General features: G+C 45.8%; 3 protein-coding genes across 5 annotated transcripts; 2 read left to right on the plus strand and 1 right to left on the minus strand.

Moving 5' to 3' along the window:
* The first annotated feature begins 12,054 nt into the window (after positions 1–12,054).
* On the plus strand, positions 12,055–18,419 carry LOC138755877 (actin, non-muscle 6.2-like). The gene is made up of 3 exons (XM_069922622.1): positions 12,055–12,161; positions 12,433–12,581; positions 16,841–18,419. Exons 2-3 carry the CDS (start codon positions 12,456–12,458, stop codon positions 17,843–17,845), a joined length of 1,131 nt encoding a protein of 376 aa, XP_069778723.1. The 5' UTR covers positions 12,055–12,161; positions 12,433–12,455; the 3' UTR covers positions 17,846–18,419.
* A 4,015-nt stretch (positions 18,420–22,434) lies between these two features.
* Positions 22,435–28,029, plus strand: LOC138755878 (actin, non-muscle 6.2). 2 transcript variants are annotated; one of them, XM_069922623.1, is made up of 3 exons: positions 22,435–22,533; positions 22,615–22,763; positions 26,517–28,029. In XM_069922623.1, exons 2-3 carry the CDS (start codon positions 22,638–22,640, stop codon positions 27,519–27,521), a joined length of 1,131 nt encoding a protein of 376 aa, XP_069778724.1. In that variant the 5' UTR covers positions 22,435–22,533; positions 22,615–22,637; the 3' UTR covers positions 27,522–28,029. The 2 variants fall into 2 exon arrangements, with proteins under 2 accessions (XP_069778724.1, XP_069778726.1); XM_069922625.1 differs by lacking the exons at positions 22,435–22,533; positions 22,615–22,763 and adding an exon at positions 24,369–24,436.
* An 18,960-nt stretch (positions 28,030–46,989) lies between these two features.
* LOC138755879 (uncharacterized) lies at positions 46,990–60,606 on the minus strand. Of its 2 annotated transcripts, XM_069922626.1 has the most exons (5): positions 60,299–60,606; positions 59,297–59,452; positions 53,855–53,985; positions 52,162–52,293; positions 46,990–50,678 (listed from the first exon to the last, which is right to left on the minus strand). In XM_069922626.1, exons 2-5 carry the CDS (start codon positions 59,339–59,341, stop codon positions 50,381–50,383), a joined length of 606 nt encoding a protein of 201 aa, XP_069778727.1. In that variant the 5' UTR covers positions 59,342–59,452; positions 60,299–60,606; the 3' UTR covers positions 46,990–50,380. The 2 variants fall into 2 exon arrangements, with proteins under 2 accessions (XP_069778727.1, XP_069778728.1); XM_069922627.1 differs by lacking the exons at positions 59,297–59,452; positions 60,299–60,606 and adding an exon at positions 57,668–57,714.
* Between the last annotated feature and the right edge of the window lie 342 nt (positions 60,607–60,948).

Consider the following 60,948-nt stretch of genomic DNA (forward strand, 5'->3'; position numbering starts at 1 on the left):
TGTGGAAATGTTTCCTGGTATTCACTCCAAGTTAACCTGTGGGAGGCGAACGGGCCCCACTTGTAATCCACACGGCGGGGCAGCCGGCCAAAATGGCGCCGTCAGGGGTTTCCCCTCCTCAGCACGGGGCTCAGAAGCCCACGCTGGGGGACCATGTGACACCCGGGTGACGTCAGCGCCCCCCAGCGCTGTTCTCAGCCAGGTGCGGGCTGGAAGTATAAGTGCAGCCCAGCAGCCTGCAATAAATCAGTTCTGCTCACTGAGCTCAACCCACCTGGTTGTGTGTTCTTTCAGTAGCAGTGTAGCTGCCGCTACAATTGATGACCCCAACTGGTTCAAACATCTTTGAACCCATCATGAGTGAACCTGGGATCAGTGCTATAGCCGTCAAGCTGTCTGAATTCTGGGTTCAGGAGCCGGAGACCTGGTTCGGCCACGCGGAGGCTCAGTTTCACCTCCACCAGATTTCATCCGACATGACCAAATTCTACCATGTGGTCGCTGCCCTGGACCAGGCCACCACCAAATGCGTGCTGCACCTCATTCAGCACCCACGCACCGAAGACAAATACGAGACCATCAAACGAGTGCTCACCGGATCCGTAGGACTATCCAGACGCCAGCGTGTTGCTCGGATGCTGCACCTCGACGCCCTGGGGGACAGGTCCCTGATGGAGCTGATGGACGAGATGCTTGCGCTCATGGGTGATCACACCAACTGCCCACTTTTCAAGCGCATTTTCCTCGACCGTCTGCCTGAGGAAATCCGGCCGTTACTGGCCCAAGAGAGCTTTACCAACCCAAGGAAGGTCGCTCAGAAGGTCCAAGAGCAATGGCTCGAGTGATTCCCGGAGGGTTTGGCAGTCCAGCAGGTCACAAGGCACGGGCATGACCACGCCAAGCCCACCCCTAGCGCTGCGGTAGAGCATCCGGCCCCTGCAGGGGCCACCAAGTGCATAACCAGGGGCACAGCATCCGCTCCAGGCCTCTGCTTCTACTACCAGCGCTGGGGAGCCAAGGCTCGGAAGTGTCGTCAGCCCTGCTTGTTCCAGGGAAACAAACAGGCTGGCCACTGTTAATGGCTGCGGCAGTTGGCCAAGGTCACAGCCTCCTCTACCTGCGGGACTCAGTCAACAGCTGGCGGTTCCTCGTTGACACTGGGGCCCAGATCAGCGTCATCCTGGCAATGGCCATCAAGTCCAGGAACCGACCTTGAGGACTTCCCCTCCATGCGACCAACGCAACAGAGATCCGGACATATGGAGACAAGACAGTCCACATCCAGATCGGCCGACGAAAGTTCTCATGGAGATTCACCATCTCGTTCCCTCCGACCGCCATCCAGGATGCCGACTTCCTCCTCGCTCACGGGCTTCTGATGGACATTTGGGGTAGGTGCCTGGTGGACCCACGTACTTTCCAGACTGTTCGCCTTGACGCCTCCCGCACAGAGCACCCACAGATGGCCACCATCAGCACGCCCAGAGACGAGTACCAGCGAGTCCTGGACGAGTTTCCAACCCTCCTCAAGCCACAGTTCTCCACTACCTTGCCGCTCCACGGGGTGTTCCACCACATCCCCACCCAGGGCTCACCGGTTCATAGCAAGGCATGCCGGCTCCCGCCTGACAAGCTCCAGGTAGTGAAGGAGGAGTTTTCGCATCTGTTGAAGCTGGGGATCATTCAATGCTCCGACAGCCCATGGGCCTCACTGCTCCACCTGGTCCCGAAAGCCTCCGGCGGCTGGCGCCCCTGCGAAGACTATCGACGGCTCAACGAGGTGACAGTTCCTGACCATTACCCCATCCCTCACATCCAGGACTTTACAGCCAATCTGCATGGCGTGAGGGTTTTCTCCAAGGTTGATCTGGTGCGTGGGTATCACCAAATCCCGGTGCACCCTGAGGACATACCCAAGACGGCCATCATCACCCCCTTCGGCTTGTTCGAGTTCATACGCATGCCATTCGGGCTCCAGAACGCCGCTCAGACCTTCCAGCGCCTCATGGACTCAGTGGGCAGGGTCCTGGATTTCATCTTCATTTACTTAGATGACATCCTCGTTGCCAGCAGGGATCAGGCGCAACACCATGCCCACCTGCGTACTCTTTCTCCCGGGTGGCCGACTTCGGCCTCACCATCAACCCAGCCAAATGTCAGTTTGGGAAAGAGTCCATGCAGTTCCTGGGCCATACCATCACGGCCGAGGGAGCCACACCCATCGCTACGAAGGTCGCCGCTATCAAGGAGTTCCCACGTCCAGGCAACCTCAAAGGGCTGCAGGAGTTCGCGGATATGGTCAACTTCTACAACCAATTCATCCCGGGAGTTGCGCGCATCATGCAGCCGCTATTCGCCCTCATCGCAGCCAAGCACAAAATGCTCACCTGGACCCCAGAGGCCTGCAGTGCATTTGCGGCCACCAAGGACGCCCTCATGAAGGTCACCATGCTCGCCCAGCCGCACACTGACCTGCATATGGCGCTCTCCGTCGATGCCTCTGCCACAGCCGTCGGCGCTGTCCTGGAGCAGCAGGTGAACGGACAATGGAAGCTGCTGGCATTCTTCAGCTGGCTTCTCCGCTCACCAGAGTGCAAGTATAGTGCTTTTGACCGTGAGTTACTGGGCATGTACCTGGCGGTGCGGCATTTCCACTATTTCTTGAAGGGGAGGACTTTTACCATTTTCACTGACTACAGACCCCTCACCCAGGCACTTGTGATGGCGAAAGACCCCAGGTCGGCCTGTCAGAGTTTACCACTGACATTCAGCACAAGACGGGGAAGGACAACGTGGTCGCCGATGCACTCTTGCGACCGACCATCTGTGCGCTGACGCCCGGCTTTGACTTCGACCAGCTTGCCCGGGACCAGAAGTCCGACGAGGAGATGCAAGCCTTCAGGACTGCCATCACGGGCCTGCGGTTCCGACACCTCCTGACTCCGAGCAGCAGAAGCACCGTCCTGTGCGATGTCTCCATGGGCACCCCGCGGCCTGTGGTTCCCCAGCAGTGGCGCAGGCAAGTCTTCCATCACATCACAACCTTTTGCATCCGTCCATCAGGTCCATGGTCCGGATGGTGGCAGAGTGGTTCGTCTGGCACGGGCTGTGGAAGCAGATTGCGGGCTGGGCCAGAACATGCACCCGTTGCCAAATGTCCAAGGTACACAGGCACACCAGGGCGCCCGTGCAAGAGTTTGAGCACATCCAGGAACGATTCAGCTACATTCACGTGGACATAGTCGGGCCCTTACCTGTTTCCCGGGGCAACCGTTGCCTGTTCACGGTGGTGGACTGCTCCACTCATTGGTCCGAGGCGATCCTGATGCCGGACTCCTGCTTCAGAGCGCTGTTGCGTGGTTGGGTCGCCCGGTTCGGCATTCCAAATCACCTCACCAGCACCAGTTCACCTCTACGCTCTGGGCACAGCTCGCCAACAGGTTGGGGATCACGGCCTATCCCCCGCAGGCCAATGGGCTGGTTAAGCGTCTGCACCACCACCTTAAGTCGGCACTTATGGCCCACCTCACCGGTCTCGACTGGGTGGACAAACTGCCTTGGGTGCTCCTGGGCATCCGCTCCATGCCCAAGGAGGATCTGCAGGCGTCATTAGCTGAGCTGGTGTACGGTGCACCCACCGCTGGCACTTCCTGGTGAGTTCATCAATGCACCTCACAACCACCAGCGGTTGCCACATGAGCTGCTTCCCCACCTCTGGGCCCGCTTATCTCCTTCGCACCCCCACTGCTGCCCAGACACGGCACAGAGCCGTCTCACGTCCCTAGCGAGCTGCTTTCTGGAGAGTAAGTTTTTATTCGGCGGGGCCCGCCCGCGGCACCTCTTCAGAGACCTTACGAGGGGCCGTACAAGGTTGTCCGGCATTCAGGGTCTACGTTCACGCTGGACATCGGTGGCAGGCAAGGATTGTTTACTGTGGACAGGCTGAAGCCAGCGCACCTCAACCCCACCGAACCAGTGATTGTGGCCAGCCCAAGAAGCAAGGCCCCCCAGCTAAAAAGGACATTGGTGCCGGTTCTGGGGGGAGGGGAGTGTGGGGGGCTGTGTGGTGGCAGGCGAACCGGACCCGCTTGTAATCCACACCCCGGGGCAGCTGGCCAAAATGGCGTCGTCAGGGATTTCCCCTTCTTCTCAGCACGGGGCTCAGAAGCCCGTGCTGGGGGACCACGTGATGCCCAGGTGATGTCAGCGCCCCCCAGCGCGGTTCTCAGCCAGGTCTGGGCTGGGAGTATAAGTGCAGCCCAGCAGCCTGCAATAAATCAGTTCTGCTCACTGAGCTCAACCCGTCTGGTTGTGTGTTCTTTCAGTAGCAGCGTAGCTGCCTCTACAAACCCTTGTTTGAAAATCCCCTGGAGCAGTTTATCTTAATCCATTCTACTAAGCCATCCATTCATTTCAAACCCTTCAGTCTTGTCTGTGCAAGCTGTGCTTAACCCTTTTTCTGCCCATTTTCAATTCAGTAATCACTGCGGCTCCACCCTCTCTCTCTCTCCTCATTCCTGAGCTGTGAATCTCTGATGTTGCCAGAGATTGTACAGGGATAAGGGACCAGCTAGGGGTGGCTATGCATGACCGTGAGTGGGCTTGCAGACATGGGTAGCACTCATCTGCTTCTCCAGGAAAGATTCCTGCTTTTCTGGTAGGTACCTGTAGAGGATTGATCTGGAGTTAAAATTAGTTGATTAATTCAGTCTACGGGGAGCTGGCAACCAAAAATCCTGGTTCTTAGTATTTGTTAAGTGATTCCAGGATAAGTCAGGTTTTCCTGAATCATTCAAACTGAACCAGCCTGGAACTTGGTCCTTGTCAGTGAGCAGCCAGTTCAGGATGGCAAAAAGGAAACCACAATTTGAGCCATTGTTTTTCCTTTAAATACAGGGCATTCCGTTTAATAAAGGATCATTCTCAACACTGGAAACTGAATCTTGACTATAGTTTCTCCCGACTCTGTTAAAATGAGTATCACTTCCACCCTGCTGTATTCCAGCCCCTGGAGGCAAAGGTCGACGGTTAGTTGGACTTTTGACCACATGTAACTCTTGTGGACAGGCATCAGATTGCAGAAGTCTCAAGGTGATGCGGCTGGCTCTCAGCAAACTCTAGGTTTCTCAACCGACTCAGCCAGTCCGTAGGCCACCAGCCCAGAGATGTGAATTGCAAAGTATTTGGGACAGTACGGCACACAAAGGAACTGGAGCATCTCAGCAAGTCATACAGCGTCCACAAGAAGTAAAAGGCAGTTGATGTTTTGGGCCTGAGCCCTTCTTCAGGACTCCTTCAGGCAGGAATCCTTGAAGCTTTTACTGTCTTTTATTTCCTATGGATGGTGTATGACCAGTTGAGTTTCTTTAGCGCTATTGTGTACTGCCTCAGACCCCAGTATCTGCAGATTTCTTGCTTATCGCTTTTAAGCATTTGGAAGCAGTCTCTTGCAGAGGCTGTGGTTTTCTATCTTCAGGGTTCTTCTTTACCCACTGCACCACTTCCTACAGGAATCACAGTATCAGTGTGACTTCTAGCCTGACTGGCAGTGTCGGCCATGCTTTTGACAAGGGGAACAAACATGCTACCCAGTGATAACCAAGAAACCTGAGCCTTGAATTTTGGTTACAAGCTGAGTAATGACATGTAATTGAAGAGTCATTAACAAAATTACAGCATTGTTGTATCAACTATGAATCCACGTAGGTCTGTGTGTGAAACAGAACGATAAAAAGAGGCCATTCTGCCCCACAATCATGTTCTATCATTCAAGGAGATCGTAGCTTACACCTATCTTATTTGCACTATCTGTTGTTACCCTAGATCAACCAAATCACCAGTTACCAAGTTTCTCCCGCTCTTTCAGGTTTTTTAAACGTAAGGGGTTGCTGGCATCCTTTTGCGTGAGATTTCCTGACATCATAATGAGACTCCTGGCTCCAGAACTTAAGGTTCTGTTCAGGAGCACAAGACGAAAAAGTGAGTGAGTGAGTGAGGCTTTTGAGAGTGAGAGGGTTTACATGAGTGGGAAGGAATGTGTAAGATAGCATGAGATGAGATAGCATGTGTGAGGCAACAACCTGTCATACCTGATGGTAAAGTGCAAGATATGTGATCTGTGTTAATTGGAGCCTCACTCCCTATTGGTAATAACCCTCTCACCTGAGCGTCCACACCCTTCCCCAGCTATTGGCTGCCTGCCGCTCCTGCTGCCAAGTTAGATTTTTCTCCTTATAAGGGCTGGAATGTGGAGAAGGCTGTCGCTGAAGCCATGTCCTGCCCGGAGCTATCGTTTCACAATGGAGTATTCTCGCTCACTGACTGATTTCTGTCAAAAGAAATCTAGGAACAATGAATGTAAGAAAAATAGAGGGTTCTGGGAGTGAGCTCGGGAAAATTTAGATTGTGGTGGAGTAAGTTTACATAGGTTGACAGTAACATCATGGGCCGAAGGGCTTATATCATGCTACAATGTTCGATGTTCCAACCTCAACAATGACCACTATCAGTCCAGTTCATTAACATCCCTCAGGGAAGGAAATCCACTGTACTTGCCTCATCTGGATCTCTGTGTCTCAAGTCTAACAGTAAGAGGTGACGGAAACCAACCAGAAGCAATAAGGATAATCCTAATTGTTGCCCTGATGGGGCCACAGCAGTGAAGCGACAACAGCTTCCACACAACAACCTCAGGAGCACCTGTACCTTCAGTCACTGCCACACACAACAGCATAAAGGCATGGCGAGCAGCCAGCCCAGATTGAGTCCCCAGCCACGTCTTGACATCCTGCTCAGACCAGATGGTGGGAGTATTCATGGACATCTCCCTTCTGCATGCAGAAAGTTTTATTTTACACGCTGCCACAACAGGTCCATGGCAGATGCATTCTCTCTGACCCCCAACTCAGACATCAAGGATACCTAGTATTTGACCTTCAAAGCACAAAATAAACATCCCCAAACTCCAGGACTTTGGCCTCAGCACTGCCCTCTGCTACTTCCTGACTTCCTGTCCTGCAGACCGCAATCAGTGAGAATTGGAGACGACACTTCTTCCATGATTACCCGCAACACCAGTGCAGGGCAGCATCCCTATACTACTCCCTGTACACCCATGACTGCGTAGTCAAACACAGCTCCAACTTTTATCTGCAAACTCACAGATGACACCACAGTGTAGGTCAGAACTCGAACAATGACCAGACAGAGTACAGAAGGGAGATGGAGAGTCTAGTGGGTAGATGCTAAAACCCTCTCCTTCAATGTCAGCAAGAGCTGGTCATGGACCTCCAGAAAAGGGGTGAAGCTCACTCCACTGTCTGCATCAGGGGCATTTAGGTGGTGATAACAAACAAGTTTAAGTTCTTAGGCATACGTATTTCCAACAATCTGTTGATGCAACACCCAAGAAATCATATCAATGCCTCAATACTTCATAAATTTAGTGTATCCACTGCACCCCTCAACAGCTTTTAAAGATGCAGTCGTGAAAATACCCTGTCAGTACGGGAACTGCTCTGCCCAACACTGCAAGAAACTGCAGAGTGTGGTGAATGAAGCTCACATTAACACAACAAGATTATGAGAGGTTCCGACTTGGTCTATGTCAGGAAAGCTGCCGACATATTAAAGAATCCATCCCACCTTGTCATATACTCTTCTCCCACCCGTTCACCCTTCCATCAAGCAGAAGATACATGAGCTTGAAAACATGAACTTCCAAATGCAATTTCTTTCCTGCTAGACCCTTAAAGGGACTTTTCATTGATAAAAGATTATGCCCTTGGACTGTTTTAATTGTATTTTTATTTATATCCTGCACTTTGTCTTTCTAACACTGCATCCTGCATTTTAAACTTAAATTTAGACATCCAGCACAGTAACAGGCACATTCGGCCCATGCTGTCCAATTACACCCAATTCACCTACAACCCCCAATACGTTTTGAAGGGTGGAAGGAAACCAGAGCACCCGGAGGAAACCCACAAAACTGTAATTCCCATACCAGGAGCCAAACCCAGGATCATCTGGGTGAAAACCAGACCACATAACCATTCTTTGACATTGCAACGTCACGCTCTGCACTTTATTGCACTATCTGTTATATTTAGTGAACTATTGAGTTCAAGAGCCATGAGGTAATGTTGCAGCTCTTTAAAACTCTAGTTGGACCACACTTGGAATATTGTGAAAGCATAGAAATGCTGGAAAAACACAACAGGTCTTGCAGCATCCATATATCTTTACCTCCAATGGACGTTGCGAGACCTGTTGTGTTCCTCCAGCATTTCTGTGTTTTCACTACAATCACAGCATCTCCAGACTTTCATGTTACACTTGGAATATTGCGTTCAGTTCTGGTTGCCTTGTTACATAAAGGATGTCGAAGCTATGAAGAAGGTGCAGAAGAGATTTTCCAGGATGTTGCCTGGATTGGAGAACACATCTTATGAGGCAAGGTTAACAGAGCTGGGACATTTCTCTTTGGAGTGAAGAAGGATGAGAGGTGACTTGATAGAGGTCTACAAGATTAGGAGAGGTATAGATTAGCATAATGGTTAGTGTAACATTGTTACAGCGGCAGCGACCAGGACCTATATTCGAATCCCAGCTTGTCTGTAAGGAGTTTGTACATTCTCCTTGTGTCTGCGTGGGTTTCCTCTGGGGGCTCCAGTTTCTTCCCACCATTCAAAACGTACCAGGGGTTGTATGTTAATTGGGCAGCATGGACTCGTGGGCTGAAATGTCCTGTAACCATGTTGTATATCTAAATTTAAAATTAAAATTTAATCGAGTGCAATTGGGTGGCACAGGCTTGTGGGCCGAAAGGGCCTGTGCCGTGCTGTCCGTATGTCTAAAATGTCTAACTAGACAAGGTGGACAGCCAGCACCTTTTTCCCAGGGCGAGACGAACAAATGCCAGAGGACATCCGGACAAGGTGAGGGGAGGAAAATTTAGGGGAGATGTCAGAGATTTTTTTTTAAACAGAGAGTAATGGGTGCCTGAAATGCATTGACAGGGGTGATACAAGAGACTGGTACAATAGGGACATTTAAAAGACTCTTAGACAGGCACATGGATGAAAGAAAAATACAAGGTTATGGGTGTGAGATAGAGAAGGATTAGATTGTTAAGGAAGTTTATATAGATCTGCACATCATGGGCTGAAGGGCTGTACTGTGCTGGAATGTTCTATGTTCTTTTAAGCATGGGTTGATTTGCCTGGTTAGCACACAATATAAGTTTTTTGGTGTGTCTCAGTGCTCATGACAATAGACAATAAGTCAGAAGGGCTCAGGCCCAAAAAGTTAGTTACCCTTTGCTTCTTATAAATTCTGCATGACCTGCTGAGTTTCTCCAGCAATTTTGTGTATTTCAATCAAAGTGGAGACATCTGCTGGATGCTGAAAAGCAGGAACACAAAGGCTAAGGAACTTGATAATGGGAATCATTAGGAGAGAGTTGAAGGGCAGATGGAACCAGATCATGGGCGCTGGGCGAAAAGTGTGGGTAGTCAATGGTTGGGGAGTAATGAAAGTGGGCAATGGGGGGTGGGGTGGTGGGTAGTGCTGGAGAGGGTGTATGGAAAAAGTAATGAAAATGGGAGTAAAAACACGACGCTGGAAAAACTCAGCAGGTCAAACAGTGACCTTTATAGAGCAAAGATAACGATACAGAACCAGCGTTTTTGGCTTGAGGCCCTTCATCAAATATAAGACTGATGGTGGATTAGAAAGATAGAGGAAGGAAGACAGGAGGCAAGGGTGACCTAAAATTGGAAGAAAGTCAGAAAGAGGAGAGGAGGCAGAGATGTGGCTAATAATGGGATTGCATTATAGCTGGAGGAAATAATGAAGGATGATGTCTAGTAGCATGAAAGGTGAGAGCCCCTTACTCTGCTCTTTTTGGATGGAGGCAGGGTGAGAACAGGAGTCCAGGAAACAGAATAAATGTGAGAAAGGGTGCCATCACCCATGGTAGAAAGAAAAGCCACATTTCCTGAAAAAGGACATTTGGATGTCCTGGAATGGTGCAATGTGGTGGAGGTCAGTGATTGAGTCAGTGGGTTCATCATATGTGTGAATGAGTATTCTATCTCCTAATGGAGATTGAGAGATCCAGAAAAGGAAGAGAAGAGTTGTAAATGGTCCAAGTGAATTTGAGAGTGGAGTGAAAGTAGGTGATAACGGTAAGTTACAATCAAATCAACATGGTCTAATTGTAAATGGAGTTGTAGGCCTGGGGAAACCGATGAGTTCCACATCATACAGGAAACAGCTTCAATGAGTCTTTGAGTGGCACCAAACAAGGTTTGGAGCAAGAACATCAGAACCAGGAGCAGGAATCGGCCATCTGGCCCATTGGGCCTGCTCTGTCATTGATAAGATTCCAGCTGATCTGGCCGTGGACTCAGCTCCATCGACTTGCCTTTTCCCCATAACCCTTAATTCCCCTATTATGAAAAAATATAGCTGAGAAGGACTGTTCCACATAGCCAATTAAAAGTCACGGGGAGTTGGGACCCACGTGAGTGCCGATGGCTATGGCTTTGATTTATACAAAGTGAGAGGAATGAAAAGGGAAGTTGTTCAAAATAAGAATAATTTCTGCCAGGCAGATGAGAGTGTTAGTGGAAGAGAACTGACTGATCTTTGTTGTAGAAAGAAGATGAGGGCTTTATGACCTTCCTGACAGGAAATGAAGGAGTATCAAGCCCCTAGAGCACCAATTTTGGACTGCAACAGTTTCACCAGGTGCCTCAGCTTTTCCTCCTGGCCAGGCCACTTGACCAGGCCATTAATGCCCACATCCCGGGGACAAATAGGGCTAGGAATTGTTCAGAGAGCTGATATTCCATTCTGTGGCACAAAGCTGCATTGTGTCCACACCCTGTTCAATTTCCTGTCTTCTTTTGTTGATTCACTGTATCAGGAAGATCCCTCTCACAGGCAGCTCTGAGCTTGCTCTGCTTCTTCAACTTCCAAGGTGTGGCACAGAAGCATCTGCAGGTTAATTACCAAATAAGGTAAAGTTTCTGTAGTCTGGAGTTGGCGGAATGCGCAATATTTAACCCTTGGAGTGCTGATACTCCATGCTCCTGCCACCACCTTCCAAGGGCTGACCCTTGCTGGCTACACGGACAACTCCAATAGCCAGGACAACATTTAGATATTCCTCTCCCATTGTGTCAGGTATCAAGGTCAGGGTCTGGCCCACCACCCTGAGCTCACTGAGCTTTGGTTGGTCTTCTAGTTACACACTGGTCCCTCTTTATAAAAAAGCGGTGTGTTTCTCCTGCTGTAACTCTCCACCAAGACCTACCACTGCTGAAACCTCTCCAATTCGGTCCCAAGTTCTGGCAGCAGATCCTTCAGTACCCCTGGAATTCTCTCCCTAAAGCATATGGTCTTCCTCTTTTCCCCTTTAAAATTCCTCTTCTACTATCCCTTTGATGTTGGGGTGGGGGGGGGGGGGGCAGCAGGGGTGGTGGGGGGGGGGTGGAAATTTCTGCAGGTTACAAGTACTGTAGCTACTACCGAGCTGTAATGCAGGCTCCGAGTAGTGAGTGGTTAAATCCAAAAGGGATTAATTCACTCTGAAAAAAGATTTAAGCCAACGTAGAAAGTTACTGAATGAACAGCCAGAACTCTGGACCACTCATCTTGAGTTGAGGGTTGATCCCCCTCCAGAGCTTCTGGGAAAATTCATTCCAATAAATTAATAATTAAAAAACTAAACACATCTCCCTAAAGCCACTGGAATGTTGTAAAAATCCTCTAATTCACTAATAGAAATAAACCTATTCTGACCGATACGTGACTTCATACCCACTAATGTATTTGTGACTCTAACTACCTCTTCAATTTTGGGGCAATTGGGGATGCAAGATATTTTCTGTTACAGAAATATTTTGTGACCAATTTTTAAAAAAAGTTTTAAAATACAAGTGTTACCGGAACATTAAAACCAGTTTAAAATATATGGGTCAACTTCAATGATAGAGCTAAGTCCCCAGGTCCTCCCTCATCTCTCATTGGATAGCTTGGTTATAGGTAGGAAGGTGGGTGGAACTTCCGGTTCTATAAAGAGAGAGGGATGAGGTGGAAGTTGCTTGTGTTGGAGCCTCTGTTGAGGATTGCACTAACAGCATCACCAAGAGGTAATATGAAGCCCGAGTTGGTCAAGATGATTGCCAGCCTACTGTTATTTGAGAGACCAGATGCTAGAATTTGAAGTCAAACAAACTGCTGGAGGAAGAGGCTCAAGCAGGGTCTATGGATGGGAATAGACAGTCACGTTCATCTGACGAAACGTTGACTGGCCATTTCCCTCAACAGATGTTGCCTGACCTGCTGTTCCTCCAGTAGTTTTTTTTTTGTTGGTCTGCTGTGCTTGCGTCTCACCATTAACGGGGTTTCTCTCTGTTTCAGTCACCTCCTGCTCGCTGTAAACCATGGCTGAGGATGAGATTGCTGCGCTGGTGGTCGACAATGGATCTGGGATGTGCAAGGCTGGGTTTGCAGGGGATGATGCCCCCAGGGCTGTGTTTCCCTCCATCGTGGGGCGGCCTCGGCACCAGGTGAGTCCACTATTGAAAATATTTAACTCCTGTTGTATCAAGTTAAATGGTGGTGGGAGGGATGGAGAATATCCTGGTTTATCATAGGATCTTTTCCTTGTAATTCCAGGCTTTGTACTATGTTTACTTGAGGTAAATGCTAAACGGGCATTCTGTCTAAAGCAGTCAAATTCACTAGAGAAGGGATTTCTCCGGAGGTGAGGTGGGCATGGGTGGGTTGTTGCTATGGAGTGAGTCCAACTTCCCCTGACCAATTGCAGATGTTCCATTCCACGATGGTGCTTCTGTCAAGAGTACTTAATTCAATGTTTTTTTTGGTGGGGGGAGGGGGGACCATCATTGAGAGTGCAACAAAACCACATTTATAAAATACTGAAATGGGTGCTTTGGCCCAACTTCACCTAGATGCCTTCCTGAACTAGTCCCCTTTGCCGTATTTGGTCTATATCCCTTTAAACCTTTTCTATCCATGTCTAAATGTCTTCTACTCATCATCATTTTACCTGCCTCTACTACTTCCTCTGGCAACTTGCTTCACGCAGCCACCACTCTCTGTGTTGGGGAAAAAAATTGCTGCAGGAGTACTTTTTAACCCTTTCTTGTTTGTTTTAAATCTATGCCCTTTGGTTTTAGACTCTTCTACCTCGGGTTGGAGTGGGGGGGGGGGGGGAAGGGGGAGGGGTGTGGTGGTGATGGATGTCCATTATAAACTTACACGTGGTCACACATCAGCCTCCTTTGCTCAAGGGACAGAAGTCCTAATCTCTCTGTGTCAGTCAAGACTCCCAGTCAGCACAATACTAGCTTTTACAGTTGTAAAGTTATGTCCTGCTCCTGTACTTAATGAACGGATGAATGAAGGCAAGCATGGCCCTGTCTATATGTGTCACTGCTTTCAGGGAACAAAGTAACTCGAGATCTCTATTCTGGAGCAGTTGCCCACAACTCTGCCATTTACAGTTTAACTGGCCAAAATCAAACACTTTGCACCTGTCCAAATTGTATTTCATCTGCCAATCCACCGTTCACGTTCCATGTTGATCTCGATCCCATAGTAAGTTTGGACAATCTTCTTCACTGTATATTTTACCACCGATTTTGGTATGATCCTAATACTTGCCATCCAAACTACATTCTCAGCCAAATCATATGGTAAACAACTGTGAAGCCAGCCCTGATCTCTGTGGCACACCACTGGTAACAGGCTTCCAATCTGAAAACAATGCTTCCGTACGAGCAGTTAGTGCAATGCTACCAAAAGGCCAGTGACCTGGGTTCAAATCCACCACTCTCTATAAAGAGCTTGCATGTTCTCCCTTTGACCGCATGTGCTCTGATGGAAAGACATATGGGTTAGTAGGTTAAATGGTCACATGTGCATAATTAGGCCAGAAGGGCCTGTTTTTGTACTGTATCTGAATTATTATAAAGTAAAAATTATTATGCTTGGATAACTACATGGAATTGGAGGGGTATAGGTCTGATGTGGGCAACTGGGACAGAAGCAAGAGGCCATGTTGTTTGGCATGGACAAACAGGTCTGGTGGATTCCACCATCCTGTCTCATACCACCAATTGGTCTGGTCACCATGGATCTTCCAGGCCTGATGCTCATGCAGGATCTTGTTGAAAGACTTGCTAAAATCCATGGAGACAATGTCTAGAGCCTCGCCCCCATCAATATGCAGCATCCCACCCTCAAGAATTTTCTTCATCACCTCCCTCTTGACACGATTGGAATTGACATCATTGATTGATACTAAATATTTTCAATTTGCATTGAGATCAAAGAGCCACACGGCCTTTTGGTGTCTGTTGGCAAACTGGTTACCTGACTTGATGCTTTCTCGACCATCATGGTGAACAATGACATTGTCCAGCTTTTCTCCCTTCGTGATTAATGGAACCCATTGTTGTTTAACTCGGAAGCCCAGAGGACACTGCCAGTGTTAAGGCTGAACTTTTAACAGTGTTAAAAATGAACTTGTCATTTGACAGTTGAGAGGAAATTTGGGGGATGGGTTTTATAATTCTTCCTCAAAGGTGGTGAAAGTAAAATATTAAAAGGCAGTTTTAATTTTAAATAAGACCTTTTTTCTTCTTTGGCTTGGCTTCGCGGACGAAGATTTATGGAGGGGGTAAAAGTCCACGTCAGCTGCAGGCTCGATTGTGGCTGACAAGTCCGATGCGGGACAGCCAGACACGGTTGCAGCGGTTGCAGGGGAAAATTGGTGGGTTGGGGTTGGGTGTTGGGTTTTTCCTCCTTTGTCTTTTGTCAGTGAGGCGGGCTCTGCGGTCTTCTTCAAAGGAGGTTGCTGCCCGCCGAACTGTGAGGCGCCAAGATGCACGGTTTGAGGCGATATCAGCCCACTGGCGGTGGTCAATGTGGCAGGCACCAAGAGATTTCTTTAGGCAGTCCTTGTACCTCTTCTTTGGTGTACCTCTGTCACGGTGGCCAGTGGAGAGCTCGCCATATAACATGATCTTGGGAAGGCGATGGTCCTCCATTCTGGAGACGTGACCCACCCAGCGCAGCTGGATCTTCATCAGCGTGGACTCGATGCTGTCGGCCTCTGCCATCTCGAGTACTTCGATGTTAGGGATGAAGTCGCTCCAATGAATTTTGAGGATGGAGTGGAGACAACGCTGGTGGAAGCGTTCTAGGAGCCGTAGGTGATGCCGGTAGAGGACCCATGATTCAGAGCCGAACAGGAGTGTGGGTATGACAACGGCTCTGTATACGCTAATCTTTGTGAGGTTTCTCAGTTTGTCGTTTTTCCAGACTCTTTTGTGTAGTCTTCCAAAGGCGCTATTTGCCTTGGAGAGTCTGTTGTCTATCTCGTTGTCGATCCTTGCATCTGATGAAATGGTGCAGCCGAGATAGGTAAACTGGTTGACCGTTTTGAGTTTTGTGTGCCCGATGGAGATGTGGGGGGGCTGGTAGTCATGGTGGGGAGCTGGCTGATGGAGGACCTCCGTTTTCTTCAGGCTGACTTCCAGGCCAAACATTTTGGCAGTTTCCGCAAAACAGGACGTCAAGCGCTGAAGAGCTGGCTCTGAATGGGCAACTAAAGCGGCATCGTCTGCAAAGAGTAGTTCACGGACAAGTTGCTCTTGTGTCTTGGTGTGAGCTTGCAGGCGCCTCAGATTGAAGAGACTGCCATCCGTGCGGTACCGGATGTAAACAGCGTCTTCGTTGTTGAGGTCTTTCATGGCTTGGTTCAGCATCATGCTGAAGAAGATTGAAAAGAGGGTTGGTGCGAGAACACAGCCTTGCTTCACGCCATTGTTAATGGAGAAGGGTTCAGAGAGCTCATTGTTGTATCTGACCTGACCTTGTTGGTTTTCGTGCAGTTGGACAACCATGCACAGTAAAAGGTCCTTCTGGTCCACGAGCCCATGACCCCAAATACACCAATCCTTCATGTTTTTGGAGGAAACCAGAGCACCTGGAAGAAACTAAATTAAATTTAAATTTAGATATACAGCACAGTAACAGGCCATTATAGTCGATGGGTCCGTGTCACCCAATTTACACACCCAATTAACCTTCAACCCCAGTACATTTCGAACCGTGGGAGGAAACCCCAAGCCCCCAGGGAAAACTCACACAGACGGTGGGGGGGGGGGGGGGGAAGAAATAAACTCCTTACAGGCAGCGATAGAAATGAGTGAAAGGTTAAGATGGGTAGATAGAAATGTAGATTGAAGTCTCATCTGCAGAGAGTGTATTGAATAACAAAACTAACTTGAGTAATAATTAAGTGATGAAACCTTGTGGCTTCTCAATTATTCTTGGGCTACATTGCTGGCATTTTCACGTGTCCATTTATCTTATGGGTAGGGGTAAGGGGTAAGGAAAAATGGGGGCTGTTATATACAACAATGAATATTTGTTAGAGGGCAGTCCACCATATTTTGAGACTAGCCACTGCAAGCAAGTGTTGTCCAAGCAAGTACAACTTGGATCCTAAAGAGGGTAGGCACTTTAAAAGTACTATTCAACTGGACCCCTTACTATATTCTCAAAAGATTTAACTTGTTATCCCTGTCCCAATAAAATACTTCCACTGTCCTTTGAGCAGACCTAACCTTTATTAAATGATCATAATTGCATAGATTGAGGTAGCTAGCAGAAAAATGTTTTTGCTTGAATAATTTGTACATAAAACTATCCTCCAAAGAGTGAGTAATATTTGATCAACTATCTGTTCTATTAACCATCCAGTGCTAAATTTTGAATTTTGTATCCATTCTAGGGTGTGATGGTGGGAATGGGTCAGAAAGACAGCTACGTTGGTGATGAAGCCCAGAGCAAGAGAGGTATCCTGACCCTGAAATACCCAATTGAGCACGGGATTGTGACCAACTGGGATGACATGGAGAAGATCTGGCACCACACCTTCTACAATGAGCTACGAGTGGCCCCAGAGGAGCACCCTGTCCTCCTCACAGAGGCTCCACTCAATCCCAAAGCCAACCGGGAGAAGATGACCCAGATCATGTTTGAGACCTTCAACACCCCAGCCATGTACGTTGCCATTCAAGCTGTGCTGTCCTTGTACGCCTCTGGCCGCACCACTGGCATTGTGCTAGATTCCGGAGACGGTGTGAGTCACACGGTGCCGATCTACGAAGGCTATGCCTTGCCACATGCCATCCTGCGTCTGGACCTGGCTGGCCGAGATCTCACTGACTACATGATGAAGATCCTAACAGAGCGTGGGTATTCCTTCACAACCACAGCTGAGAGGGAGATTGTCCGCGACGTCAAGGAGAAACTGGCCTACGTGGCCCTAGACTTTGAAGCTGAGATGCAGACGGCCAGCTCTTCATCATCCCTGGAGAAGAGTTACGAGCTCCCTGATGGCCAAGTCATCACCATCGGCAATGAGCGTTTCAGGTGCCCAGAAACCCTCTTCCAACCCTCTTTCATTGGGATGGAATGTGTTGGTATCCATGAGACCTGCTTCAACAGCATCATGAAGTGTGATGTGGACATTAGGAAAGATCTGTACGCCAACATAGTCTTGTCTGGTGGAACCACCATGTTCCCAGGGATTGCTGACCGGATGCAGAAGGAAATCACAGCCTTGGCTCCCAGCACCATGAAGATTAAGATCATTGCTCCACCAGAGAGGAAGTATTCAGTGTGGATCGGAGGCTCCATCCTGGCTTCTCTCTCCACCTTCCAGCAGATGTGGATCAGCAAGCAGGAGTACGATGAGTCCGGTCCCTCCATTGTCCATCGCAAGTGCTTCTAATTCACAGGAGATTAGAAATTATTTAATCTTGACTAAATGATATGAAAAATGTCACCTTTCTCTTTTGGATGCTTGCTCAACATTTTAGGTTTGTGTGTGGGGAGGGGGGTGGTTCAGAATGGGCTGAGTGTCAATGTTCCCATTGTATTATGGAGGGACATACCCCTCCATAAATCTTCGTCTGTGAAGCCAAGCCAAAGAAGAAAGACATTTTTTGAGATGCTACAGATTCCTTATTTGATCCATTTGACCTCCAACTGTGCAGCCATTATCTCTACAGTCTAGCCTTGTACAAGGTATTGAGTTCTGATATGATTAAAAACAAGAGCTTGTGTATTCCAACCTAAATTGGTGAATTTTGTTTGTCTTGAAATTCTACTATCCTCAAGAATCCATACCCATAAAGTCTATCTTTTTGAGCAGGTTATTTTCTCCATTCCTTCAATTATTTGATATGGAATGCTCTGGCTCTAACTGATGGGAAGTGGTTCTGGGAAAAGTGAGATCTTCATGAAGAACAGTGAATTGTATAGTTCACAATCATTTAATAAAATGTACATTTTTTATAAAACTACTCCTGTATATCAATTTTTCATGTCTTGTTACAAATGTCCAACAAGGAAATGCGCCATGAAGTGGGTTAATCGAGGATGATGGTTAGAAACATTCTCAAAGGGAAGTGACACCGTAGATATGGACAAATTCAGAATTGTAAAGGTTACAGAAACATGGCAGGTAAATGGAGTTAAGATGCAGATTGATCTAATCTTGAGGATTTAGGCAGTGACCTGATGAAAACTGAAAGCAGTCATTTTTTTAATGAAAATATTAAGAGTAGAAAAAGGTGTTGAATGAGGGACAATGGGGGATTTGATATGCTCCAAGTATCATGTGACATGCTCAACCTCTTGGGTCAAAAAAAACAATTGAAAGACTCACTGGCTGCATCTGTGAGGATGGGGGTGGTGGGGGGTGGGGGAAACAATCACTTTATCTGCCGTAAAATGCTTCTGAACAAGGAAATTACCATAAACAAAGTGATGGAAAGTAAAGTGTGGGATAAAAAGTTGACTAATTGACAAGTGTATTATTTCCCTAGAGTGAAATACACAAATACACTGCTGTCCCCATTGCATCCGCTAAGGGAAGTTTGATCAGAAAAACAGTTCATTGTCCACTAAACTCCCAAATCCCGTATGATTCAGATGTGGACAGTCTACAATTAGCCCCTTGAGGCACTGGAGAGACACAAAATCCTCATTTCTTTGTAGAGTACTGACCCAATGTCCATTCTCAGACCACATTCCCCAGCATTTCCGATCAGCTTCAGTTCCATTAGGTAAGGTGTAGCCTTTCAAAATGACCATTTCTGTAACCTCCACAAAGATTTCCAGGAAGATGGGAAACATTTTATCTTTTTTGAAATCGACGTAAAGCAATATCATCTAACAATGAGCCCTTGGTTTTACCTGCTGAAAATGGATTAGCAGCATGTAGAAAGGCAGTGTCTCATCTATGCTAAGAGCATGCAGTCTGGGACTCCATGCTGAGGTAAAGCAAGCTGTCCTTTATCTTGAGAGACTGCCTCAATGGAATGATCAATAGGATAATGAGGTGAATACCAGTTGATTCTCTCTGTTCAAAGAAGTGAATTGTTTTCAAGCAGTTTGTTTAGTTGGAATTATAGGGGGATTAGTTATTTTGTTTATCACAACTAAACTTTATTCAAAAACCATACAATGTCTTTACATTCTTGGTGTCATATTGCCATATAACATGGTAATGTTAGTCATTAATAAAACCATGTAGCACCACTGCTGATATGGCCTCTTGGGGTTACACTGGCACCTTTTCAGTTGTTTGAGAGACTTCTCCACCTGTCTGTCTCCAGTGCCTGGTTCTAGAACGATCTTTTGTCTTTCTCCACAAACCTTTTGTGTTGGCTGCACCAAGCTTCAGTGCATACACCTGCAGCCTGGAAAATGCTAGATGGCGGCATTCCTTCACTGACAGCTAGCTCACTGTGCTGGAAGACCAACAAGGTTTGGACACAACAAAGAACATCTTTCACCGAGTTGATCTTTCACCGTTACTTGATGTCTGTCTCTGTGCATCTCTAGGAATAGCCCATAAACGAGAGAGTCCTCTGTTATGCGGCTATTGGGAATGAACTGTTATAATTATTCTTCTCCACACTAGCAAATTCACAATGTGCAGGGGTGGGTGACTGTCTTCTCTTCATTGTAGTCATCTGAAGGACAATGTGTGTTAGCATGGATTGTTGGTTGTACAGGAAGGATCTAACAAGGAGGTCTGGCTGCTTGTTAGTGGGCTCTAGTGATGAGGTATTTTGCCAGATGGCATGGACAATCCATTGGGGAATCCATCCTACAGTAACCATCAAGCCCTTGTCCCTCAATGTCTACACGATGTCCCATGCTGAATCACTGTGTGACACAACTGATGAGTAATGTGGTAATCCAACCAACTGGGATAGAAGACCCTAACCATAGAGGTAGAAATAGGCTATTCAGCCCATCAAGTCTGCCCTGCCATTTAATCATGAGCTGATCCGTTTTCCCACTCAGCCTCACTGCTCAGCATTTTTCCCATAACCTTTGATGCCCTGGCTAATCAAGAACCCATTAATCTCCCTTAAATACACCCGATGACAGTCTTCACAACCTCCGGTGGCAACAAATTCAAGATTCACCACCTTCTGGCTGAAGAAGTTTCTATGCATCTCTGTTCTAAGTGAACACCCTTCAATCCTGAAGTTGTGCTTTCTTGTCCTAGATTCTCCCACCATGGGAAACCTTTCTACATTTACTCTGTTCATGTCTTTCAACATTCAAAATGTTTCAATGAGATCCCCCCTCATTCTCCTAAATTCCAACAGGTACAGGCCAAGAGGTGTCAAATGCTCCTCATATATGGCCATGGAGTCAGCCCCATCCTTCGCCACCCCTGTGACCAGTAGAGCCTCAGCACATAGTATAACTTGGCACCCTTGTACTTCGGTTCCACTCGCAGCCCCATGCAGCACATACGAAAATCAGGATAGGGTCCGTGTTGAGTATGCCCTTGCCGTTGTTGTCAAGAGAGTTGTACATGGCTACTTGTCAGACCTGCTCCATACTGGATACAAAGGAAAACTGGAAAACAGTTTGGGTTACTGCCAGGGATTGGGCCACACCTGTGCCAAGTTCAATATTACTGAGAGCACCTCTAGAGTTGCGCTGCATTCAATTGTGTTTGAGGCTCACAGGGCTAAATGTCCTTCTGGATTTCTAGTTAGTCTGGAAATTGTTTCCTGACAGATAATAAACCTCTCACCTCCAGCGATTGGTTATCTGCTGTCCTTCTGAGCGGAAGATTTTTCCATCGAAGGGATGGAATGTAGAAAGGACCAGTACCTGCCCTGGAGCGCACTGGATAGTAATCCCTCTCCCTCTTTGATCCATGTCAGCCCTATCTTAGAATTACAGGATTGAGTTTTCCAGAACAGGCAGCATTGCAATGGAGGGAAGATTGAAGAAGGAGTGGGAAGGGCAGCTGTCGGGCTTTGGGGATGCTGTGAGGAAGCTTCGACTAGGAAGGAACTGTGCTCCTGCAAGGTTTCATAAGGTCGCTCAGCTCCTAGTTCATCGTTCATCCAGGAGCAAGATGGGACAAAGGATCCGATGGGCTGCTCTGTGAACCGTGGCACACAGCCTCACTGTAGACATAAGCTGGTTAAAGCAAAGATAAAGATACAGAACCCAAGTTTCGCTCTTGAGCCCTTCATCAAGTCTGGAAGATGCTCCTCCTATTCAGATGGACCCCTGCTCTGCCCCTTTAAGGATGAAGGTGCGGCTCAGCAGATTTGCAGGTTAATTACCAAATAAGGGAAAGCCCTGCAGGCTGCGGGCTGGCAGAATGCGCAGAGTTTAACCCTTGAAGTGCTGGCGGCTCTTGTTCAAGGCGTGTCCATCCTCCCGCACTTACGCCCGAGGACATCAGCCTTGCTGGGGACTCAGGGTCACTCCAGCAGCCCAGCTCTTTCTCCCCCATTGTGTCAGGGGTGGGGGGGGGGGGGGTCTGGCTCACTGACCTAGATCCCACTCTGAGCTCCCCACGTTTCCTTTTTCGACTTCGGACCTAGATTTTCAAATCATTCTGTGCTCCCCGAACCATCAACGGGGAGCCCTCCGAGATCTCTGCGCTGTTCCACGATCTGAACATGGTCGCCGCAATCCCCCACCCCCGTGTCTCCCAACTACCCTGAACCTCCTTCAACGTCTCCCCCTTTCCTGTGTTCCTTCAAATCTCCGCTATTCTCAGGAATTCAGTGGATGGTGACCCTACCTTTGCCCCTCTCCGTGCTTGAATATGGGGGGGGGGGGGGGGTTTGTCCAGTGCTGCAGTTCACGTACTGAGCCCGGTGGCCAGATATTGCGAAGGTTAAAGGATAAATAAACATACCAACAGTGGTATGATATCATCTATCCAGAGTGAAGATGAACAGATAGTCTACGTTAAATGAATGGGCACTTCCATGTGCCTAAACTCTGTGGACCTTGAGCGCAAGCTTTGGCTCTGTCGCAGCTCTCATTGGTTGTTCGTCATGGTGGGAGGGGAGTTGGTGTGGCATAAAAAGAGGGGCTGTGGGGTCTGCTGTGTCGCAATAGCTTTGTTCTGCTCGCTGGGTGGGTCTCGGAGTCGCGTCGGTGGCGATTTTCTGCTTTGTGTTCCTGGTTCACCGTTAACGGGGTTTCTCTCTGTTTCAGTCACCTCCTGCTCGCTGTAAACCATGGCCGAGGATGAGATTGCTGCGCTGGTGGTCGACAATGGCTCTGGGATGTGCAAGGCTGGGTTTGCAGGGGACGATGCCCCCAGGGCTGTGTTTCCCTCCATCGTGGGGCGGCCTCGGCACCAGGTGAGTGGAAAGTTTGAACCCTGGCAGTGGAGAGGAAGGAAAATGGGGAAGGAGAAGAATGTTCGAGTTCGTGATTTGTGCTTCGCCGTGAGGCTTGGCTTTTGGACTTTATCCAAGCTCTACTTGAGTGGCTTTCGGACCCTGGTTCTGGATGGACGCTGGGTGTGAGGGTAGTATCCCAGGCTCAGTGTAGAAGGGAATTGACGCTTAACGGGACCAATTGACTGGCTCTTCTAGCGTTTTTAAGGATTAAGTTTATTTTCACAAAATACCTTGAAGGTTGAGTTCTGTGAACTTGCTATCTCTAACGTCCGTAGTGCCGGTGGAGTATAATTTGGAGCATCGAAAGGGACCAATGGCAACATCGTGATTGAGTTCGTTCAGGAACAAGTCATTGGTGTTAGAATGTGCTCCGCCTTCACTCCCCCTGCTCAGTGAGTTTGAAAGGACTGACCAATTTATGCGAGGCTGAGTGTTCTCGATGAACATGGCTAAATTTTTGTCCAGCAACAATTCTGGGTGACTTGCATTCTATAACAAATAACTTGGGATACTAACAACGTTGATTTCCAGGCTATTAAACATGAAACTAGGAAGTTTCATCTTCTGCTATCAATGGTATTGGTGAGCCTTTATCTGAAATGCTGTGGGCAGTATTGGCCTCTGCATTGAAGAAACTGCTCAGAAAATGGCTGGTAACTTTGAGAAAAAGATGTTAAATGAGGATTGTATTTAATGGAGCTCAAAAATGAGAGGGCATTTGAAATGAGATTAGGCATCTTAACAGGGTGGATGGAGATATGTTTGAGGAAATTCTAGAATTGGAGGTTGCCCATGGTGAGTGCTTGAAACCCTCTCCAGTGGTGGCAGCACAGACTGATTTTTTTTGGGGGGTGGGGCAGATGCCTAGTAAGTGAGGAGATTTAATTAGTGGACATGAATTGTAACTCAACGGACTTCCAATCAGAAGCCAAAGCTGCAGATGCTAGAATGTTGAGTCGACAAAGAATTGATGGAGGAATTCCATGATTTGGGCAGAATTTGTTGGGGGGAAAAAGTCATTATTTTGAGCTTTGCTGAACATCTCTACTTCAACTTGGGTTTCCTGTGGCCAACCATTTTAACATTTCTCCCTGACCTAATTTCCTACAGTGACCTGTGTCTTTGGCCTTGTCTATTGTCAGGGTGAGGCCAAATACAAAGTTGTGGATCAACTCCTTACACAATCCTCTTGACCACTGCCTTTTCTTGATCTATGCCTCTCTTTACCTACTCCTGTACTTGAATTTCTCTAACTTCCCCTTTCTAATGGCTTCTCCCTTCTATCTCCATCTCTGACACTGAGTCTTGTCCAGCATCAACTCTGGGCTTTACCCCAGTTTCTTTACCTGTGTAATTTCACCTGTCTTGATGAGGGGTTCATCCCAAAATGTTGACTGACCTTTTCTATCCATGGATGCTGTCTAATGCTGAGTTTATCCAGAAAATCTTTGATCTATTCCTATCAGATCAGCTTGACGAAGCAGTTGATTGGGTGTCACTGATTTTGTGTATATCCACAATTTTAGTGGATTCATGAAATGTCCTTTTGAATATTCCACCTAGTTTGGGTGATGTGACTTCTGTCCTGGAGTGAAAAAGCGAAATCCTGCAGGTTCTGCCTCTCTGAAATGGTGAGATTTTGTACAGCATCTGAAGAGAAAATGGTTGAGCTTTTGAATTGGATGGATTGGCTGGGACTGGATATTGAAGTGATCAGGAAACAAAAATCTATTGGCCCAGGGCAGGGAAGGCAGTGGTAAAAGGCAAGAAACAATATCTTTTACTGTGTAAATAAACAGTGAATATAAAATTTAAGGCATTAAATGGTGGACATGCCTGTGCCACTCTCATTCCTGTGAATGTGGCTTTTCATTTGCCATTGTAGTGGATTAAAAAAATCTAGGTGACCTCATGAATATAACATCTGTAATTCATAACAGTGGGCAATGCTCGTTTAATAATTTTATCTTTTAATTCTTCCAAACTGGAGATTGTTTGGATGGAACTTTGTCAGGGCTCACTTGACAATCCTTTGTTTAGAAATTGACTTTGTTTGGTATGTAACAATACATGGAGACAGAAAATGAGCTGCAGTTCATTGAGCTTAAATACTTCAATCTCCAACTTCCCTAATGTGATACTGAACAGAAGTAATATCCTAGGGCAGTATTTCTCAGTTGTCTGACCTTCAGCTTGCCAGGCACTGTCCAGCCCACCCTCACTCTGGTCTGTGGTAACAAAAATAGAGATGGTCTGCAGATGGAAAAAGTGACAATTCCTGGCCTGAGGGAATGAAGTTTTGAGTGAAGAGCCACCTTGATTTGTGGATCTAACTTCCTTGTCATTGTAAACTAATTCAATCTACACTCTTGGAGTTTCTCCAGCAATGAAGATTATTTTGGGTGAAGTTGGTGGATCTGCTGCCTCTTGGCTCCAGTTACTTGGGCAGCACCAGAGGTTAGGTTGATGTTGAGTGTGAGTCCTATGGGCCCTTTGGACAACCATGACCATGCAGACAATTATACCCACCTGCACTAATCTTACTTCCCTGGATTAGGACAAACTTTTATGCCTTTTCTATTTAAGCAGTGATTGTATTTAATACCACCACCTCTGGCATTGAGGTCCTCATGACAACCACTCAGTGAAAGGATTAATCACCAGATCCTATTTTTAAAATCCCTTCCTCTACTTTGTTATTGAACAATGATCTGTGCAGACTTGGGCTGAAGAGCCTATTGTGATGTTACATGATGTAACTCAGGCTACCAATTTGCATAAGATTCCAGTAGCTATATGTTCTCTTTAATAGAATTGGCAGCCTCTACTATAAATTATCCAATGTCTGGTGGATTTGCTGCATTACAATTTCTAATGTAGGTCATTCAGCCCAATAATGGAAAAATTTCACCATTACTTTGTCAATAATTGCAAATTGTCACCAACACTTGAGTCCTTCAGTATTACAGACCTCTGGAATTTTTTCCCCAATGTTTTTCAACTTTAAATTGGTCAATCTGTTGCCATTTTCCTGCACAGGCCTCTAATACTGTAAGAAGGGTATGTCTTACAGATTGGAATTTCATAAAATTATCTCCAAACATTGCCTTATGGCCAGCATTTAGTGGGAAATCAGTGCAAATGGAGTTCAACAAATTGCATTTTTCTTCTAATTCCAATGTTCTCCACACACAGTGCAGTCTAATCCAAAAACCAGACTTGCACAAACTGCCGTGGACCATTTTGCCCTGATAAATAGGGCAGTCAAATGCACAGCAAAAACTTTCATGGCAAAGAGAAACTTGTAATGTGGCCTGATGAGATCAAGACTTTCTCTTCCACTTCAAGTTAACATTGTAACTACTTGATGTACAAGGCCATGGTCCAGCAGCTCAGTACAATATTGGCTCTCAGTCTAAGCCTTGGGAAGACAAACAGATGGCATGACTTAAGTGAATCAATCTCTCAAAGGACTGCATTGCTGCAACACTCCACTGAAATAAATGGTTTAAAAGGTGCATGATTAAGGGGTTGAATCTGCATTGATTAGCAAGAGAACTAGAGAGGATTTGTGGTTTAAAAAAAAAAAATTGGTGTGAAGGTTTGTATACAAGTTCCCATTTAATCATGGTAACATTTATTTCTAGATACAGCAGAGAATCAAACATCCAGTTTCTCAAATTTTGAATCTTTTATGCAATCTCTTTCTAGGGTGTGATGGTGGGAATGGGTCAGAAAGACAGCTACGTTGGTGATGAAGCCCAGAGCAAGAGAGGTATCCTGACCCTGAAATACCCAATTGAGCACGGGATTGTGACCAACTGGGATGACATGGAGAAGATCTGGCACCACACCTTCTACAATGAGCTACGAGTGGCCCCAGAGGAGCACCCTGTCCTCCTCACAGAGGCTCCACTCAATCCCAAAGCCAACCGGGAGAAGATGACCCAGATCATGTTTGAGACCTTCAACACCCCAGCCATGTACGTTGCCATTCAAGCTGTGCTGTCCTTGTACGCCTCTGGCCGCACCACTGGCATTGTGCTAGATTCTGGAGATGGTGTGAGTCACACTGTGCCAATCTACGAAGGCTATGCCTTGCCACATGCCATCCTGCGTCTGGACCTGGCTGGCCGAGATCTCACTGACTACATGATGAAGATCCTAACAGAGCGTGGGTATTCCTTCACAACCACAGCTGAGAGGGAGATTGTCCGTGACATCAAGGAGAAACTGGCCTACGTGGCCCTAGATTTTGAAGCCGAGATGCAGACGGCCAGCTCTTCATCTTCCCTAGAGAAGAGCTACGAGCTCCCTGATGGCCAAGTCATCACCATTGGCAATGAACGTTTCAGGTGCCCAGAAACCCTCTTCCAACCCTCTTTCATTGGGATGGAATCTGCTGGGATCCATGAGACCTGCTACAACAGCATCATGAAGTGTGATGTGGACATCAGGAAAGATCTGTACGCCAACACAGTCCTGTCTGGTGGAACCACCATGTTCCCAGGGATTGCTGACCGGATGCAGAAGGAAATCACAGCCTTGGCTCCCAGCACCATGAAGATTAAGATCATTGCTCCACCAGAGAGGAAGTATTCAGTGTGGATTGGAGGCTCCATCCTGGCTTCTCTCTCCACCTTCCAGCAGATGTGGATCAGTAAGCAGGAGTACGATGAGTCCGGTCCCTCCATTGTCCATCGCAAGTGCTTCTAATTCATCGTGGAGTTTCGAACGGACTTGATTAGATGAAGATTTTTGCATTTTCATTTCTCCAATGTTAGCTAGTGTTTGTTTTCAGCCTTTGTGGAAATGATGTAAATTTTGTTGACAACCATAGCTGTGGTTTAGAGGGGTTGAATTCAATTGGTCACAGTGATCCTAGAATATTTTGGGATATCTGGGAGAAACATTCAACTTTTGTAATCCCTGTCTACTTGATCATTGGGCCTTTGAAGGGAACAATGAGAAAGTTTATTATGTCCATTGTAATGTTGAATTGTGAATTTGGAATTATTGTTTCTTTTTATAATTGTTCCATTGTACTCAAGACAACACAATTGTCCCTGGAATAGACAAGTCTCCAGAAAGAGTTCATTTGTTAATGATTGTTATTGAAGAACCTTTAATTAAAAGCATTTGAACAACATGTTGAATTCATGCTACAGTAAATTGAACTACTTTTGCCCCTAAATGTTCAAAATAAACCTGTCATTCACTCAAACATTAATTGACTTCAGTTCTCACTATTTCTAGTACATTATAGGAATGAAGTTGTGAAGAGACAGACTACTCTTCCCTTTTTAAAAAAAAAGATGTGTGCCTTCCTCTGCTTGTAACTCCACAGCTCTAAATCCCTTTATACTATGTTTTAAAATCTTCCTCCTGAAGAACTGAGGGTAGTGGAAACTGGTGTCCTAATGAGGAGACTTTTTTTCCATAAGACACTTTCACCTTGGTCCTCTTGTCAAGATTTGAGGCCTTAATCAACTGGAACAAGCACTCTAGTCAAGCCTGTGTGTATATGAATGCCTACTAAGTATCTCCTTCATGTTTCCCCACAGTTTAACAACTGGAGGGCATAGATAGGTTGTGAAGTAATAGGAATTTGTTTTCAGTCAAAAATCTGCTTCAAGATTTGAATGGAGGAGCCAAATAGCAAGTATGAGAAATGGTAGGATGATGGCAGAAGGAATTAAATGCAGGAGGGGAGAAAGTTCCAGTATGTAATCTTTAATTTCTCCAGCATCTGTATTTAAACTTGGGGTAAAACACTATACAGGCCATTCAGCCTTCAATGTTGTGCTGACCCATTTAATTACCCAAAAAAGTACTGATCCCTTCCTACCTTGTAACCCTTTATTTTTCTTCCATCCATGCACCTGTTTAAATCTCTTAAAAGCCCTTAAATGTTTTAGCCTCTGCCACCATTCCAGGCACTGCACAATGAAACCCATCATCTATGTGATGACCTTGAGGGTTGTATAGATTTAGACCTCAGGTTCCCTCTGTTCAGGGAACAGAGCCCTGTATTCAGCTTCTGGTTTGTCTTTCCAAAATGTATTGCCTCACTAATCTGGATTGAATACCATCTGCCACTTTTCCACAATTCTGCATCCTGTCTATATTGTTTTGTAACCTATGAACCTTTAGCACCGTCCACAACTCCAACCTTCATATCATCCACACACTGATCCAGAGAGATCAGTCAGTTGCATCAACAGCAAAGCCATTGTTAGGCAAGGGGTCAAATCAATTCTTTATTCTCTTAACTGTCAGTCCAATTATCAGAAGATAGGAATGGTGCTTTAGTACATTAGCAGGAAATGAATGATCAGTAGGTGCTCTTGGGGTTGTGTCTGGTATTGGGAATGGAGGCACTGATTGCATGAAATGAACTGGAATTTCTACAGGAAAAGGAGACAAGTCCCCAGAGATTCAATCTTGGCAGAATATCTTGTTGCCATAAGTTTCAAGCAAATGCTGAGATCAACCCTCATCAGGAAACTGAATGCTGGCAGAAGTCAAACTGCATACATGGAGGTACAAGGTAGAGAAACTATCAGATCCAGAGGAAAGATTGCCTGAACATCGCAGTATTTGGGGGGTGGGAAAGGAAGAGGCTGTAGCTCACAACCAGATGAGGAGTAGATGGAACTAGGAAACTGGTGAGTTGCAGAGGGGACTGAACAAAGTGAGGCTTTTCTGGTCTTTCAGCTTGTAAATCGGACTTGCCATTGACATCTATAACCTACAAATGACCATAGTTATTTTGACTTCTGAAAAGGTTCGTCTCATTGGGGATTGGAGACCCAGAGAGACTGTAGATGTTAGAATCTGAAGCCAATACAATTCTGCTGGAACTCAGCGGGGCAAGAAGTATAAGTGGGAGAAAAAGAATGGTCGATGTTTTGAGCTGAAATTCTTCATTAGGACTGAATTTTAGCTCAAAACATTGGCCTTTTTCTCCCAATGATGCTGCTGGGCCTACTGATTAGGGATTGTCAGCATAGCTTCACATAAGAAAATCATGTTTGAGTTTTTAGAGGTAACCAAGATTGAGAACAGTGTGAAAGACAGGCTCTTTCAGATGGCCTGAACACCCCCTTGTAAAGCCGCAGAATCTCCCCCCCCCCCCCGCAGCTAAAGACTTAACTGAATGCACCCAGAGTGCCTCCGAGGCGTCGACACCAATACTCCGGGAGGGATCATTGGCAGAGCGCTGGGCTCCACCGATGCACCTGAATGTGCAGCCAGTTAGGGGCAGGTCAATGACATTGCAGTGACATCGTCAGCCTGAGACGCAGTAGCGTGAATTTTAAAACACCGACAATTTGCACGGCGGAAATCAGAGATTCAACAGCATTAATGGCCTTTCTGAGGAGTGGGTGTATCTCAAACTGAACACTGAGACAGGCAGATAACACGATGTGCATTTGCCTTGCCTGCTCTGGGTGTGCCATAATCCAGTGCTGTTCTACTTCAGCACACTTCATTTGACATCACGTCGGCAGGCGGAGCTATGGCTCCAATCGGTCATTCTCCATGGGCTCCGGAGGGCATTCTGAGGCACCTCTGGTTGAATAGGCCCTTTCAGGTGGACCAGGTAACGCTGCATCAGCCTTTTAGGGCTGCCACCTGAAAGGTGAGTTAGCAATTTGAAATCTGCTCCTGCCAGCAGCCTCAAGGCGGAGGGTCCACCTGAAGGGGTCTTTTATCTGCATAGACATCAGCAAGACCTTTTACAAGGTCCTGCACAGTAAACCGGCCAGAAAATATGACTGCTTGAGATCCAAGGTGAGCTGACTAACAGAATTAGCTTGATAGGAGTCGTGGACCATGCTTTTTGTCTGCTTTCCTTCCCCATCTACTTCCATGTCCCTGTCCCTGCACCTGCTCCCTCACCACGGTAATGAGGGATACTAACAGCCTTTCCAAGTGAGGCAGAGGTTCACCAGTACCTTGTCCAACTTGATCTAGTGCATTTGATGCTTCCACCTACAGTCTGTGGTTTGACCTCGCCTGCCTGTGGGGTGCCCAGCTGCATCACACAACAGCTACCACCCACAGTCTAATAGGTTCCACAGGCAGTTCAAAACTGTGCTCCAGACTCCAAGGACCTAACTGGGTAGACAACCTACCATTGGCCCTGTTGGGTATCCGCACGGCACCTCTTTGGTCCCGGCAGAATTCGTACCAACCCCAAGCGGGCAGCAGGACAACTCGGCAGCTTTCCTCAGCAGGCTGAGGGAAAGAGTCGGCAACCTGGCCTCGATTCCACCTTCCAGGAAGACACATGAGGAACAACAGACCTACAGGACTGTGTTTTCATTTGTAGGGGTCCACATCATCCACCGCTTCAGAGGCCATACGAGCGTCCGTTTCAAGTCATCTGCAACAACAGGGCCACGTTCATGTTGGAGGCAAGATGGAGGAATTCGTCACAGACAGGCTGAAGCTGGCACACCTGAACCCAGCTCGCCCGGTCAAGACAGCAGCACCACGCTGGAGAGGTAGGCCAGCAAAGCTTGCAGAGACTTTGCCTACAGGCACCAAGGACAATACAGCCGGTTCGGGGGGGTCATGTGGCGGCCCACTGTCCCAATGATCAAGCCAGCGCTCCAAGTGATGAGCACCACCAAAGGCCAGCAGCCAGCGCAACGACAATGGCCCCAACAAACGAACTGGCGGGCAAACGGCAAGGGCAGCTTAAAGGCTAGTGACCCCAAAATGGCGCTGGCCTTGCCGCATAGCCAACAGGCAGGGACAGCGTGCGGGGAAGGGAATTGTTATGCAGGAAATTACCTGCGCGCGGGAAACCCACTTTTGTTATGTGGGTCATAATGTCAGTAAAGGGGGGCAACGGTGGCAACAGTGCAAGTATAAAAGTTGGCCCTGAGCTCTCAATAAAACACAGAGCTTAACTTGACTACACTCGTCTTCTTTCAAGTTGCGCGTGGCTACAGGCCTATTAGTCTGATGTCGGTAGTTGGAAAGTTATTGATCCTCAAGGACGAGGTTATGAAATACCTTGAGGTGCATGACATGATAGGTCCAAGCCTGCATGGTTTCATGAAGGGAAGATCTGAGGTAATCTCAAGTAGGATGGACAAGGGAGAGGCTGTGGATGTTATGTATTATGATTTTCAAAAGCCTTTCAATAAGGTTCTGCATAAGAGGCTGCTTAATGAGATGAGAGCACATGGAATTACAGGAAAGATATTAGATTGGGTGGAGCATTGGCTGATAGGCATGAAGCAAAGGGTGGGAATAAAGGGATCCTGCTCTGGTTTGTTGCCAGTTACTAGTGGTGTTCTACTGTGGTCAGTGTTGGGGCTGCTTCTTTTTAGAATATATATCAGTGATTTAGATTATGGAGTGAATGGTTTTGTGGCGAAGTTTAGAGATGACACCAAGATAGGTGGTGGAGTAGGAAGTGTTGAAGATACCAAAAGGTTGCAGAGAGACTTGGACAGTTTAGGAGAGTGGGGAAATAAATGGCAGATGAGATCCAATGTGGAGAAATGTACGGTTGGGCATTTTGGAAGAGGAAATAAACAGGCAGATTATTATTTGGATGGGGATGTGAGAAACAGAAGTACCTTCACAGAATTTGCTCGAGACAAAAATTGAGAACAAAGAACTTTTATTCTACTATTACAACAATGCAAAGTTGGGTGCTTCCCCTTACCCTGGGAATACACACAGATACTGGGGCTGACCCAACTTTTATACATTTCATTTCAGTACAGAGATACCTTCCCCCCAACATTCTTCTGCCTCCTGGATTGGTTTAGCATTAGGTAATTCTGCCCACGTGGATTCTAACTTCTTATCAGTTTATGTGTCTTCCTGCAAACTTGTTAGCCAGAGAAGTATCATGTCTTTGTTCTTCACTCATTAATCAATCCCTAAGACTTGCTAAAGCTATCTACTTGTTATCCTGTTTTGAAGATCCTTAGTTTATTACACTTTTACAACCCTTCCTCTCATTCCAGCATCCCTTCACCCTGATTTAACCCATAATACTTAATCTCTAATGAGCACTTGCTTGACTCCTCACATTCCAGAATCCCTTCACCTTAAGTTAACCCATAATACTTTATTCTTAATTGGCACTTGCTTGGCTCCTAACATTCCAGTATCCCTTCACTTTAAGTTAACCCATAATACTTTATTCTTAATTGGCACTTGCTTCCAGTATCTCTGGACTCCTAACATTCCAGTGTCCCTCACAGGGAGAAAGTTCAAAATTCGGAATTGCAAAAGAACATGGGGGTCCTTTTGCAGGAAAACCTAAAGGTCAACCACCAGGTTGGATGAGCAGTAAGGAAAGTGAATACTAAGATGGCATTCATTTCAAGAGTAAAGAGGAATTGATGAGGCTCTATGGGGCACTGGTGAGACCTTATTTGGAGTAACTGTGCAGTTTTTGGCCCCTTATCTTAGAAGGAATGTAATGATGTTGGAGAGGGTACAGATTCCAGGATGATTCTTGGAATGCAAGGTATAAGATATGAGAAACGCTTAGTGGCTCTTGGACTGTATTAATTTGACTATAGAAGAATGAGATAGGATCTCATAGAAACATTTTGAATGTTGAAAGGATTAGATTGAGTAAATGTGAATAAGATGTTTCCCTTGGTGGGTGAATCCAAGACAAAAGGGTACGGTCTTAGAATTAGAAAGTACCCATTTAAAACAGATGAGGAGAAATTTCTTGGCCAGAGGGTCATGGATTTGTTAAATTTGTTGCCACATACAGCTATGGAGGCCCTATGATTGGGGGAGTTTAAGGAGGAGATTGATAGGAATCTAATTAGTCAGGGTATCAAGGGATATGGGGAAAAGGCCAGAATTTGGAACTTGATATGAGAACGGTTTAGCTCAGTGTGGAGTTGCGGAGAAGACTTGATGGGCTGAATGGTCTACTTCTGTTCCTTTATCTTGTGATCTTAACAACAATATGCAATCCAAGGAAAACCATAGGCAATTATTCATTCCACACCACCTGCTGTTAATGCTATCTTCAATTGTCAATAGGAATGTCAAATGAGGCTGTTAGCCTGTGGATGGTAAGCCGTAGTGTGAATATGGGTAGTACCCAGATGATCAGTGAGAGCTTGGAACAACGCTGACTCAAACTGAGACCCTCGATTCATTATAATAGTGACTGGAACACCAAAAGATGGAATCCAATGATCCACGAAAGCTCTAGTGACCGTCTCCACAGAGATGTCAGAGATAGGAATGGCCTCCTGCCACCTGGTAGTCAGGTCTTCACGTGAGCAGATAAGTATATCCCCAAGAGTGCGGAAGTGGGCCTATTAGGTCTAGATGCACGTGCTGGAAACGGGAATCCAGAATACAAAATCTCCCATCTTAGATTTTGTGTGTCTGGAGACTTTTGAGCGTTGACACAGCAGGTCCTTGGCCATAATCCAACATCCCATTTAACATGAGGCCAGGTAAAACGTTCCTTAATTAGTTTGATTGATGCTCTTCTACCAGGATGCAATAGATTGTGAAGAGACATAAAAATCTCCCACCTCCCAGCCACCAGCACAAAAGGCCAAGGCCTTCCTGTGGAAAAATTGCAGACTAACTTTTCATCCAGGATCACATCTTGAGATGGAGACCAGAGTTGATCTGGTGATAATGGATGAGATTGGGATTGGTGTGCTGTGCATGCTCAATATAGATTACATACTTCTTCCTGTATACTTGGACAACTTTTCCAATCTGTTGGCCCTTATAATGACCTCTGACAACCTGAACCTCATCATCCTTGTGTATGGCTTTGAATGAACCATCTAACTTTAAAAATATTGACAGGGAATCCCATGTTGTAAAAGGGCTGTACGGTTTAGAGTCTATGACACGTATGCAGTAAAGTTTTCAAAATCAATATACAGAGGTACCAATGAGAGAGGATGCAGTACTTGCTCTCCTATTAGGGAACAAGACAAGTCAGGTAAACATTTTGGGTCCAGCGACCATAACATCATTAACTTCAAATTAATTATGGGAAAGGAAAGTTGGTCCTCATGTTGGGATTCTAAATTGGAGGAAGGCATATTTTGTAGAAATGAGAAAGGATCTAGGAAGAGCGGATTGAGATATATTGTTTTCTGGCAAGGGCATGTTCAGTAACTGGAAGGCCTCCAAAGGCAAAATTTTGATGGTGCAGAGTTTGCATGTTCCTGTTTGGATTATAGGCAAAGTTAACAGGCATAGGGAACCATGGTTTTCAAAGGATATTAACAATCTGATTAAGAAGAAGAGAGAGAGATGTATAGCAAGTATAGGCAACAAGGAGCAAATGAGGTACTTGAAGAGTACAGAAGGAAATCAGGAAGGCAAAAAGAAGGCATGAGGTGGCTCTGACAGATAATGTGAAGGTAAACCCGAGGGGATTCTAGATTAAGAGTAAAAGGATTGTAAGGGACAAAATTGATCCCCTAGATGATCAGAGTGGTCCACTATGTGTGGAGCCTCACGTAATGGGGAAAATATTAAACGTCAGTATTTACTCAGGAAATTGGCCTAGTGCACAAGGAAGGAAGAGAAACTAACAGAAGTGCCATTGAGATTAAGGAGAAAGAAGTTATTGCTGCCTTACAGCAAATAAAGAAAGATAATTCACCCGGGCCAGATATGATATTCCCTCGGACCTCGTGGGAGATTAGTGTAGAATTTGCAGGGGCCCTGGCAGATATATTCAAAATGTCCTTAGCTATGGATGAGGTGCCAGAGGATTGGAGGGTAGCTCATGTTGTCCTGTTGTTTTAAAAAAGGCTCCAAAAGTAAACTAGGTAATTATAAGCCAGTGAGCCTGACGTCAGTAGTATGCAAATTATTGGAAAGAGTTCTGAGAGATAGGGTATATAGGTATTTGGACAGTCTTGGGCTGATTAAGGACAGTCAATATGGCTTTGTGCATGGGAGGTCATGTTTAATGAATCTTGTAGAGTTTTTTGGATACCAAGAAGGTAGATGAAGGAAAGGTTGTGCATGTTGTCTACATGGACTTTAGTAAAGCCTTTGACAAGGTCCCACATGGGAGGTTAGTTCAGAAGTTTATGACACTGGGTATCCATTGAGAGGTTGTAAACTGGATTCGCAATTGGCTGCGTGTGAGAAAACAGAGAGTGGTAGTGGATGGTTGCTTCTCAGACTGGAGGCCTGTGATAAGTGGTGTGCCTCAGGGATCTGTGTTGGGATCAGTGTTGTACATTGTCTACATCAATGAACTGGATGATAATGTGGAAAATTGGATCAGCAAGTTTGCTGATGACACAAAGATAGGAGGCGCTGTGGGCAGCGAGGAAGATTTTCAAAGCTTGCAGAGGGATCTGGACCAATTGGGAAAATGGGCCTGTGGAGGTACACCACTGGCCTGGCCCACTGCAGGGGGCAACCTCTGTACCTGTAGAAGAGCATGGGGACAAGACAACACCTAACCAACTGTCAATCAGCCGATCTGAATGGACCAAACCCCACCCGGTCGGGTGTCAATCACCCTCTGGAACATAAGCCTGAGCCGGCCCTTTTGAAGTCACTCTCAGAGCTCACAGCACCATAATCTCACAGCTGGCTCTGTGGAGGTTTACGTCGAATAAAGCCTGTTGTACAATCTTTTGGTTTTATGTGTTGGCTTCTGACCGACAGCGCACCACAGGGCCAAAAAATGGCAGATGGAGTTTAATGCAGACAAATGTGAGGTGATGCATTTTGGAAGGGCAAACCAAGGTACGACTTACACAGTAAATGGTAGGGCACTGAGGAGAGTGGAGGTGCAGAGGGATCTGGGAAAACAGATACATTATTCCCTGAAGGTGGCGTCACAGGTGGAGAGGGTTGTAAAGAAAGTTTTTGGCAGCTTAGCGTTTATAATTCAAAGTAATGAGTACAGGAGTTGGGATGTTAAGTTGAAGTTGCTTAAGACATTGGTGAGGCCAAATTTGAAATATTGTGTGCAGTTTTGGTGCCCTAACTAAATAAAGGATAACAATAAGATTGCAGAGAAAATTTACTAGTATGTTGCCGTGTCTTCAGGAGTTGAATTATAGGTTTTTATTTCTTGGAGCAAAGAAGAATGAGGAGGAGATTTGATAGAGAGATAGGAGAGTTCATGTGATGAGGAGAGAGGAGTAGACATGAAACTTGGAGCTCCAAAAAGAACAAAGTAAAATCAACAAATATAACTAGAAAGAGGAAAGAAAAGTGGTGAAATAAACATTGGAAAAAAGAATAGACATCAAGGTAACAGGGAAGAGAGAAAAGAAGATTGTCCAGAAAGAATCAGAGCCACGAGATGATCCAGAGCAGTGGCCTCGTGGAGAGAAAAATGGCGGACCCCTGTATGAGGCTGTTGTGGGAGGAAAAGATGGATGGCTTACCTGGAGAGGTGATCGAGGACGTCGGGAGGTGCTGATCAGAGACTGTGGGAAGAGTGCATGCATTGAGGTGCCCGCACACTGAGTTGAGTCCAGTGAATGATGGCAGGAGAAGGCGGGAAGTAACAGCAGCAGGAGTGGTGGCAGTACGGCAAGCGAAGGAGAGGTGGATGAGGATGTGATAGACTGTGTGCCTGCTCCAAAAGGTGGGGACAGGAGTACAGGTGATGCCGGGAAAGTGGCCCAGTCTATGAACGAGAAGGCGGCCTGGAAAGTGGCCCAATCTATGAACGAGAAGGTGGCGACAGGCACAAAGTCGACGACGCGATGGGGTGTCGAGCAGCAGCACCGGGAGTGGCTCAGAGGGGAAGAAGAGAGTGACCGGCGGGAAGGCCTGATGCCACAACAGAGGAAGTTGTGAAAGGGGAGAGCGGGAGGAGATTTAAACTTTCCATGATCAGTTTCAGGGAAGTGATGAAAGCAGTGGTGGAGGCCTCCAAAGTGTTAAGGGACTTATCAGTAGAAATGGGGTAAGTTAAGAGTGCCATAGAAGATCTGTCATGAAAGGTGACCTCGGTAAAGGGTGGAGGATGGTGTGGAAAATCTAAAAAATGATAGGGATGCTTGGAGTGATGGGGGTAAGTACAGGAAGAATAGAAGCAAAAGGTGGCAGGCAGGTAAACCCGGGGCAAAAATTAAAAAGGGCCACTTTTCAAAATAATGGTAAAAGGGATAAGAGTGGCAAGAACAAACCTGAAGGCTTTGTGTCTCAATGCAAGAAGCCTTCGTAATAAGGTGGAGGAATTGAATGTGCAGATAGCTCTTAATGAATATGATTTAGTTGGGATCACAGAGACATGGCTTCAGGGGGACTGAGGCTGGGAGCTCAACATCCAGGGGTATTTGATATTCAGGAGGGATAGACAGAAAGGAAAAGGAGGAGGGGTAGCGTTGTTGGTTAGAGAGGAGGTAAACTCAATAGAAAGCTTGGAGGATGTGGATTTGCTATGTGTAGAACTGCGAAATACTAAGAAGCAAAAGATGCTAGTGGGAGTTGTGTACAGGCCACCTAACAGTAGCAGTGACGTTAGGGAGGGCATTAAACAGGAAACTGGAAATGCGTGCAACAAAGGGACAGCAGTTATAATGGGTGATTTTAATCTACATGTAGATTTGGTGAACCAAATTGGTAAGGGTATGAGGAAGAGGATTTCTTAGAATGTATGCGGGATTATTTTCTAAACCAGCATGTTGAGGAACCAACTAGGGAACAGGCCATTCTAGACTGGGTATTCAGTAATGAGGAAGGATTAGTTAGCAATCTTGTTGTGCAAAGCCCCTTGGGCAGTGGAATTCTTCATTAAGATGGAGAGTGACAGTTAATTCAGATACAAAGGTTCTGAACTTAAAGAACGGTAACTTTGATGATATGAGACGTGAATTTGCTAAGATAGATTGGCAAATGATACTTAAAGGACTAACAGTGCAAATGCATTGGCAATCATTTCAAGATAGCTTGGATGAAATATAACAATTGTACATCCCAGTTTGGAAAAAGAATAAATTAACGAAGATCGTGCATCCATGGCTAACAAGGGAGATCAGGGAGAGGATCAAATCCAAAAGCAGTATTCCTGAGGACTGGGAGAACTTCAGAGTTTCACAGAAGAGGACAAAGGCATTCATTAGGAAAGGTAAAAGTGATTGAGAGAAAGATGGCAGGGATCATAAAATTTTTTTATGGATATGTAAAGAGAAAGAGATTAGTTAAGACAAATGTGGGTCCATTATATTCAGAAGCAGGTGCATTGATCATGGGGAACAAGGACATGGCAAACCAATTAAATAACTACTTTAGTTCTGTCTTCACTAAGGAAAACATAAATAATCTTCAGAAAATAGTAGGGGACCGAGGATCTAATGTGAGGGAAGGGCTGAAGGAAATAAATGTAAGTCAAGAGGTTGTGTTTGGTAAATTGAAGGGATTTTTAAAAAAAATATTTATTTTTCACACTGTGAACAATATCAATCAAAATACATTCAAAAATTTCCCTCTTGAATATACAGTGGCATTTTCTCCCCTTTTTTCCCCCTACCATCCCTCCACCTTCCCAACCCCCTCCAAACCCATTAAACGTTCAACATATACAATACAATAAAACCATTAAACAACGTCATCACACAATGAAAATAAACAAGAAAATTGTGTCATCACTTTTACACACTGGATCAGGTCATTTTGTCTTCTTCTCATTCTATAATTTTAGGGGGTGGAGGTCCGAGGCAAGCCCTCTCTGTTGTGTTCCACGTACGGTTCCCAAATTTGTTCAAATAATGTGACTTTATTTTTTAAATTATATGTTATTTTTTTTCTAATGGAATACATTTATTCATTTCCATGTACCATTGCTGTACTCTCGGGCTCTCTTCTGATTTCCAAGTTGACATTATACATTTTTTTGCTTCAGCTAAGGCTATCATCATAAATCTTTTTTGCGCTTCATCCAGTTTGAGGCCTAATTCTTTACTTCTTATGTTACTTAGAAGAAAGATCTCTGGATTTTTTGGTTTGTTGCTTTTTGTGATTTTATTTAATACCTGATTTAGATCTTGGCAAACTGAAGGGATTAAAGGCAGATAAATCCCCAGGGCCAGATAGTCTGCATTCCAGAGTGCTTAAGGAAGCAGCCCAAGAAATAGTGGATGCATTAGTGATAATTTTTCAAAACTCTTTAGATTCTGGATTTGTTCCTGAGGATTGGAGGGTGACTAATGCAATCCCATTTTTTAAGAAGGGAAGGAGAGAGAGAGAGACCAGTTAGCCTGACATCGGTAGTGGGAAAAATGCTTGAGTCAGTTATTAAAGATGCGATTGCAACACATATGGAAAGTGGTGATATCATCAGACAGAATCAGCATGGTTTTATGAAGGGAATTTCATATCTGACGAATCTTATAGAATTTTCTGAGAATGTAACTAGTAGAGTGGATAAGGTATATCTGTGGTGTGGTATATCTGGACTTTCAGAAGGCTTTTGATAAGGTCCCGCACAGGAGATTAATGTACAAATTTAAAGCACATGGTATAGGAGGTATAGTATTGAGGTGGATAGGGAATTGGTTGACAGACAGGAAACAAAGAGTAGGAATAAATGGGTTCTTTTCAGAATGGCAGGCAGTGACTAGTGGAGTACTGCAAGGCTCAGTCCTAAGGCCTGTTATTTACAATAGAGGGAATAGAAAGCAGCTTCTCCAAGATTGCAGACAACATGGAGCTGAGTGGCAGGGTTAGCTGTGTAGAGGATGCTAAGAGGATGCAAGGTGACTTGGATAAGCTAGGTGAGTGGGCTAATGCATGGCAGATGCAATATATTGTGGATAAATGTGAGGTTATCCACTTTGGAGGCAAGAACAGGAAAGAAGATTATTACCTAAATGGTGTCCAATGAGGAGAAGGAAAGATGCAACAAGACCTGGGTGTCGCTGGGCACCAGTCATTGAAAGTGGACATTCAGGTAGAGAAGGCAGTGAGGAAAGCGAATGGTATGTTGGCATTCATAGCAAGAGGATTCGAGACAGGAGCAGAGAGGTTCTACTGCAGCTTTGCAGAGCCTTGGTGAGATCACACCTGGAGTATTGTGAACAGTTTTGGTCTCCTTATCTAAGGAAAGTCATCCTTGCCATTAAGGGAGTGCAAAGAAGGTTCACTAGATTGATATCAGGGATTGGAGGACTTACATATGGCTGGATCGACTAGGCATACTCGTTGGAATTTAGAAGATTGAGGGGGTATCTTTTAGATGCGTATAAAATTCTTACGGGATTGCATAGGGTAGATGCAGGAAGGTTGTTCCTGATGTTGGGGAAGACCAGAACCAGGGGGTCACAGTTTAAGGATAAGGGGAAGTCTTTTAGGATTGAGATGAGAAAAAACAATTCTTAGAGAGTGGTGAATCTGTGGAATTCTTTGCCATAGGAAGTGGTTGAAGCCGGTTCCTTATCTATATTTAAGAGGAAGTTAGATTTTTCCCTTGTGGCTAAGGGGATGAGGGGTCTGGGGAGAAGGTAGGTACTGGGCACTGAGTAGAAGATCAGCCATGATCAAAATGAATGGTGGTGTAGGCTTGAAGGGCAAAATGGCCAACTCCTGCACCTAGTTGCTATGTTTCAATAAAAGAAAGGGAGAGAATGTGGGAAAAATTGGATATGTTAGAAAACTTTAACAGGAGGAACATTAAAATTGTGGGAGTAAAAGAGGGGACGGAGGGGAAAGACCCCACTAATTTTAAGGAATGGATCCTGGTGGGGGGGGGAATCCTTCAGATAGAGAGGCACCAACAGTCCCTCTTTCCCAAGCCGGTTCTGGGGCAGAGGCCCTCGTCCATCTTGATAAAACTCTCAAATTATCAGGAGAGGGAAAGGATACTGCATGTGGGAGCAGAAGAGGCAAGGGTGAGAGGTGGCCTGGTCAAATTTGGAGATGAAAAGGTCCTCTTCTTTCACGATGTAAGCGTGGTGCTTGTAAAGAGATGTAAAGAGTTTGATGCAGTCAAAAGAATTTAAAAAAATAAAGGAATGGGTTTCGCTTTATTACACCCTGCAACCTTGAAGGTGTTCCTTCCTGGGGGATTGGTAAAAATTCTTTGTGGAGGCCAAGGAAGTGATGAAATACGTGAGTACTCTGGTCACCACCCAGGAGGACACCTGGGGCAACAATAGGACAGATAGAGGGGTTCTGGTTATAAATATTGTAAATACAATAGTAGGAATGATTATACTTTGTTTATTGTGATGTTTAGAGTTTTAAATATGTATATGTATATATGGGAGCTTCAGGGCAATGGAGAAGGTGGCGAGTACTAGATGGGTGCTACAGGCACTCGCCTGAATGGCTGTGGAGCTGGCACCAATTTTTCGGTTAGTGGCACCGGGAGGTGAGGAGGGGGTTAGAGGTAAATTAAAGGGGGAGGAAGGAAGGAGAGGGGATTATTTGGGAGGTTTTATTGTATTTTTTTGAATTGTTGGGTGTAGTTTTTACTCTTAGTTTGCTTAGTGTTTGTCTTGAACACAGACGTTTGCATCAAGAGTCGGTGGAAGACAATGGGGGAAAAAGATAAATATTAAAAGGATGAGGAAGAAGTGGGTAAGGATAATGCGAAACCTCTGAGGTCATGGATAAGATCATTACATTTGTAAGTTTTGATGATAAAGAATCTTGGCACACATTAAAAAATGCATAGTGTTTTTACAGGAGACCCACCTTACACAGCAAAAGCATGCAAAACTAAAGAGGAGGTGGGTGGACCAGGTGGTGACGTCCTCCTTCACTTCCAGAGCCGGGGGGGGGGGGGGGGCGTGGCTATCTTGATAGGAAAGAATGTTCCAGTGATGGCCCTGGAGGTGGTCGCTGACTCAATGGGGAGATTGGTGCTGATGCATTGTCAAATATATTCAAAACCCTGGACACTTATGAATATATATGTCCCAAATTTCAATGATGAAAAGTTTATACAAGATAGCTTCTTGAGAGTAAATGAAGGGAGTGACAATGTTTTGATTGGAGGGAAGTTTAATTTTTGTCTGCATCCGATAATGGACATATCAGCAAAGAAGATAAAAAGTTCCAAGGCGGCTAAGTCCACCATGGCCTTTATGAAAGAGCTGAATCTTATAGATTTCTGGAGAAGGCTGAATCCGAAAGAGATTACTCCTTTTACTCACGATGACATGATTACTACACTAGAATTGATTTATTTCTGACATCAGCTCAACTGGAGGGTAGGTTAATGGGAGCCGAGTACACAGAGTGGCTATTGTCAGATTACACACCCTTGACTTTATCCATCATAATGGCAGATAAACAAGCCTCGGTGTATGGTGGCCTTTGACCCAGAAACATTTAATACTCTTGACTCTGGGTATAAAATCCTGGACACCTGGTGCCTGAATATGTTGCTGTTGGGAAAACTTAAATTTTGTAGCTTTGTTAGAGCTCAGGTTAAATTGTTCTCTGAGATGAATTGCCCCTCTACTGAGGATAACTTCCTAATATGGGACACATTGAAGGCTTTTTTAAGGGGCCAGATAATTGGATGTACCAAGAGTATTAAAAAGGGATAAATGAAGAAGATTAATGATTTGGAACAGGAAATAACTCTGTTGATAAAATATTAGCAAAGAGTGAGCACAGAAGAAAAAAATACAGGATTTTGGAGAATTAAAACCTCAAGTACAATACATTACAAACATATAAGACAGAAAAGTTGATTTTAAGATCCAGACAACAGTACGAGCTGGGGGAGAGCACTTATAAAATCTTGTCCTGGAAGGTGAGGGTGGAAGAGGCCTCAGGAATAATCAATATGATTTAAATGGGGAAAGGCAAGATCTCATACAAACCAAAGGAGGTAAAACAGAATGTTCAGAAGATTTTACAAAGAACTATATAAATCTGAGTCAGGCGAAGACCCTAACAAAATAAATGATTTCTTGCTTTCATTGGAACTATCAAATTTGAATCAGGAAGAGCAAGAGGAGCTAAATGCCCTTTTCTCTAAAGAGGAGATTGCATGGACTCTGAGCTTCTTGCAGGCTGGCAAGACACTGGGGGAGGATGGTTTCCCTGTTGAATTTTTAAAAGTATTTAAAAGATCTTTTAATGCCCCTTATTATGAAGATGGTGGGCCAGGTGGCGGAGACACATGCACTCCCAGGGTCTTTCTCAACAGCAATTATCACAGTGATTCCCAAAAAAGAGACCCATTGAGTCCCGCCCATTTCATAAGTGAATACAGATTATAAAATTATTGCAAAAGCATTGGCCAATAGGTTGCCAGAACATTTGCCTAAATTAACAAATCCAGACCAAACTGGATTTGTACAAAAGAGGCAATCAGCTAACAACATAGCTAGATTGCTTAATACACCTGGCACAGTCGGGGATAGATCCAGGAGTGGCAGCATCTCTGGATGGGGAGAAGGCCTTCGACAGATTGGAGCAGGATTTTTTGTTCAAAGTGCTGGAGACCTTTGGACTGGGACAAACATTTATTAATTGGGTGAGGACACTTTACCACAAACCACAAGCAAAAATTATTACAAATGGGCAGATGTCTCCAGCATTTCCATTAAGCAAGTCAAGCAGACAGGGCTGTTCATTGTCCGCAGCACTGTTCATTCTGGCCATTGAGCCACTGGTGGAAGCCATTTGGCAGGATCCAGACATAAAGGAGTTCAAAGTGGGCCAGGTGGAACACAAAATAAATCTTTTTGTTGATGTGTTAGTATATTTGATGGACACGGGGGGGGGGGGGGGGGGTGGTGGGGTCATTGGCTAGACTAAGGACCACACTGGAAAATTAAGGCAAGGTTTCTGGGTATAAGGTAAATCTGGACAAGAGCAAGATAATTTCTTTGACGAACGTGGATTATGGGCAGTACTAACAAGGAAGTCATTTCAAATGGCTGCAAGAAAGCATTAAATATCTGGGGATTAAAGTAGATAAAGATTTACACAACTTCTACAACTTAATTATCTCTCTTTGCTCTGGAAGATTGAAGAGGACTTGGTTAGATGGAGGACGCTGCCAATAACATTGATGGGCAGAGCTAACTGTTAGAATGAAGGTGATGCCAAGGCTCCAATATCTTTTCCAATCGTTACCCATTTCATTGCCTCAGAGTTTTTTTAAAGCACTCAGTGAGTGTGCCAGAAAGTTTCTGTGGAATGGGAATGTAGCGTGAATCTCCATGGAAAGGGCACAAATTGGACTACACTTGGTATGAAGAGATAGCCAAAGAATTAATATATAAGTGGGATACCAAATTACTCGCAAAGACAGATAACCCCATCCTAAAGAATGTACTTCAGACATGGAAAAGAGTAAAAAGGTATATAGGATGGAAGGTGGGGATATTCCCCAAAATGCCTTTGACCCAGAAACATTTAATACTCTTGACTCTGGGTATAAAATCCTGGACACCTGGTGCCAGAAGGGGAACACGCGTATCGAGGATTGTTATAAACCAGGGCAGCTTATGTAATTTGAACAGTTGAAGAACAAATATGATTTGTCTAACAGAACATTCTTCTGCTCTCTGCAAATAAGATCTTAAGGGAAAAATTGGGACTATCTATGACCGTATCTAAATGTAGTAACATGAAGATTCTAATTCGACAGAAAAATGTGTGTTAATTTATCTCAAAGGTGTACATATTCCAAAGTGAGGGCCCGAAGCCAGGCTTACACAGGTCGAGGGAGAGATAGGAATTAGACTTAGGCACAACAATGAATGAAGAGTGGGCAAGACCTGTGTCTGGACAACATGACTGGAGTCATCAACGCCAAATACATGTTGGTGCAATATAATTTCTTGCATAAGCTGTACCTCACACCACAAAAATTACACAAATCAAAGCCAGAAATTTCAGAAATGTGCTGGTGTGGAGGTTGGAACTTTTGTCCACTCCACCTGGCTATGTAAGATCTTTCTGGGAAGACCTGGGGGACATTCTAAAACAAATGATGAAAGTGGAATTTCCACAGGATTCAGAGTTGTACCTTCTGGGAGATATTGGGGAAGTGCAGTTTAGACTGGCCAAATATCAAATTTCATTTGTGAAGGTCACTTTGGTGATAGTCAGGAAGTGTATACAGTTTTCATGGAAGTCCAACTTCCAATTAAATGCCACATGATGGAATATTGAAATGTAGAGTTGCATTCCCCTGGAGAAAATCACATACAGCCTAAGGAAGAAGCATGACACATTCGTTAGAATGTGATGACCTTAGCTGAAATATATTGGCACTCAGGTAGATTAGGTCTCCCTCCTCAAAAATAGGAACACTAAAAATCCATCCCCAGAAGGGAAATGAGTGTGACTAACGAAATGGGAAATGCCACAGACAACGTGTTTTCTTTTCAGTAGTTTTGGTTTTATTTTGAGCTTCTTTCTTTTCAGTTTTTATCTTTTTTATTTAGTCATTATTATTCTTAGGTTCTTCTTCTTCCTAGGTTTCTGTAGGGGTCATTGGCCCCACTGGTATTTGTATCAGTATAAATTAATTGACTCTATTTTCAGCTCTGTGTGGGATGGGGGTGGGGAGGGGGAAGGGATAAATACAGACTGTGGGAGGCAGCAGCCCCGGCCTCGGTCGAGTGAGGCAGGCGGAGGCCCCGGTCCGGGCAGAAAGTAGGAGGCGGCGGCCCCAGTCCGGGCACAGGGAAAGCAGCGGCGGCCTCGGCCCCGGTCCGGGCAGTATGGTCCGACCTAGGAGGGGAGGCAGGCCCCTCCAGCCCGGGTAAGAAACCTGCATAGGAGAAGGCCACTCCGATATAAAACCTACGACCCAAAGACCTCGCTGCCACGTCCCAGCTTGTTTGGCCACGGCACACGAACCATGGGTGTAAAGGGTGGGGCCAGTACTGCGCGCACTGCACTCCACCTAAAAGCTCCTTTGCGCAGGCCCGAGGACAGATCCACGTCCTCCCCCTCCACGTCCTCCCCCTCCACGTTCTCCCCCTCCACGACCTCCCCCTCCATGTCCTCCTCCTCCACGTCCTCCCCCTCCACGTCCTCCCCCTCCACGTCCTCCCCCTCAAAAGATGCTCACAAACTCAAGCTAGCATGCTGGAACATCAGAACCATGCTAGACAAGGCTGACAGCCACCGACCTGAACGTCGGTCTGCCCTCATTGCACATGAACTCCTCAGACTTGACATCGACATAGCCGCTCTCAGTGAAGTCCGCCTGGCAGATGTAGGCAGCCTCCAAGAACGCGGCGCGGGCTACACACTCTACTGGTCTGGCAAGCCTTCGGATGAACGACGCCTATCTGGTGTAGGCTTCATGGTCAAGAACTTCATTGCCTCCAAACTCGAAAACCTTCCGACAGGCCACTCAGACCGAATCACGTCCATGCGATTCCCCCTTCAAAACAAGTGTTGCATCACCCTCATCAGTGTCTATGCTCCAACCCTCCAGGCGGAACCAGCAGAAAAGGACAAGTTCTACACTGACCTGCGCAACCTCATCCAACGCACCCCAACAGCCGACAAGGTTGTCATCCTTGGCGACTTCAACGCTCGCGTCGGCAAAGACTCAGAAACCTGGCCAGGAATCCTGGGCAAGCATGGCGTCGGCAAGTGCAACGACAATGGGCGCCTCCTGTTGGAGCTCTGCGCAGAACAGCGGCTTGTCATTACAAACACCCTTTTTCAGCAGAGGGACAGCCTGAAGACCACCTGGATGCATCCCCGATCCAAACACTGGCACCTCCTGGAGTACATCCTGGTGCGAGAAAGTGACAAACGAGATGTGCTCCACACCAGGGTCATGCCCAGCGCGGAATGCCACACTGACCACCGGCTGGTTCGCTGCAAGCTCAACCTTCACTTCAAGCCAAAGCCCAGGAACAGTAAAGCCCCCAGAAAGAGGTTCAATGTTGGAAACCTGCAGTCAGACGAAGTGAGAGGAAACTTCCAGGCAAACCTCAAAGCAAAGCTCGAGGATGCAATCCGCCTCATGGACTCGTCCCCTGAAACCCTCTGAGATCAGCTGAAGACTACCATACTGCAATCCACTGAAGAGGTACTGGGCTTCTCCACCAGGAAAAACAAGGACTGGTTCGACGAAAACAGCCAGGAAATCCAGGAGCTGCTGGCAAAGAAGCAAGCTGCCCACCAGGCTCACCTTACAAAGCCGTCCTGGCCAGAGAAGAAACAAGACTTCCGTCGCGCATGCAGCCATCTTCAGTGCAAACTCCAGGAGATCCAAAATGAGTGGTGGACTAGCCTCGCCAAACGAACCCAGCTCAGCGCGGACATTGGTGACTTCAGGGGTTTTTACGAGGCTCTAAAGGCTGTATACGGCCCCTCACCCCAAGTCCAAAGCCCGCTGCGCAGCTCAGACGGCAAAGTCCTCCTCAGCGACAAGATCTCCATCCTCAACCGATGGTCAGAACACTTCCAATCTCTTTTCAGTGCCAACCGCTCAGTCCAAGATTCCGCCCTGCTCCAGCTCCCTCAGCAGCCCCTAAGGCTAGAGCTGGATGAGGTCCTCACCCGGGAAGAGACATATAAGGTAATTGAACAACTGAAAAGTGGCAAAGCAGCAGGTATGGATGGAATCCCCCCAGAGGTCTGGAAGGCTGGCGGCAAAACTCTGCATGTCAAACTGCATGAGTTTTTCAAGCTTTGTTGGGACCAAGGAAAACTGCCTCAGGACCTTCGTGATGCCATCATCATCACCCTGTACATAAACAAAGGCGAGAAATCAGACTGTTCAAACTACAGGGGAATCACGCTGCTCTCCATTGCAGGCAAAATCTTCGCTAGGATTCTCCTAAATAGAATAATACCTAGTGTCGCCGAGAATATTCTCCCAGAATCACAGTGCGGCTTTCGCGCAAAAAGAGGAACTACTCCCATGGTCTTTGCCCTCAGACAGCTCCAAGAAAAGTGCAGAGAACAAAACAAAGGACTCTACATCAACTTTGTTGACCTCACCAAAGCCTTTGACACCGTGAGCAGGAAAGGGCTTTGGCAAGTACTAGAGCGCATCGGATGCCCCCAAAAGTTCCTCAACATGGTCATCCAACTGCACGAAAACCAACAAGGTCGGGTCAGATACAGCAATGAGCTCTCTGAACCCTTCTCCATTAACAATGGCATGAAGCAAGGCTGCGTTCTCGCACCAACCCTCTTTTCAATCTTCTTCAGCATGATGCTGAACCAAGCCATGAAAGACCTCAAAAATGAAGACGCTGTTTACATCTGGTACCGCACGGATGGCAGTCTCTTCAATCTGAGGCGCCTGCAAGCTCACACCAAGACACAAGAGCAACTTGTCCGTGAACTACTCTTTGCAGACGATGCCGTTTTAGTTGCCCATTCAGAGCCAGCTCTTCAGCGCTTGACGTCCCGTTTTGCGGAAACTGCCAAAATGTTTGGCCTGGAAGTCAGCCTGAAGAAAACGGAGGTCCTCCATCAGCCAGCTCCCCACCATGACTACCAGCCCCCCCACATCTCCATCGGGCACACAAAACTCAAAACGGTCAACCAGTTTACCTATCTCGGCTGCACCATTTCATCAGTTGCAAGGATTGACAACGAGATAGACAACAGACTCGCCAAGGCAAATAGCGCCTTTGGAAGACTACACAAAAGAGTCTGGAAAAACAACCAACTGAAAAACCTCACAAAGATAAGTGTATAAAGAGCTGTTGTCATACCCACACTCCTGTTCGGCTCTGAATCATGGGTCCTCTACCGGCATCACCTACGGCTCCTAGAACGCTTCCACCAGCGTTGTCTCCGCTCCATCCTCAACATTCATTGGAGCAACTTCATCCCTAACATCGAAGTACTCGAGATGGCAGAGGCCGACAGCATCGAATCCACGCTGCTGAAGATCCAACTGTGCTGGGTAGGTCACGTCTCCAGAATGGAGGACCATCGCCTTCCCAAGATCGTGTTATATGGCGAGCTCTCCACTGGCCACCGTGACAGAGGTGCACCAAAGAAGAGGTACAAGGACTGCCTAAAGAAATCTCTTGGTGCCTGCCACATTGACCACCGCCAGTGGGCTGATATCGCCTCAAACCGTGCATCTTGGCGCCTCACAGTTCGGCGGGCAGCAACCTCCTTTGAAGAAGACCGCAGAGCCCACCTCACTGACAAAAGACAAAGGAGGAAAAAGCCAACACCCAACCCCAACCCACCAATTTTCCCCTGCAACCGCTGCAACCGTGTCTGCCTGTCCCGCATTGGACTTGTCAGCCACAAACGAGCCTGCAGCTGACGTGGACATTTACCCCCTCCATAAATCTTCGTCCGCGAAGCCAAGCCAAAGAAAGATACATATAAATGTTGGAAAAATTGAATTGTTTATTGAAGTTTGTGAGTTTACAAAAATCAAAATAAAATATTCAAAAAGATTATGAGAGGTAATGCAAAGAAGGCTTTTCCCACAGATTTGGGAAGATAAAAAGTCATAGATTTGAGGTGAAAGGTTTCGGAGAAAATTTCTTCATTCTGAGAATGGTGGGAGTGTGGAATGAGCTGCCATCTGATGTGGTGAATGTGGACTTGATCTTGAGTTTTAATAATAAATTGAATAGATACATGGATGGGAGAGATCTGGAGGATTGTGGAATGGGAGCAGGTCAATGGGACTAGCAAAATAATGGTTGGGACAGACTAAAGGGGCCAAATGGTCTGTTTTCTGTGATGTAACGTTCTATGGTTCTATTGTATTTTTGACTCAACTCCTTAGATAGCAGCGAGGACATGATTTCATGATTTTCCTGCAGACGTAAGGTGGAGCATTGAAATGTCTCTTTCGGTTCTGCCTCCGGGAAGGCATTACAAATGGGTTGAACTTCATGGTGGCGAGGTACACCGACTTCTTTGCAAGCAGTAAGCAGTAATTCATCAGTGAGCAGTTGTTCCAGTTCCATTTGCTCCTGTTGACTTGGGGAAGAAGACAATCCTTCTATTTTCCATGCAGAGGTCATGGACATAACGAGGCCGCTAACAATCAAGGGTGGACATTCAAAAGACACTCACCAAAGGCTCTTGAACATGACGAGGTAAACATCTAAGGAACCTCTGTTTCTGAAAATAGCCTTTAACAGGGTCTGTTCAAGCTAGCCTGTGCCACCTCCTCAACATCTGTGATAGTTGCCTATCACCTAGGCCAGGGATCCCCAAACGTTTTAGACAGTCGACCCCTTAAGGGACTACATGGTCCCACGTCGAGCCCCAGGCATGAAATTCCGACACTGGACATCGTGGGGTTGGGGGGGAGTTGCGTTGGACTGGGGGACTGGATGGTCAGACATCTGCCACCTTGAACTGGGCATTACTTTGTCCTCCATTTGAGGATCTAGTTCCTACACCCCCAAATGGAAAACAAATTAAGGGGCAGAAAGGGTACTTGCCTGTTAATTGCAGGGTCCTGGGATCCACAGGCCGTGCGTGGGCAGGTTTCTTCTCGTGCACATGCACGAATACTGGCTGGCACATGCATGATGAGGGGGAAAATGTGACAGCAATGCTGAAAGTACTTGGAGAGGGGAACGTGATGGTGGTGCACAAAGATTCATGGGAGGTAAGCCTCCCCCCCCCCCCTCCCAGTGTTATCAACCTCATTTCGACCCCCTGGCATTTATTGACCCCCTGGATAGTCCCATCGACCCCTGGGGGTTGATATCAACCACTTTGGGAACCCCTAGCCTAGGCTGTAATCAGGTCATAATTGGACAATACAAGTCTTCCTAGATGGCTGAGTATGCTGCAGATTAGCCTCTTTAAGCATGTCTTATGGGAGATTACCATTCAGATCCACTAAGACATCCTCCACTTCACAGGCAATCTACTCTGGAAGATCCTCCACAAGTAAACTGTACTTCATCTTCTGACTTATCACATTGAGGGCAAAGAAATGCGCTTTGAGATTGTGAACCATGCTGGTGGGCGGGATCTTTATTTTAACCTCCTCAAATACTCCTGGAAGGGGCTTCTCCTCGTCACTATTCATTTTAAATTAGAAGGTACTGTGAACTCTCGGGGTCACCACTTGTAATGACATTGATTTCCCTCAACTTACAAGCAAATAAAGAATATACTCACTCATTTCTTTCAACACTCCATGAAAAAGACTTTCTTTTCTTATTCACTAGACATGTTTGTTGATCACCTTGGTTCTATCCGCCGCAATAGTGTGGATCTCCCAGTCATCACCCATTTCCTTTCCGACATGTCTGTCCATGGTCTCATGTACTGCCAGACCGAGACCACTCGAGGAACATCTTCTGACTGGGCCCCTCCAACCGGATGGCATTAATATAAACTTCTCTGACTTTCGTTAAAACCCCATCCCCCACTTCCCCCACCGTCTCTCCTCTCCCTGTCTCCTTTCACACAGACATGATCATCACATTCCAATTAACACCTTTTGTTGGTCTGGATTCCTCCCCCGTTCTTTGAATTCTGAGACGTTCTGAGATCTCCTGCTTCTGCCTTTTCTGAATTTTCCTTGAAGACGGGCTCACGCCCGAAACGTCGACCAACATATCTTTGTCTCCTATAGATGGTGAAAAGACCAGATGAGTTCCTCATCATTTCGGTGTTTATACTACAATTCCAGCATCTGCAACCTATCATGTTTCACTCCCTTCTTCAACTCCCGAAACGTCACCCAGCCAAACTCTTGAGCTTCTTATTGGCTCACTACCACATGGGTGATCCTGACACTCTCACTCTCCTCCTGCATCGGAGATTCATCACCCATATACTTAACACGCCCGCACATGCGTGCTATTACCTCAGGCATTGCATCACTTACGTCATCAGTGGTGTCCGACACCACTTCCAACGAAGGTAAGTACGCAAACATGACAGCTACTCCCACCCTGTGAAAAAGATGGTGTCTTCCTTATCTATGCCTCTCATAATCTTGTAGACCTCTATTTAAGTCACCTCTCATCCCGCTTTGGTCCAAAGATAAAAGCCCTAGCTCTGCTATCCTTGCCTCATAAGACATTTTCCAATCCAGGCAACCTACTGGTAATCTCCTCTGCACTCTCTCCATTGTTTCCACATCCTTCCAGAAATGAGGTGGCCAGAATTGAACACAATATTCTAAGTATGGTCTCATGAGAGATTTGTAGAGCAGCAACAATACCTCGTGACTTTTAATTCAATCCCCCTTTTAATGGATCCCAACATACCATAGGCCTTCTTAACTGTCCTATCCACCAGCATGGTGATCTTAAGAGATCTATGGATTTGGAGCCCAAGGTTTCCCTGTTTTTCCACATTGTTAAGTATCCTACCATTAACTATGTACTCTACCTTCAAGTTTGACCTACCAAAATACAGCAACTCACTCTCATTGGAATTGAACTCCATTTGTCACTTTTCTGGCCAACTCTGCTGCCTGTCTATATCCTGTTTTAACTTATGATAGCCTTCAATATTATCCTCAAAACCTCCAACCTTAGAAGCATCGACAAACTTACTGTCCCATCCCTCTAATTCTTTGTCCAGGTTATTTATAAAAATCACAAAGAGCACAGTTTCCAGAACAGATCCCCTGCAAAACTCCAATAGTCACTGACCTCCAGGCAGAATATTTTCTGTCCACTACTACTGTGCATTCTACAGGCAAGTCAATTTTACATTATCTTTGCTACAGAAAGTACACTGTTTGACCTGCTGAGTTTCTCCAGCATTGTTTTATTGTGTTCACACAGCCAAGATTCCATAGATCCGTTGCCTCATAACTCTCTGAACAAGTCTCTCTTGGGGGACCTTGTCAAATGTGATGTGGTACACTTTATCGACATTATGCTGGTACACCAAGCTAATGAAACATAATCAGCAGGGATCAGAATGTAAAATAGAGTTACTACATTACAATAAACACATACAATATGTGGTAAACCACTGTTATGCCATGATTGGCTGTTGCCTGCTGGAGCGATCCTACCCATAGCCCCTTGCATGCTCCTCCTTTCTCTTTGCTTCGATCAGTCAATGAGGTGGATGGTTGTTCCAATCTTTAGTTAATAAAAGCCTGATAGTTTTATTGATGGTACATCAGTTTTATTTACTAAAAATTTCAAAAAAGCATGGAACATTACCTGAAACCCCTGAGAAGCTTGACATAAACCCTCGGTTGCCGGATGCCCGAACATGTTCGAAATGCTTGTGGATGCCCCTCCTTGGTGCCGACCCTGCATATTTGCCAATCTTCAATCTTTTGGCACCTCCCCTGTGGCCAAGGAGAAAATAAAGGTCATCACCAACTCCCAGCAATCTCTTACCTCCCTTCCCAGAGCAACATGGGGAATATCTCGTCCGACTCCGTGGACTTATTAATCCTCACGTTTATAAGAAGATCCAGCATTTCCTCTTTATCAATCTCAACATGGTCCAGCACACAGGCTTCTTCTATTCTGATCTCACCCTGGAAAATAGAACACTACAGCACACAACAGGCCTTTTGGTGCTCTATGTTATGGTGACCCATATATTCTTTAGAAAAACACAATAAACCCACCCCACCCCGTAACCCTCTATTTTTCTTCCATCCATATGCCTGTCTAAGTGTTCCTTAAATGCACCTAATGTTTCAGTGTCCACTACCAGCCCTGGCAAGGCATTCCAGGCACCCACAAATCTCTGTGTAAAAAAATGATCTCTGATGTCTCCCCTAAACTTTCCTCCCTTCATTTTGTACAGATGTCCTCGATGTTTGTTATTCCTGCCCTGGGAAAAAGGCGCTGGATGTCCACCCTATCTATGATTCTCATAATCTTGTAGTCTCCCCTTATCCTTCAGCGCTCCAAAGAGAAAAGTCCAAGCTCTGCTAACCTTGCCTCGTAAGACTTATTTTCCAATCCAGGCAACATCCTTGTAAATCTCCTTTTCACTTTCTCCAGAGCTTCCACATCCTTCCTAAAATGAGGTGAACAGAACTGAACAAGTCTCTCTTGATCAAGAGACCATCCAAGTATGGTCTCACCAGAGATTTGTAGAGTTGCAACATGTCCTCTTGACATCCTATAAGCCTTCTTAACAATCCTATCAACCTGTGCAGTGACCTTGAGGCATATATGGATTTGGACCCCAAGGTCCCTCTATTCATCCACACTCCTGAGTAACTAACCATTAACCCTGTACTCATCCTTCAAACCCTTCCAAAATGCTTACCTTCACACTTAACCAGATTGAACTCCATCTGCCACTTTTCTACCCAACTCTACATTCTATCCATATTCTTTTGTAACCTACAACAACCTTCAGCTCCATCCACAACTCCTCCAACATTTGTATCATGCACAAACTTACTGACCCATCCTTCCGCCTCTTTATCTAACTCAGGGGTGGCCAACCTTTTAATTTTTAGACACACAGCATTGTAACAGCTATTTCTGACCATGAGTCCGTGCCATCCAATTAACCTACATCCCCGGTACATACTTGTGGGCCGAAGTGGCCTATTATCGTGCTGTACGTCTAAATTAAAAATTAAAAGGTTGACCACACCTGATTATAAAGATCACAAAGAGCAGGGATCCCAGAATAGATTCTAGCTGCACTCCATTAGTCACTGACCTCCGGTCAAAATACTTTCTTTCCACTACTACTCTCTGCTTTCTACATACAAGTCAATTTTTTATTCACACAGCCAAGGTTCCATGGGTCCCATGCCTCATGACTTTCTGGACAAGAATCTCTTATAGGGGACCTTGTCAAAACCCTTACTAAAATCTATATGGATCACATCTTCTACCCTGCCCTCATCAATTTCTTTTGTTACTTCCTCAAAAGACTCAATTAAGCTCTTGAGGAATGACCTTCCCTTCACAAAGCCACGCTGATTATCCTTGAGTAGACTGAACTTCTCCAAATGCTCATGGATTCTATCCTTAAGAATCCTCTCCAGTAGTTTGCACATCACTAACGTAAGAACACTGACCAAGATCCTTTTCTCTGGTGAATACTGAAGCAAAGTATTCATTTAGGACCTTCCCAAACTTCTCCACCTCCAGGCACATGTTGCCTCCTTTATCCTTAAGTGGCCCCACCTTCATTCTCAACATTCTTCTGTTCTTTACCTAAGCATAGGTAAAACGCCTTCGGGTTTTTAAAAATCCTACTTGCCAAGGGCTTCTCATGCCCACTTCTAGCTCTCCAAATTCCTTCCTGGCTATTATATAATTCTCAAGAGCCCTTCCAGTTTCTGGCTTCCTAAATCTTACATATACTTCCTTCCTTTTAACTAGTTGCCTTACCGGTTTTGTCAATCACGGTTCCCTTTTCCTACCACCTTTTCCTTGTCTCAGTGGGACAAACCAATCCTGAACACCGCGCAAGTGGTTCTTGACCATCCTCCACATTACCTCTGTCCTTTCTCCTGAGAACATCTGTTCCCAATTTACTCTTTCTACTTCCTTCCCATCGCAATTATCCCTTCCCCTAATTAAACACTTTACCATTTTGTCTGCTTTTATCTTTATCCGTAGCTATGATAAAGCTCGGGGAGATGTGGTCACCATCACCAAAATTCTCCCCCACTGAGAGGATCACCTGATCAGGTTCATTAACCAGTACTAAATCCAGTTTGGTCTCTTCTCCAGTTGGCTGATCCACATATTGTGTCAGGAATTCTTTTTGGACACTCCTGACAAATTCCATTACAGACCAAAGTCTCGTACTTTCTCCATTATAATCCTATCCTTCCTACTGTGTGGCAACCAGAATTGTACCCAGTTCCTCAGCTGTGGCCTAACCAACATTTTATCAAATTGCATCATAACTTTGCTGCTCATATTCCATGCCCTAGCGAATGAAGGCAGAAATCCTGTATTAACCTCACTGCCAACTTCCACCTGATCCTTAAATTTACCTGGACTATTTTTACACCTCTCTCACTTGACCTCTCTGTTACCACCTCAACGACAAACTATTCACACACATATAATGCAACCCCACTAATCTCACAGCTTCCTGATTATACAACCCTGTCTCTTGTAAAGACACAATCCCTTTTTTCCAATTTATCATTCCACCACATCTGTTCCTTCCATTCCAAAATGTTTGCAATTCAGATGGCATGGTTAACGTAACAGTTAACGCAACGTTGTTACGGCACCAGCAATCGGGACAGGGGTTTGAATCACGCACTATCTGTAAGGAGTTGTACGTTCTCCCCGTGTCTGTGTGTGTTTTCCTCGGGGGCTCTGTTTTCCTCCCACCTTCCAAAACATACCAGGGGTTGTAGGTCAATTGGGAGGCACGGGCTTGTGGATCAAAAGGGCCTATTAGCATGCTGTATGTCTAAATTTTAAAAAATTAAATGTCCTCTTTCTCTAATAAACGGATTCCCCCTTACCATCACTGATATACCCCATATTCATATCCACCATTTCTCATGCTTCCACCCACTCCTCACCTCACCCCAGCAGAACAAAGACAGAATCACTTTGGGCATTTTCCACCCCTCCAGCCATTTCATCCAACACATTACCCTCTGATAATTCCACGATCCATCCACCAGCCACATCTTCCTCTCTCCACTCCTATCTGGATGAGACCAAACTTAAACTCGTGGAACAACAAGCCATAATCCTCTTGCATGGCCTTTAACCTAATGGCAAAAACATTGATTTTTCCAACTTTAGGTAACTCCCACCCCCATCTGGTCCCTCTGTTTCCAACTCTTCTTTACCTACTTCTGTATTTTTTTTTCTCTCCCTCTATCTCCTACTACCACCACCATCGTTTTCTAGTACTCTCTGTCTGTGTCTCCACTACTCATACCTTCTGTCCTATATCGTATCACCATTCAGCTTCTTTCCTCCTCTATACATGTAATATCAGCACCACCCCCCCCCCCCCCACTTCTCTTTGGCCTTGATAAAAGATCTAGATCCAAAACATAAACTGACCATTTCTACCATGGATGCAATGCATTCTGCTGAGTTCCTCCTCCACATAATATTTTTTGCTAAATATCATGCGTTTCCTGTTCACTCCCTTATCTACCTATACTGCCATCTTCAGGAATCCTTGGACTTATACACAAGATCCCCTTGCTTCTCAATACTCCTTTGAAACCACACACACACACATATATATATATATATATATATATCCTACCCACATTAATCAAGGAGGTTTACAAGACAGAAACAGGTCTTTCGGACCTACTTGTGCGTGCCAACCAAGTTGTCTTGCTAAGCCACTCCCATTTGCCTGCATTTGGCCCATATCCCTCTAAATCTTTCCTATCTATGTATCTGTTTAAACTTACCATAGGAAAAAAGACTAGGATAACGTCTGGGTACTTCTCACCCTTCAAAACATATGGGGGTTGTTGGTAAATTAGGGTACTTGTGTGGCATGGGCTCATAGGCTGGAAGGGCCTGAAAGTTTAAATTAAAAATTAAAATCCAAAAAATTATTTACCTTTTCTGAGCCAAAGGGCATAATCTCTTATCAAGGGTTTAAATTCCATCTGACATTGCTTCAACTATTTATCAACTGATCAATATTATCAGTACACTTTGCCGTCATAACTGAGAAATTGGGGTGTGTGGGGAGAAGAAAGGGAAGGATGATAAAGAGTTGGGTGATAGTTTTAGGTGAGATGAAATGTTGACAAAAAAACATGGAAGGGAATTGGTGGTCTTCCACTAGAAGAAAGGGGGAGGGGTGGTGAAGGGCTGCAGAAGAACACAAGAAAATAAGTGCATTCAAAATGATAATGGCTGATCTGTTAAGTCATGAAACTGACAGACATGAGTGAGGGATTAGTCTGCAGATGGAAGTAACATGGTGAGCCACTACTCCTAACAGTTCCACAAAGCAGCTCAACTCATTCTCTTGAGTAACCAGGGACAGGCACAGAATTCTGGCCCTGTTATTGACACCCACATCCTGGAACACGCTATGACAAATGGTTCAATGGGCTTATGATCAAACCTATGGCACAATGTGGACACCACATCCTGTTGAAACTGCAATCTTGTACTGATGATTCACTGTGACAGGAAGATGTCCCACACAGGCAGCTGAGCTTGCTCTGTCCCTTTAACAGTTAAGGTGCGGCTCAGCAGTCTCTGCAGGTTAATTACCAAATAAGGCAAAGTCTCGGGAGTTTGTAAGACAGCAGAATGAGCAGGGTTTAACCCTTGGACTGCTGACTGTACTTATTCAAGATGATCACACAGTACCAAAGTTCCCAACCCCCTGAGGGACCAAATCTTGCTGGGTACACAGCCCACTAAGATAAGCATTCAATCCTTGCCTGGGCAGAACTGACATGAATATGAAGGCAAAGATATGCAATTTTTAAATTGACTTCCTTATTTTCAACATGGTCCAAGGTCTTGCTCAAGCCCATGTCTGTAACCTCTCCCTATTCCTGTAACCCTCTGGCCACTATACCCCTCTCTTACTTTGTAATCAACTTCTGCCCCTACACTCTCCCCATTTCTGTAACCCTTAATCCCTTCCAAACTCTGTCATTCCCTCCAGTCTGAATGTGGGTTTGTGATTGTGAATGATTGGCTTACCATGTGACAGGAGTCCGTCAGCAGTAGGCTGCAGGTAGTCTGCATTCCATTCCTTATACGGTAAAGCTCATGTTCAGGTATATCACATAAGACAGTTACTGAAGGAAGTTAGATCGCTTAAATTGAAGGATTGATCAAGGGACATGATATTCCTGCCTGTAAAAGAAACAAAAGTTTTTTGGTCCTTATGTGTACAGAGTGGCCTCAGGTCCCATCACAATGGGAATCACATTCAGTAAATCTGGAAGTCCAAGTAAGTAGACAAGAAAACTTGCATTGGTTAAATCCCAGGAGTGAATAAAAAAACCTTCTGGGTCTGCACCTGACTCCAGACCTTGCCTATTCACATCCCTTACAGCAGGGGTGTCAAACTCAAATTCACGGAGGGCCAAAATGAAAAACTTGGACTAAGTCGAGGGCCGAACTAAATATTTACTGAAATTTTTCAACAACATCTGCATGTTTTCTCTTCTTTCAACATATGTAATGTTAAACTTTAGGATATAACTTTAGGAGGATAATGTTACAGGTCAGGAGTAGGTAGCTCAAGTTCACCCTTTGCTTGACCTGAGGGAAACCTATTTGGTCCCTGTGGAGATGTCGTCAGCATTCACAGGCTGTGTCCATTTTGGCCTGCATCAGGACTCAGCATTTCCTGCTCACTCCTCAGGCTCTAGGCCTCTATTCACCCTCAACCCACCATCCCTCTACCTGACCAGTCCTTTACCCAACCTCTACTCACCCCTCACTCCACTCGCTCTGCCTCTACCCACCCCATCCTATACACGCCCCTCTACTGCCTCTCCCCTCAACCTGTTCCTCCCTCTACCCATCTCACCCTCTAATCACCCCTCCCCTACTCGCCCTGCCCCTCCCCTTTTACCTCTTCCCTATCCACCCCTCCTTCTACTCATCCCTCCCTCTAACTGCCCCTCGCACCACCATAACTTCCCCTGCCCATTACTCCTCACCTACACCTTCTGCCCAGCCCTGCTTACCCACCCACTCAGGCCCAGCGCGCTGCCGATCAGCCTTTGCGGACAGCCACCATCTCTCTCTTCACGTGCAGGGCCGAACCAGCCGTCCCTGGGGTCCGCGCGGGTGCAAGCGCTGAAGGCTGTGGCGACCGGGAGAAGTGCGCTTGCGCTGTGGAAGGGCCGTCCGGTGCCAGTCGCGCGGGGCTCGCGCTGCCCGGGGGCCGTGCGCAGCCTGCCATGCCCGTCGCACTGACAGGAAATCACAGGCGCTCGCCTATCCGCCGCACCGCTCGACAGGTGGGAGAAGTGACTGGTTGTGCGGGGAGCCTTCCAACCGGCTTGCCGGCTGATGACATCGACAGACTTCTCGTGTTACAATTTCTCGTGTTACAATGGGGAAGGATGTGCAATGAAGGGGGAGGATGGTGGGGGTGACATTACCAAAAAACAGCATCGGCTCTCGCTGCAGGGCGGGCCACCTCTAATACATTTTTGAAATGATCTTGCGGGCCAAATATAATTATATCGCCGGCCAAATTTGGCCCGCGGGCCAGAGTTTGACATGTGTGCCTTACAGTATCAAGCACAGTTACAACAACCCTGTCTTCATCCCAGGGAAATTTTTATCAGACACTTGATTTGGGAGTCAGCTTTGAGCTCAATCCATCCTTGAAA

Source organism: Narcine bancroftii, chromosome 2 (assembly GCF_036971445.1).
Source record: "Narcine bancroftii isolate sNarBan1 chromosome 2, sNarBan1.hap1, whole genome shotgun sequence".
Classification (NCBI taxonomy): Eukaryota; Metazoa; Chordata; class Chondrichthyes; order Torpediniformes; family Narcinidae; genus Narcine; species Narcine bancroftii.

Bases quoted from the DNA above. Each gene is read 5' to 3' on its own strand.
- LOC138755879 (XM_069922626.1), bottom strand. From the start codon at position 59,341: ATGCAGACTACCTGCAGCCTACTGCTGACGGACTCCTGTCACATG. The intron at 53,986-59,296 runs GTAAGCCAATCA...CCTTGGCCACAG, and splicing joins TGACGGACTCCTGTCACATG to GGGAGGTGCCAAAAGATTGA. The intron at 50,679-52,161 runs GTGTTAATTGGA...TTCTTCCCCAAG, and splicing joins GGAATCCAGACCAACAAAAG to TCAACAGGAGCAAATGGAAC.
- LOC138755877 (XM_069922622.1), top strand. From the start codon at position 12,456: ATGGCTGAGGATGAGATTGCTGCGCTGGTGGTCGACAATGGATCTGGG. The intron at 12,582-16,840 runs GTGAGTCCACTA...TATCCATTCTAG, and splicing joins TGGGGCGGCCTCGGCACCAG to GGTGTGATGGTGGGAATGGG.
- LOC138755878 (XM_069922623.1), top strand. From the start codon at position 22,638: ATGGCCGAGGATGAGATTGCTGCGCTGGTGGTCGACAATGGCTCTGGG. The intron at 22,764-26,516 runs GTGAGTGGAAAG...ATCTCTTTCTAG, and splicing joins TGGGGCGGCCTCGGCACCAG to GGTGTGATGGTGGGAATGGG.